The sequence below is a fragment of the Bidens hawaiensis genome, unplaced genomic scaffold (genome assembly GCF_021521415.1).
Source record: "Bidens hawaiensis isolate Kalapana, Puna unplaced genomic scaffold, B.hawaiensis_p1.1 tig00018576_1, whole genome shotgun sequence".
In the NCBI taxonomy this organism is placed as follows: domain Eukaryota; kingdom Viridiplantae; phylum Streptophyta; class Magnoliopsida; order Asterales; family Asteraceae; genus Bidens; species Bidens hawaiensis.
This window is the reverse complement of record NW_027492814.1, coordinates 443,828-515,916: the sequence shown is the minus strand read 5'-3', so window position 1 is coordinate 515,916 and position 72,089 is coordinate 443,828. Positions and strand designations below refer to the sequence as shown.

The 72,089-nt window shown below is 37.3% G+C and overlaps 4 protein-coding genes across 4 annotated transcripts; all 4 read left to right on the top strand.

Annotated features, from left to right (window-relative positions):
* The first annotated feature begins 17,067 nt into the window (after positions 1 to 17,067).
* LOC143556454 (UDP-glycosyltransferase 76H1-like) lies at positions 17,068 to 19,802 on the top strand. The gene is made up of 2 exons (XM_077045765.1): positions 17,068 to 17,531; positions 18,890 to 19,802. Exons 1-2 carry the CDS (start codon positions 17,072 to 17,074, stop codon positions 19,771 to 19,773), a joined length of 1,344 nt encoding a protein of 447 aa, XP_076901880.1. The 5' UTR covers positions 17,068 to 17,071; the 3' UTR covers positions 19,774 to 19,802.
* A 23,016-nt stretch (positions 19,803 to 42,818) lies between these two features.
* Positions 42,819 to 45,955, top strand: LOC143556453 (uncharacterized). The gene is made up of 2 exons (XM_077045764.1): positions 42,819 to 44,437; positions 45,470 to 45,955. Exons 1-2 carry the CDS (start codon positions 42,905 to 42,907, stop codon positions 45,716 to 45,718), a joined length of 1,782 nt encoding a protein of 593 aa, XP_076901879.1. The 5' UTR covers positions 42,819 to 42,904; the 3' UTR covers positions 45,719 to 45,955.
* A 4,525-nt stretch (positions 45,956 to 50,480) lies between these two features.
* Positions 50,481 to 50,855, top strand: LOC143556468 (uncharacterized). Its single transcript, XM_077045777.1, has one exon. It carries the CDS (start codon positions 50,481 to 50,483, stop codon positions 50,853 to 50,855), a length of 375 nt encoding a protein of 124 aa, XP_076901892.1.
* A 79-nt stretch (positions 50,856 to 50,934) lies between these two features.
* LOC143556467 (uncharacterized) lies at positions 50,935 to 51,711 on the top strand. The gene has a single exon (XM_077045775.1). It carries the CDS (start codon positions 50,935 to 50,937, stop codon positions 51,709 to 51,711), a length of 777 nt encoding a protein of 258 aa, XP_076901890.1.
* Positions 51,712 to 72,089: the final 20,378 nt, after the last annotated feature.

Genomic DNA, 72,089 nt, shown 5'->3' with positions numbered 1-72,089 from the left:
AAAACATTTCTATATTAGGTACTAATTTTTTGGTGGGTGCCCATTTGACAGGGCATCGGTTAATCTGGCTAGGGTGGTCGGGCAGTGTTTATGGGGTAAAAGTGGAATAAGCATTGGGTGTACCGGTTGGGCCCGTTTATTAAGCGGTGGTTGCAAGTTTGACCTATGAGTTCAAATAATACAGTCGACTAACACACACCATTAGCCACTTGTGCCATAAGCTTTACCAGACGGTGGATGGTGTTTTTTATTGTTAAGAGTTTGAAATTTTAAATAGCATTTTAATAAATAAGGGTGAACCTGCCCCTCATTGTACAAATTTGAATCTTAAGTGTGTTATGTTATAGGTATTTCTCTAGAAGATAGTGCAAGCTCGAATTTGAACTAACTTATGAATTGGTTTCGTAACTTGGCTATATTTTTTTTAGTTTTATTTTATTATCCGTGTCAAGACTATTGGGGACCGTTGCTTTATATGCCAAGCGCGCGTACCATATTGATACCATAATGAACCGAACATACGTCGACTGAATTCCGAGTTCATCGGTTATAATAGGAAAACAAAATTAATAGCTTTTTCAAAAAAGAAGTATTTTTCTTCATTTTTTTTCTTTTTTTTTAGTGATGTATAAAATAAATTTTATAGTAATAAATCACCTTCCGCATTAGCATTACATATTTACACACACACATAGGTGATCGAAATGACATTAGTAGGAATATAAGCCGAAACGTCTCCTGATTGGGTTTCAACTATTGGTAAAACGGTCATACTTTCTTCACCTAAAAGAGAACTTAATTTAGCAGCTCTTTCCAATAGGCGTGAATGTAAATAAAAAACATCCCATGGATAAGCCTCGCGCCAGGCGGTCTTGGTATCTACTTGCATGTTTTTTTTACTTTGTGTTTTCGGATTCCTTTCATCAGTCAATGTTTACTTGACTGATACGCAGTTAATTTTATAGGGTTGAAGAATCGAATCGACAGCCGACTTACTGTATAAGGTATGATTATTCGGTATCTAATTAATTTATTGTTGTTATTGGCTTATGCATTTTGATTATATGCTTAAATGATGCTAGGAATTCATTTGGTTTCTTTCATAAATTGTTTGAATGTCAAGAGGCTTTTAAACAATAGTTAGCTCCAGATACATTACCTTGGCCTTCACTTTAAAAGTTTGGGCCGAGATCAAACCTTTATTGATAGCATGATTGTTATCAAAGCGTGAACTGATTCAACTGAAATTACCAATACTATCACTACTAATTTGATAAACGAACGATCATGAATGAATTACTTTGTTCAATTAATTAAACGAACAAGCGTGAGGAGTTTTAAGAATCTGTTCTTTTTTCATTCGGATTTTGAACTAATGGCTCGTGATTAGGTCGTCTTCTAGGTTTATGAGGCTAAAAGATCCCAAGTTTTATTGTTTGGAGGTTATGAAGTTGAATAATTTGAAATACTAAGTGGGGAGCAAAATATGTGGCTTGATTCAATTAATTGAAGGTACTTTAGGATGTGAATGGATATAACTTATAAAAAGTAATAATATTGTTTATAAGGGTGTGTTTGGATTTGGTTCATACTCTTATAGATAAATATTTTTTTCTTTCAACTTTGCCAATTATAAGTTGCCAAAATCCTTATTAACTATAGTATAACACTTTTGTTTTTATTTAGTTAATTCATAAACTATGGGAAATAATAGAAGTAATGACTTTGTATTTGCCAGTAATAATATATATTCAACTCATTATTCATGTATTTGCAGTTTTTATGTCAGTTTAAAAGGGCAGATTGGATTCATATTTGGTTCATAACACGTTCAGACTAACGGGATTTTTGAGTAAAATAAGTTTGGGTCGAAAAAGGTTATACCTGGAATGAGTTTGGGTTGAAACGGATTGTTTTAAAGGAGTATTAAATTGGATCAGGTCAAAACGAGTGGATCAGGTCAAAACAAAAAAACAAAATAAAATTGAATTATTGTGATTATGTGACTTATGTGAGTATGCCCACTGTTATGATTATGAAAATGTCCACTAATATGGTTATGTGATTTACTGATTTATGTCAACTGCTGTGGCTATGAAAACGAATGAGTCCACTATTATGATTATGAACAAGTGAAGTTCTGATATTTAGTTCATTATTGTTTGTTACTTTAATATGAAGTTATGAAACTTTGATACGAGTTTGCTGATACTATCGGGTCCAATATGAAACTAAACTGAGTCAACAAAGTTTAAATATATAAACACTAGCAATGTTACCTGCGCGTTGCGGCGGTGCAATTTTTGTTTGGTTACATACATCACTCGTTAGTTCGTATCAACTATCAAGTATTACATCCCAATAAAATAGCATTAGGAAATAACATAATGTTTCCACACAATAATTATTTATGAATTTTATTATATAATATCTCTGGAGCTATAAAAAAGACGCTTCTTGCATAGAGATATAAAGAGTGAAGCCGGCTGCCCGGCTTCATGGGATGACTGAGTTTAGAATTTTTTTTTCGGGTCTTCGTTTTCACCTTGCAACCAAAAAGTTATTTTTGAGTTTAGTTTTTCTTTTGAAATGTTGTAATGATCACATATTTATTTTATTTTTATTTTTATCCTAATAAAACCGAGATCATTTGGTTTGGTTTTAAACTCAATAGTTCATATGTAATTTTGGTTTCATATACATATAAAATCTACAAATAATTCGCATCTCAAATTTGGGTTAAAAACAGTGAAGAAACACTAAGTGACCCCGGGCAGATTATAGGTAATCTGGGGGCTAAGTAATGTTTCCCACGAAGGTTAGGTCCAGCAGAGTAAGTTGTACTTCAGGGAACCTGCAAAACAGACACCGTAAGCTCGTCACTGAGAAGGGGGGGGTTCCTCCTTGTGACCACCCTCCGGCGTGAGAATCAGTCTATATTGCTCTTTGAATATAAAAGTATATGAATACTATTAGAGCAGTTATCAAGTAAGTTATACGAGATAGTAGATGATGAAATGATAATACCATTTGCTGTCTTTTATACTTGGAGGTGCATCCAAGGGTGGTACACTCTTACAACCCGTATCAAGGGTTTAAAGATTTGTACCACCGAGCGGAGTCTTCGCTCATGGAGAAGAGAGTTCTTCTTTATATCCGCTCGAGCCATCCCCATTGCCATGAAGTTCAAGAATGGCCAGCCGCTTCCGAACCTTCCCGCCATCAACTACGAGGAGGCGGAATGGTTCGCGAAGATATCCCGGGTCCAGTCCCCGGTTTTCCGTTTTCCGGAGTCGGCGATGGTGATGCTGGGGATGAGCCGGGTGTGGAAGGCGGCGAATGCGGATAAGGTTCCGATCGTCCTTGAATATGGTTCGAACTCTACCCCTTATGGTATGTCTTGTTTCTTTTTTGCTGACTACGATTTTTTCTAACTTTCTTGTTGATTTCAGAGGGTAACGATCTTCAGTCGCTCCTGAATCCGCGGGAGGAAGATGGTCCTGCGCGGATGGGTACTCGTGCTCTGGACGAGAACGAGTTGCCCATCTTAGAGCAGACTGCGGGTCGGTTCGTGGAGGTTTACCCGCCAGGCCAAGAGATCCTGAGCCACCGACGGCCAGGTAAGCCTATCTTCTACCCTGAACCTCTCAATGCTGTGCCTGCTGCTGGAGTTCATGACATTTCTTCTTCTGAGGAATCCGCAGAAGGTCCTCCACTGGTGCGGAAGAAAAAGGCTGCCGTCGGGAAAGGCAAGGAGAAGGTGGCCTCTACGGCCGACCCGGTAGTCCTATCTGACTCGGAGTCAGATAATGCAGAGGTGGCGGGGAAGCCCGATGGTGAGGAGACCACCGCTCCGGAGGCTGCAGGTGTTACCTCCGGGGAGGCAGCGACGACGACGGTTACCGGTGTCAAGAGGCCGGCTCCATCGGGTTCGCCCCCGCTCGTCCGTGCGTTCAAGCTCAAGAAACCCCGTAAGTATCTCCATAATTCTTGTCTAGATTTGTTGTTTCAAATAAATTTTTCTAACACTTTTGCTTATGCAGGTGTGGATGTTGACGCATTCCAGGGTGGAGTTGGAGTAAGTATTCCCCCGCCAATGACGGTAGGCTCGGTCAGCCTTCCCGAGGCGTCGACCCAGGCGTCTACGCTTGCTTCCGCTGGTTCCAGCCTTCCTGAGGCTGTTCCAGCTGAGAAGGTGTCTCCGCCGGCCGTGAGTGCAATTTTTACAGCATCTTTCACGGAGCCGGCGGTTACTGTTGCTGAGGAGACGGCGCCAACAATGGCTACCACGGCGGCTGCCACTATACCTGCGCCACCGGCACCGACGGCCGGACCATCAGGTACGCGCCGGGCTTCCCGCCGATCTACGCCACCTTCCCGTCTGCCTGACCTGTTGGATGGATTTCCTTTAGGTTCAGGTGATGGGTTTGGCGGCTATCGGCCTGTTATTGACCCTACAGGTACGTAGGGTTCTTTTTTCTTTGTATATTTTTGTCATCTTTTCCTAACTGCCTTTGTTTCTTTTGCAGTGTCGGATTCCAATGAAGTGTATGTTCCAAGATGGAACATACGCCGAGGAACAACCCTTCGCACCCCTGTGGAGTGCGTGGACTGGGCTCGCCACGCTGCTCCTCATGGTGCGTTGGGGGAAGCCATGGCTAGCTACCAAGAGGGTAGGCTAACCAATGAGCTTCGGGTTCTCCAGGCCCGAACGCAGCCCCGCGTCGAGCTGCTTTGTCGTGAAAACGACAAGTTAAAAGCAGCTCGCGCCAAAGATGTATCTGAAGCGCGGGCTCTTCGGGAGGAGAACCGGCAGTTGGCCGCTGCCGCAGCCGAGAAGGAGAAGGCATTCAAGGCCCTCGAGGTTGAAGTCCAGGCGCGACTCGAGGCCCGCTCCAAGGCTGCCCAAGCTGTGAATGAACAGCTTCGGCTGGCCAAGGAGACTGCGCGAAACTCAACTGAGAGGGCTGCCAAGGCTGAAGCTGTTGCTGAGCCACTTCGCGAAGAGAATGAGCAGCTTAAATGCAAATTAAAGGCTCTTCAGCATGCTCATGACGCCTTGGCAATGGAAGATGCCAAGAAGCTGCAGGAGATCCTTGACTAGAGGGGGATGCTTGACCGTACTGAAAGGAAACTCAAAAGCGTCGAAGAAGCTGCCGCCAAGGAAGTTCAACTTGCCAACCTTGATAAAAGCGGAGCCGAACGTGCTTACAAAGAAAGTCAAGCTACCCTCCAATGGCTGCTTCGAGAAGCGTTGCCTGAGGTATCTTTATCTTTTTCTTTACGCTTTCCGCTCGTAATTAGAAAATGTTCTAACTTGTAATTTTCTTTTGTAGGTTGTGCGTCGGGTCCTTTCAGAGACCTCTTACGACGATGCAATGAGCGCAGCCCTCAACGCTTCTCATGAGGATGGGCAGAAGACTGGCTTCCTGCTTGGTCTAGGGTTTGCTGAGAGAGGCTTTCCGCCCTCCAACTTCCCTTTATTCAATGTTAATACTGAAGCTGCTTATGACCAAGCTGTGAATCAGTACGCTGCCTTCCCGCATCCAGTGGTGGAGAAGGTGAATGAAGCTGCTGCTGCTGATGATGGGCTAAGCATCCTTAAGGCTTTCCTTGGGCAGCCGCGCTCTGACGGTGCTGGTCCAAGCGGAGGTGGCCCTGAAGCCTGATCCTGAAGATCCCTTCCCACTGCTAGGATAGACTTAGCCTTGTATAGATTTCTTTTAGGCGGGTAGTTACCCAGCCATTCTTGTAATTGATTGTGAAATATTAATCTCTTTGCGTATAAGATTGTTATTTCCTTCCTTGGGTTCTTTGCTTTATAAACTTATGACTTGCATACTTAGTTTAAATTAGCAATTTCCCAAGTGTTTAGAATAAGAACCTTTGGACGTGGTTGATGATGGGTTAAAGTTTCGCCTCCTCCTTCGTGATTGTGCGGGTAAAACCGTCACTTGCACTTGGTAGGATGGCTAATCTTTACCCTCTATCTGACCTGCGTGTAGGTTTTCCTTTTTGAAATTTCTAAGGCATTAAGTTAAACCTTTGAACGTGGTTGATAATGGACTGAAGTTTTCGCTCCCTCTTTCGTGATTGTGCGGGTGTAACCGTCACTTGCACTTAGTAGGATGGCTTTAACTTTAGACCTATATCTGACCTGCGTGTAGGTTTTTCTTATCCTTTTTTAAGTGTTCATAAGTTAACCTTTTAACGTGGTAGACGGTAAGTTAAGTTTGGCTTCCTTGTTCGTGATTGTGCGGGTAAGACCGTCACTTGCACTTACAAGGATGGCTAAACTTTACCTACATCTGACCTGCGTGTAGGTTTTCCTTAGAACTTTTTAACATTTTGGCGTTGTGTTTATGCGGGTATTGCCGCCTTCCACACGCAACTACTTCTTCCCGTAAGGGAAGTTCATAGGTTACAAGCTATTAATACATCATGAAAGGAGAATCATTTCCATTAGAAGTGGCTCTAGGCCTTTTCTTTACAAGTTGGAATTGATCTACATATAACATTTGCGTAATTGGGCTCCATTCCATGTTCTAGGGATGGGAGTGCCATCGAGCCTTTCGAGCCGGTACGCGCCCTTTCCCAGAACTTCTTTGATAATGTATGGCCCTTCCCAAATCGGGGCCAACTTTCCTGGGCGTTGTTGGTTCGAAGCCTCGTTGTTACGCAGTATGTAGTCTCCTTCCTTGAAGTTGCAGAGTTTTACCCGCGTGTTGTAGTATTTTTGCATTTGTCGTTTGTAGTTTTCTTCACGCACGGCGGCTAAGTCTCTGCGCTCTTCGGTTAGCATAAGGTCTAACCGTCTTTCCGCATCATTGTCTTCTGGTTGGATTAAGACCCTTGGTGAGGGTAAACCGATTTCGACTGGGATCATGGCTTCAGTGCCATAAGTGAGACTGAACGGGGTTTCTCCCGTACTGGTCTTCTTCAGCGTTCTGTTTGCCCAAAGGACGTGTGGAAGCTCGTCCACCCAACCGGATCTATGTTCCAAGAGTCTTCTCTTTATGCCTTCGACGATGCTCTTATTTGCTCTTTCCACCTCACCGTTACCTTGCGGGTGTGCCACTGAGGTAAAGGTGTGGGTGATTTGAAGTTCTTTCAGCCACTGCTGTAGCTTCTTGTCAGCAAAGTTGGTGCCATTGTCGCTTACCAAATTCTGTGGAAGTCCAAAACGACAAATAATAAATTCCCAAATAAATTTTTTGATATGCTTTGCGGTTGTTTGGGCTAAAGGTTTCGCTTCTATCCATTTGGTGAAGTAGTCAATGGCTACCACTAGAAACTGAACATTCCCAGCTGCTGTTGGAAATGGGCCTGTCACGTCAATGGCCCACTTCTGAAATGGCCACGAGGAAGTGACAGGAACAAGTTCATTCTTCGGGCGATGCGTGTTGGGTGCGTAAAGCTGGCAAGATCTGCATTTTCTGATGTATGCCAACGCGTCCATATGCATCCCCGGCCAGAAGTATCCCGCGTTGTTTAGCTTGGCTACCACAGCGCGGGGGCCTGCGTGTACTCCACAGATGCCTTCGTGAACCTCCCTTAGGAGGTAGTCAGCATCTTGGTTGTCCACGCATCTTAACAATGGGCCAAGAAAGTTACGTCTGTAAAGGGTGTCATTGACCAGCTGATAATTCAGTGCTTTACAGCGTAGTTTTCTTGCCTGTGACTTCGACTCTGGTAACGTTCCTGCTTCAAGGTATTTTATTATTGGGGTCATCCATGTTTCTGTACCGGTTTGGATGACACAAATTTCCTTGTGCGGGACTGATGGTGTTTCGAGGAGTTCCACGCGGATGTCCTTTCCCAAGTGGGTGAAGGCCAGTGATGCAAGCTTGCTTAACGCATCCGCAGATTTGTTTTCGCTACGCTTGACGTGTATCACTTTACAATCATTAAAATCGCGCATGATGGCTTTGGCCTGGGCAAGGTACAGGGCCATTGTGTCGTTCACAGCCGTGTACGTCCCGTTTATTTGGTTTGCCACTAGCATGGAATCTACATGGGCTTCCAAATTTTTTACACCCATTTTACGCGCAATCCTCAATCCGGCCAGGAATGCTTCATATTCAGCCTCGTTATTTGTACTTGGAAAATCCAGCCGAATAGCATAAGTATATTCCTGGCCTGCTGGATTTGTTAATTTTAACCCTGCGCCTGAACCCTCGTTACTAGCTGCTCCATCAGTGTAGAGTCGCCAGACCTCATTGATTTCGTGTGCTGGGGAGGGTTGAACCTCCTCCTGGCACTCTTTCTCCCGTGAAGCGGGGACTTCTGCAATAAAATCAGCCAGGACCTGGCCTTTAATGGCTGGTCTCGGCTTGTATTGAATCGCATATTCTCCCAATTCAATTGCCCACTTGGCTAGACGTCCCGATAACTCGGGTTTGCCTAGAACATTTGAGAGTTTGAAGTTGGTGAGAATAGTGATTGGGTGACCCTGGAAATATCGTCTCAACCTGCGTGAAGCGTGAATAAGTGCCAAGACCAGTTTTTCCAGGGTAGAGTACCGGGTTTCCGCGTCTGCCAGCACGCGGCTAACATAATAGATTGGCATCTGGATGCCTTTTCGTTCTACAAGCAGGACTGCCCCGGTTGCTCTATCTGTTGCGGAGAGGTATAGGATTAACTCCTCCCCCGCTTGTGGTGCTGTGAGTGTTGGGAGTTCGATCAGGCGTGATCGAATCTCCTGAAAAGCTGCTTCCGCTTCTGGTGTCCAGCGGAAGTGCGTTTTCTTTAAACAATTTCTTAGCGTTGACACAAATGGGAACGACCTATCCGCATGGTTTGCCAAAAAGCGGTTAAGCGCGACTAGTCGTCCATTCAGTGTTTGAGCCTGTTTTATGGTGGTAGGTGATTCCATTTTGACAATGGCTTCGACCTTTTCAGGGTTCGCTCTGAAGCCATCTTTAGTAATAATGACTCCCAAGAACTTCCCTTCTTCCACCCCAAATGAACACTTGCTCGGGTTGAGCTTCATGTTTATCTTTCTAAGTGTGTTGAAAGTTTCCTCAATGTCTTTCAACATCGCCTCTGGCTCGGGGCTTTTGATGACCAAATCATCCATATAGACTTCCAAGTTTCTCCCAATTTGGGCGTGAAACTCTTTGTCCATTAGTCGTTGGTACGTGGATCCCGCGTTCTTAAGTCCGAATGGCATCATTTTATAACAAAATGTGCCATCGGGCGTCCGAAAGGCGGTTTTGTCCTGGTCATCTACAGCCATGTGGATTTGATGGTACCCCTTATACGCATCCAAGAAGCATTTAAGGCGAAATGGTGCCACCGAATCCACCTTGAGATCAATTTCTGGCAACGGATAACAATCTTTGGGGCATGCTTTATTCAAATCTTTGAAATCTATGCACATGCGCCATTGTTTGTTATTCTTCGGTACCATTACGGGATTTGCAACCCACGTTTGATATTTGCTAACGCGCACGATGCCCGCATCAAGGAGTTCCTTGACTTGGGTTCTGCACGCGTTGGTTTGCTCGGGCCCCATTACTCTGCGCTTTTGTACGATCGGCGTAACGACCGGATCGCATTTGAGCTTATGCTCTGCCTTACTCCGGGGTACACCAGTCATGTCGGCTGGTGTCCACGCGAAGATGTCTGCGTTTCGCTGCAGTAAGCGCTTGAGTAAGGTGCGTGTTGGATCAACAATTGTCGGGCCAATGGTAACGGCCTGATCGGGATATTTCCCATTGAATGCCCACTGTTCAGGTTCAGTGATGGTTTGTTTGGCCATCTTCGGTTTGGGTTTAGAGGAGACAGATGCGATGCATACCTGGGGAATGCCCGTGATCATCGCTACGCCTTCAGTTGTTGGCCATCCCATCATGCCGTGGACTGAGGATACCACGGCGTTGAATCTTGCCATCCCGTCTCTCCCGAATAGGATGTCATACGTATGATGTGGTTTTTTCATTACAACAAAATCCACATCCTCCGTGCGTGAATAATTCCCATCGGTGAGAGTGACGGGGAAAGATAGGATGCCCAAGGGTGTGTTCATGCTGCCGTCAAACCCTTCCATTGAAGCGTAGACCGTCTCCAGGCGTTCCTTGTCTTCATCGTCGAGCTTGTCGAAGAACTGCCTGTACATCACTGTCGACGATGCGCCATTGTCAACGAGGGTGCGGGAGGTGATGTAGTGCCCCAGCTGGCTTTTAATGACGATGGGGCCTTCTTTGTTTGGGCCTCCCGGCACTCGCGGGAAGCGCACTTCTGCTTCCTTCCATGCGCATGGTTCGGTTATCGGTCTCTTTCTTCCTCTGACCTTACCCTGGACCATGTTGATGCTAATGTCGACGGGCTTTCGTCCGTTACCCCTGTACCTGTTGTCGTTCCTTCCTCCCTTCTTGATAGATGCCACGAGGTGTGCGAGCCTCCCATCCTTGACAAATGTCTCGACGATGTCCCTCAAGGATGTGCACTCCTCAGTGCTATGGCCCTTTGTCCCATGGAAGTCACAAGACTTGCTTTGATCCGCATTGGGTTTCTGTCGGATCGCTGGGGCTTTTGGCCATGGCAGTTTTTCCGTGGCAAATATCTCCGTGACGCTCTTGGTGAGTGGCGTCCAACGGTTTTTCCGGTTCGAAGGGTGCGTGTTGTCCCTTCCGCCAACCAGAGGGCGAGAGCTTGAGGGGGTGTCAAAGTTTATCCTTGACTGCCAAATACCTTGCCGCCTCTTTTTGTTTAGCCGGGCGGTTCTCACATTGTTCTCCCTTGTCCTCTGCGTGTAGAGGTTTGTATTCTGGGGGAGATCTCTTCCCAGCTGTTTCTCCGTTTCGGCAAAGCGTTTGGCTGCCGTCATTATGGCATCCCACGTGGATGGCATGCCATCTTTACCCGTCAGAGTGCGGATGAGTTCTGGGTATTCAGCGCCCTGAATGAAAGCGGCGCGAACGAGGTCTTCACTGATGTTGCCCAGACTCAGCTTCTTGGAGTTGAAGCGGGTGATGAAGTCCAGTAAGGATTCATCCTCTTCTCTCACACAGTTGAGGATCGTCCACTGCTCCTCAGTGTGCTTCCTCTGTTGACTAAACTGTTGACTGAACTTGTTCTGGAAGTCTGCCCAGTCATAAATGTGGTGGACCGGTAAACGGTCGAACCATGCTCTGGCTGCTCCTACCAGAGTCATCTGGAACATGTAGCACCACGTGGGTTCCGTCCAGTTACTGACGGTTGCCCCCGCAATGAACCTGTTCAGATGGTCATCTGGGTCGGATATACCATCGTATGTGCCAATATTGGACATTTGTTTGGCACTCCTCGGGGCGATTGCTTCTGCAATGTCCCTTGCAAATTTTGACCTTCCTGCGTTTGTGGCAGTAGGTCTAAAGGCCTTGGAGAAGTCACGCGAGCTTTTTTCCGTGACTGGTTGGAATGCTTCCCCAAAATTCCTTTTTGGCTGGGGATCCGTTTCCTTACGCTTCCCTTTCGCCCTATGGCGAGGGTTCGCGTCGGTGTCGGAATCTTCCCTCTCGGCGTCTGAGTACTCGTACTCACTACTCATGTTGAGGTGCTGGCGAGTACTACCGAATTCCTCAGCTTGTTGGACTGAACGCAAGCGTTCGTCCAATTCAGCCTGAAATTCTCTTTGACGTGCCTCGGCCCATGCCTTCACTTGATCAAGTGTTTGGCGAGGGGCTCGAGTTCGTTTTTCCAGCTGGGCATCAGTGAATCCCAGTGGAATATTTACTCCACTTGCCCCTACATGAGTGACTGGGGTAGTGTTCGTAAAATGTACTTCACTTGCCCCAGCTTGGGTGGCTGGGGTAGTGTTTGTAAACATTGTGTTGCCGGTGTTTACCCCAGTGGCTGGGGTTGTGGTTACCGGAATTTCTCTAGTCATCTTGGAAGTTTTGAAAAACTGGAGAAAGATGTAGTTCTAGCTTTATGCACGGATGGCGCCAATGAAGAAACACTAAGTGACCCCGGGCAGATTATAGGTAATCTGGGGGCTAAGTAATGTTTCCCACGAAGGTTAGGTCCAGCAGAGTAAGTTGTACTTCAGGGAACCTGCAAAACAGACACCGTAAGCTCGTCACTGAGAAGGGGGGGTTCCTCCTTGTGACCACCCTCCGGCGTGAGAATCAGTCTATATTGCTCTTTGAATATAAAAGTATATGAATACTATTAGAGCAGTTATCAAGTAAGTTATACGAGATAGTAGATGATGAAATGATAATACCATTTGCTGTCTTTTATAGCCGAAGGTGGGTTTCCAAGGGGTTTAGCCGGCCCAACACGCTACCAACTGTAACCTATGCACGTGCCCTACCTGTGAGTGGTGGATAGGTAGCGGCTGACACAGAGCAGGCGTGCCGTGCACTCTTCGTCTTCTACCAACTGCAGGCTAGGCACGTGGTCTGGCAGGAGTTGGTGGGCAGGCGGCGGCTATTGGTCACAGTGCTGTGGCGTGCTGTCTGCCACGCTGCTGTCAGTGAGCTGTCGCATTCTTGGTCAGATCTTTTGTCTTTACCTCGTCAGGTATCACGCAAAAGATCCTCCATCATACGGACTGGCCCATTTTGGCGGGAGTTTTCCCCCTCCCGCCTTTGCTCATTCTTTCAGGTGACACTGAATATTTGTAAGTGTTAAGCCTTATGCGTGTAGCTATGCTGTGCGGGTAGCCTTCCCTGATGGCTTGTATCCGCAACTGCGGGAACAGGCGGGTTACTTTACCATTGGGAGGCTTTTCCCTGCGTATGCAGCTTGCATACTGCGCGTAGGCTTCTCTGAGCATGGTGGGTCCTGCGGGAGTAGATGGTCTTTGCGTAGACATCCCTGTTCAAGGTGAGTCATGCGGGACCAACTGAGCCCTGCTGGGACCTACCTCTTCAAACAGGTAATATGGAATTGTTCAAACCGAGGAAAAAAAACAGATCCTCTAAATAGTCTTTTTTTTTCAAAGAAAAATAATAATAACAAATATAAAGTTATATGGTGAAACCCTCGTTATTAAAAAAAAAAACAAACTATGATTGATCTAAAGTTTTAATGATATGTTCGCAAACCTTGAAAAAAAAACTCAAAATTATTGACAATGTACAAAACTCTAAATTTTATTGTTTATACGTACATGATATTAGTTATTATGAATTTAAACATGTGTGTAAAAATAATTAATAAAATTATTTTGAAGATAAAGATCTAATTTGTAAATTTTAAAAGAAGATAGGAAAATAAGTCATATGAATCACACAATTTCTTCTTGTTCCCGATGTCTTTTCAGCGGAAGTATTCACGCCATGTCCATGTTTTTCGGCAACGCGTATCAACCCATATAAATAATCGAAATCAACCAACAACATAAATACCATTTGGCTTGAAACAACACACCTTGACTCACGCGGTCAAACACGATGACAACGGTTAAATCGCTTCTGTTTTAAGGTTTAATCACGGGACCCTCCCCTGTTTCCGTCGACGTTTAGAATTCTCTGTCACCTTCCGGCAGCGGGTAAATTTAAAGTCCAGTCTTGTAACGTTTCATGCAGGCTCATCACCAGCGCGCTAGCCACCAACGCGCGGTCATCTAATGCATTTATAGGTTTGGGAGTGACGGTTATCATTAATTACAGTTAAAGTTGGTTATGGGAGAATAGACACGACGATTTGATTACCGGTTTTTTTTTTTCTAAATAATGATTATTTTGAAGTTGCAAAACATGTTAGTAAAAAGGTTTTACTTAAGCCAACCGATGATCCTTGTGTAGTTCTATTTGCTATTGTATCTCTAATGCAATTTCTTTATTTAAAATGCATTTTGGTAATCATCATATAAACATATAATCAAAAGCACATCCATGATTCCATGCAATGATCATTAACAAAACTTTTTGTTTAACATGTAGTCGGTCAAAATGGCCTTAATTTCACTCACTCCAGCAAAGCATTTAAAAGAAGTCCCCGTCACCTTCTGGCGGTGGAGACCCGTTGAGGTCCATTTTCTTGTAACGTTTCGGTGACAGGTTCAATACCAGATGCAGCAAGCGTTCCCGCTATCTCATACCCGGTCACACACGATTAGTTTCTCACCCCAAGTGCCATTGCATGTGGTTGTCAAGGCCTTCCTGTGATTAATAATATATTCTACCCCTTCTTCGCTTACTTGACGGTTAGGATGTTTGGCGACTGAATAGCAATAGGGGAGATGATTACATACATGACCGTCTGATTATGATCATCACCGTTTATCATTGTTATGGAGGGATGTGATAGTGTATTTATAGATTTGGATGGTAGCGGTTATTTATGACGGTTTAAAGGTGGTTATTGGAGAGGATAAACGACACAATGGTTAATCAAATTCTTTGGTTTCTTAAGTACGGTGGATTGCAAAGGGGCCAAATATTTGACCTTTCAGGGAATATGCATCGTTTTAAAAATAAATATAAAAAGAAAAAGGAATAATAATACAACACCATGGTCAAAGAAAGAAATAAAAGGTAAGTTAATTTTTTGGCATCACTTCTAATTGTAAGTACAGTAAACCTAAAAAGTAAATATGCTAATTTTGATGGTAACTACCAACACCAATTTAATTATATGCTATTATAGGAGGGTAAATATAATAAATATAATAAAGGTATATTGCAAAAAGGTTGGAAAATATATATGCAATGAATTCTAAATGTAGTAGATAGAATTATTAATGATAATAATTCACAAAAAAGTAAAATAAAAAAATACTACTATACAACTCATTTAAACATGTTTATTGTGACGGTTAATCTCAAAACTTTTATTTAAAAAATTAAAAAAAGAAAATTGATACAACCGATAACACATATTATTTAATTATGTTCAAGCAAATTTTTATTTTAATAAAAAACACCTCAAACTTTATGTCAAAATTGAAACATGAACACATAAGATTTAATAATAATTAATTCTCATAAATAAAAAATAATCAAAATTAAGAACATTGACTACAGATAGCGTGAAAAACGCACAATCAAAAACATTAAAGCACCTCGACTTCAGTTTCGTTCTTTTGGGGTGATAGTTGAAAAGTTGACAGATTAAATACATAGGCGTTCCAGTGGGCGTTATTCACGTCTTGCATTATAATCAAAAAATTTAAAAACAAATATGAATAATAATAGCATAAACAACCCATGTAATACAATAAAACCAAAAAGTTTCAAAATGCTGGACAAAATGGTAATGAAACCACATACAATAACAAAAAATAACAAATATTAAAATGGTTAAAAGTATTATCTACTACATAACTTTTAGATGATAACCCATGTAAGTCCAAAAAAAAGCACGTAACAACAAACCCAAACATACTAAAAACTCACATACTGGCATACTCGTTTGAGCCTGGCTAATAGGAACTCAAATCTATCAACTTATTTAAAGCTAAATTCACTATAAAGACTAGAGGTGCATAAATCAGTTAACCGGTTAATATGCTAACCGTTTTTTTTTTGGGGGGGGGGGGGGGGGAATTAACTGGTTAGTCCGGTTTTCCGGGTGGTTACTAACCAGTTTTGACCGGTTAGACCGAACCAGTTAATTGGTTAATAACCGGAAAAAATCCGTTTTTAGTAAAATAATAAAAAAAAATCGGTTTACCGGTTCATAACAGGTTTTGAAATCAATAATATAAACTGGTTACTAACCGGAGGTTAGGATCGATTAGTAACCAATATATATATCTTAAACAACAAAATGTTGAGCTACATTAATTGATAGACACATGACTCCCATTTGAGGTGATTCATTAAACAACATGTACGTTATGCACCACCAATGAACCATAACAACTCAATACAAACGTAAATAACTTAAACCATCCAACATACTTTATACATTCATGTAAATTAAGCCGAAAAATCATATCTTAAACAACAAAATATTGGGCCACAACTAATAAATAAAACAAATTTTATATGTTCATGCAACTTTTAATTTTAATATCTATATATATCATACATGAGAAAAATATATTTATAATACTTAAAGAAAAACTAAAAGTAATCCACGTAACATGCGGGCTAAAAGCTAGTTCGGTAATATTTCCGATGGCTTACCAAGAAAAAATCCATAAAACCACAACTATTAAAACCTTAATTAAGATATCCGTAGAAATAATTAATTCGACACAATAATTCAATACCCGTGTTAAATGAATTGTTAAATAAACCAACTCCACAAGTAACATATTATGGATTAAAATTGATGACCAGGTGTCGCAGATTTATTGGTTTACCAAATGGTATCAGATTGGTCCACAAAGTTTTATCATCATTGTTACTACACCATCGGTACAGGCCGAAATCCCATCAGTGTACGTACACAAACCGTTGGTTGTTATCATTTTATTTAATGTCCGTCCGGTATTGGACGAATTCACGTCCGTTCACGAATGTAACATGCAAGTTTTTCTGCTCGTCACGGGTTTTTTTGTTGAATTTTTTATTTAGTTTCGTAATCCAATACCAATCGAATTCGTGTTAGTGCGTCACTGCGTGATTTCTACCTTTTTTTAAATATTTTAATTTATTGCATTTTTAACGTTGATGAATTTATATTTTTACCGACTACATTATCAATCCGGTTCAACGCGTTACCGAATTATCATTTAAATTAAAATAAAGTAAATAAATATTGTTGGTACCAAAGTTATTCTTCTCTAAGTTGGTACCAAAGTTGAGAGGTATTGGTTTTATAAAAGCATAGCGTATTATACTCCGACCGCTTTTCACAGTTTTTGACTTTCTTTGGATAGGACTCATCGATTACTATGTCAATAATTAATGTCATGACTATGATTTTTAATATTTCTTTATTCGAATTCGACGTTAGCAAAGTTGAATATGCATTCTTCTCTTTCAATAATGGCAAGTGGCACCACCCTACTCCCATTTATTTTTCCACTTAATCAATGACCTAATCCCATCTGCCTGATTGTGACATACAATCTTTATCTTGACCTATTTTATTTCACTTATAATATATATATATATATATATATATATATATATATATATATATGTTATATCTAATTACATGGTTTGCATTATTATCAAGCAATATGGGACATTTGGTTCTTGTAGCAAGCCCATTTCAAGGCCATATGACACCTATGCTTCAACTAGGAAGTGTTCTTCATTCCAAAGGCTTCTCCATCACCTTGGCTCACACCAAACTAAACTCACCCGATCCGTCAAACCATCCTGAAATCGAGTTTCTACCGCTTGATGACAACTTTTTAGCCATTGATGCATCAGCCAACTTCACAAAGTTTCTTGAAGTTCTTAATGATAACTGTAGGTTGCAGCTACAAGATCGCTTGAATCGAAAGATTCGAGAAGCGAAAGAAGAGAAGGATCGGATGATTGCCATTATTCATGATAATATTATGTATGCTGTAGAAGAAGTTGCTAGGAATTTGAGTGTTCCTAGTATTGTTTTAAGAAGTTCTAGTGCTTCGTATATGCCGGCTTTCCTTGCTCTTCCTAAACTTCATGCAGATGGACAGCTTCCTGTACAAGGTTGGTTGGTTGTTATTATTATTATTATTATTATTATTATTATTATGTTGTGTGGTTTTACTTTTTATACGGTCAACCCTAGATGACAGAAAATAATTAAAAGAATTTGCCAATAATATTTTATATTGATTAAATAACTGAATTGATGAAACGTAAACTAGTATAATATCCCAATTTTTCTCATGGATGATAATAATAAAATAATAGTAGCTATCATTATTAGTAAATAACAGAATAATAATAATAGTTAATAGCTAAAATAGCAATTAATAGATGATAAAATATAGATAGATTTGTTTATTTATGGTAATATAATATAATCTACTCGTAATAACACTTATTAAATTAAAGTCCATGCGGGAATCGAACCCTCGACCTATAAGTATAAGGAGGGAGAAGTTTATTGTTATTACACGATAATATTTCATCGTGCCAAATGTCGTTTAGTATAAATAATAATCGATGATAACTAAAATAATAAGAGTTTTTTACCAAATGAGTGTAGTTAGAAAAAATATTTACTAATTTGGTGTAGTTTGAAAACTATTTACTAAAATAAGTACATTTTTAAAACTTGTTTGTTTCTCTCTTTTTATAATTGGATAAACCCAATTCAAAAGAATTAAACTAAAATAATGCTAAAATAAAATTATTAATTGAGAATACTGCTATTTATTTATTTATTTATTATTATTATTATTAATTTTACCTTCATTTAATCATATATTTAAATATTATCAAACGGAAATTCTTTATTAAAAATTATATACTTATTTTAACTAACCCAGGAAAACCCCGTAATTATTTGTTCTTAAAATCATCTTAATCATCCTAAGAAGTTATTTTCTTTTAAAATAGTATGTTCTTTTTTTTTTAATATAAAAGTCTGTGTTATCCTGATAATATTAATATTATAACAGGTAAAAGCTTAGGTGAATATTAGTGGTCCATTAAACTTTTTTTTTTTTCATTTTTCAAGTTAATTTTCTTATTCTTATTTCTAATATGGTGGATGTGGTCAATTTTTTTTAAATCTTTTTCTTTTTTCTATTTAGTTCTAAATTTCAAAAGACAGAAGTCGTTAGTTTCATATTAATATATAATATTTTTATGAAAAAAAATATTGTTTTAACATTATGTTAGTTTAATTATAGTGAAATTGTTTATCCAATTACAATAGGAGAGAGACAAACAAGTTACAAGAATATACCTATTTTGGTAAATATTTTTCAAACTACACAAAATTGGTAAATATTTTTTCCAACTACACCCATTTAATAAAAAACTCAAAATAATAATACTTATAATTATAATAGATAATAAGCGCGTATGATAACGGCTTTCGTGTTTTATTGCAGACTATATGCGTGAGAAGATTGTACCGGATTTATATCCTCTCCGATACAAAGATTTGCCTTTCAACAGCACATCAACAAAAGTTACAAAAGAAATGCTTGCACAATCAGAGATTATTAGAGCCCCATCAGCCATTATTTGGAACACCATGGAATTTCTTGAGAATTCAGCACTCACAAAACTCCGCCAACATTACCAGGTTCCAATCTTTGCCATCGGTCCATTAAACGAAACGGCTCGAAGTACATCTACTAGTTTTCTTAAAGAAGACACCAATTGCATTTCATGGCTTGATAAGCAAGCTCCAAGATCAGTTATTTATGTCAGTCTAGGGAGTCTAGCCACCATGGATGAAAAGGAGCTAGCCGAGACTGCATGGGGGTTAGCCAACAGTAACCAGCCGTTCCTATGGGTGGTTCGGCCTGGTTCGGTCAAAGGGTCCGAATGGATCGAGTTTTTGCCAGAAGGGTTTATAAAAGAAGTAAGAGGAAGAGGTTTGGTGCTGAAATGGGCGCCACAAAAGCAAGTTTTGGCGCATTCTGCTGTTGGAGGGTTTTGGAGTCATTGTGGTTGGAACTCGACTTTGGAAAGTATTTCACAAGGGGTTCCAATGATATGTCGGCCGTTTTTTGGGGACCAGTTTGTAAATTGTCGATACTTAAGTTACGTATGGCGGGTGGGTCTGGAATTGGAACATCTGGAGAGACAGGTGATTATGAGCATAATAAGAAGACTCTTGGTGGACGAAGAAGGCGAAGAGATAAGGAAGAGAGCAAATAACATGAAAGAAAAGGCTAAATATTGTTTATGCAAAGGAGGATCTTCATTTAATTCGTTGAAAAACTTGGTAGAATTCATCTTGGCATCAGATTCTAATTTCGGTTAGAAATCAAACTCAATTTTTAGAAACTTTATGTTATAACACATATCAGAATTATCGTTGTAATTTTGACTTCATTCTCTTATTTTTTTGTGTGATTAGCTGATTAAGTTTAAATTCGACCCGTTACAGATAACGAGTGAATGTTGGTTATTTTCTATTTATAAGTGTCAAACTCATATAATAAACTTGTAATAACCCTTAAATGACCTAATATATCTTTTACAAAAGACTTTCTTGCACACGTTTGTTGGGTTCGTAGGCCTTGTTGGCCCGGTTTATTATATGAAGTCAAAAGAGAAAACGGGTGTGGGCGGTCGGGCCCAAGCCCGGCCCGGTTTAGATTTCTTGCATAATAATTTACTAACCCTAGTTCAGTCTCTATATAAACAACATTATGTACTTGTAATATTGGTCACTCAATAAAGAAATACCTAGTTGCCACCCGTGGACGTAGGTCAGTTTAGACCGAACCACGTTAAATCCTCGTGTTCGTTTATTGCTTTCGTGTCGTGTTCGGTTTCGTGTGTGCGTTTAATCCTAACAAGTGGTATCAGAGCTTAGGTTCGGATCACGCGAAGAACACGTTGAACCAGCCGAGTCGCCGCCAAACCATCCAGCCGCCGCCACCCTACTGCGCTAGGGTTCCGCCGCCGCTACGGTTCTCCGATTGTCGTTAGGGTTTACGCCGCCGCTGTTTCGCCGCCACTAAACTCAGCCCGACGATCGCGACTAGGGTTCAGTCCACCGCCATACACCACCGTAAGCCAAACGCTTGTTGTTTTTTGAGTTGCAGAAGATAGGGTTGATCTAGGGTTTCGTTTTTTGGCAGCCGCCAAATTAACCCAGCGGTCACCGGGTTCGTCTTGTTGGTCATCAGTTCGATTAGGGTTTGCCGGCAGTAGTGCCACCCTATTACCGATTTGTTCGATCGTCATTCAAGAAGCATCAACCGCTAAAAGTCGTGTCGGGCAGTCTAGCCGACAGAACTGAGTAACCAGCTGCCGTTACGGGTTTGTGGTCGAAGTATAAGTGTGGTAGCCGAGCAGTGAAGCCGGCCTGATTACCTGTTATCGCTGATCAGCCTAACCAAACCAAGAACAAGTTGAATCAGGATTCTATTTTTCATTGAAGAATCGTTGTCAAGTCAGAAGAAGCGTTAAAGAAACGGAGAACCAGTGCCAACCGCGTTTGTCAGGTTTATCGTTTCAGTTTAAAGTTTCGGTTTCTGATTTTCAGTTCGATATTCCGCTGCGTATAAATAGGTTGATTTTTTTTAACAGAGTTCAGTTGAACGGTCGTTAAGTTCAGGCTCGTGCCATTGTTGTGTCTGTCTCTGTTTTTATCCAGTTTTTCGTTTTAGTCATTGTTATGGCAGAAGACGGAAAGTTTTCGATACAGAAGTTTGACGGACAGAAGTTCGGTTGGTGGAAGATGCAGATTGAGGCACTACTTTGTCAGAAAGACTTGGATGTAGTGTTTGAGGATGAAAAACCAGAAAAGTTGTCAGAAGCAGATTGGAAGAAGTTAGACAAGAAAGCTAGGGCTTGTATTACATTGTCGTTGTCGGAAGATGTGGCGTTTAACGTCATGAAAGAAACCACAGCCCGTGGTATGATGGACGCACTATCCAACATGTATGAGAAGCCTTCGGCGGCAAATAAAGTCTATCTTATCCGAGAGCTAGTGACAACTCGAATGAAAGAGGGTGGGTCAGTTACAACTCATATCAATAATCTTAATTCGATCTTGTCCCGCTTAGGGTCAGTTGACATTAAGTTTGATGATGAAGTTCAAGGCCTCTTGTTATTATCCTCTTTGCCCGACAGTTGGTCGCAAACAGTGACTGCAGTTTGTAGTTCGTCTACAAATATTACTTTCGATGGGATTCGAGATCTGATTCTGGGAGAAGATTCAAGACGCAGAAGTTCAGGTGAATCATCAGGCAATATGCTAGTCACAGAAGGTAGAGGTAGGGGAAAACAGCGAGGCAGTGGGAGCAGGAAGAGGAGTCAGTCTAAGACTCGTAAGGATATTGAATGTTGGGGTTGTAAAGAGAAAGGACACTTCAGGAATCAGTGTCCGAATGGTAAGAAAGAGGTGAACGTTACAGAAGACGACACAGATGACGGGGTCAGTAGTGATGAGGCTTTGGTTTGTAGTGTTGAGAGTAGCGTTGATGCTTGGGTGATGGATTCTGGTGCATCGTTTCATGCCACTCACTGTAGTGAAACGATGAAGAATCTTAAATTTGGGGATTTTGGAAAGGTTCGACTAGCGAATGATGATATTTTAGAGGTTACGGGTATGGGAGACGTTGATTTGATAACTTCAGCCGGTACTTCTTGGACTTTGAAAGACGTGAGGGTTATTCCAAGTTTGAAGAAACGTTTGATATCAGTTGGGCAGTTGGATGACCAAGGGCACGATGTTAAGTTCGGGAATGGGCAGTGGAAAGTAGTCAAAGGGAATCTCGTGGTTGCTCGTGGCAAGAAAATGGGTTCGTTGTATATGGTCGATATGTCACCGAAAGGAGTGGATCCAGTTTTGGAGAAAGGCAAAGTCCGGTTCACAGAATCTCGTGGGCAGAAGAAGGTTCGTTTTGCAAGTAACAAACCCAGAGCCAAAGTGAAGATTCAGGATGAACGAGCTAGGAAGGTTAAATCAGTTGGGGGACATCGTGACAGTGGGAGCACAGGTCGTGTTTCAGTTACAGTCCCAGGTCGACAGTGGATTAAGAAAACCAGTATTCCAGCTGTAAAAGTCTCTCCAATGAATTACTTGCTGAATATGGAGAGTGTTTGTTCTCAGGTTATCTCAGGATCCGGTAGTTCGTTACAGTGGGAGCCGGTAGGGACAGAGAACGGGTCAGGGGCAGTTTCAGCCATGACTGACGTGTTGGAGCTCCGGGGAGCTTCAACGAGCCTTCAGGTTAATTGATGAGAAGGCGGTGGCAACTAGAAGAAGTTTAATGTTCAGATTACAGAAGTACAATCAGGAGTGCAGACGAGAGTACTCAAGGCCTCCGAGTGGGAGATTGTTGGGTTCGTAGGCCTTGTTGGCCCGGTTTATTATATGAAGTCAAAAGAGGAAACGGGTGTGGGCGGTCGGGCCCAAGCCCGGCCCGGTTTAGATTTATTGCATAATAATTTACTAACCCTAGTTCAGTCTCTATATAAACAACATTATGTACTTGTAATATTGGTCACTCAATAAAGAAATACCTAGTTGCCACCCGTGGACGTAGGTCAGTTTAGACCGAACCACGTTAAATCCTCGTGTTCGTTTATTGCTTTCGTGTCGTGTTCGGTTTCGTGTGTGCGTTTAATCCTAACAACGTTTTGGCCCCTTAATCAACATTACTATAGGTTATTTAATATGACGTTGGCACCTTTAATACGTATCCGGGGAAGACAAAGTCACACACAAGATTATCACGTCTAACATCATCTAATATGAGTGGAGACTAATGTCCCCCCTTAATCGTCTCACTTTCATTACTTGTATTAGACAATATAATGTTATGGTACGCGTTTTCCATATAGGTGCAATAAACATCGAACACATAAATAGAGACGAGAACAACTGGTAATCTCTAGCACCTTGATTGTGAAAGTATCTAAAATGGATGGAAACTAGAAAAAGATTTGTGGAGGACCACTAACCATTTTAAGAGTACTACACGTAAGATGAAGTAATAAATAATTAGGTAATTGAAATCAACTCATTTGACAAACAAGGAAAAGATGTCAATAGCAACAAGGAAATGCCCTCTTTGTGAAAGTAACAAATCCCCCAATGAGGTAATAAGCATGTAATAGAGATTAGAGAGCAATTAAATGCTTAAAATTGATTGATACTTGAATAATTAATACACTGAGTCCCTTCTACAATCAGTGTGTTTTCTCTCTCCTGTTTAATTAAATGCTTAAAAAAATAAATTCGTCAATGCTCAAATAAAACAAATTAGCATATTTAAAACAAACAACAAAATGTACGTTGCGCCGTTGCGTGCTTGTGGGAACAAACTAACGTGGATTTGGTCGGTATTGAGATACGGCCCAAAAAAAACAAATCAGTTAAGCCCACACAGGCACACAGCCAATGGGCTGCCATCCCGTGCGAACTCCCCTTGCCGATGCCTTTTTTTTCTTTACGGGCTTTTGTTTCAATAACCAACATTAAGCCCAAGTATCATAATATCATTCTGGGCCCAGTTCGCCATTTTGCACTCCACGTGATTCATTTGTAAATTCCATTTTCGTTTTGAGCCTCTATATTTATCATAGCTCATCCACGTATTTACTCCTATGAAACCAAAAATAAATTATATACTATATATTAAACGAGAAAGGCTGCTACAGTATTGGGAGAGTGTAGGTCCACTCAATGGTTGCTTCTTTTTTTAATGTTTCGAAATCTGTTTTAGTATTTAATATTTCAAACTAGCAAAAGTAGCAAATATGGAAGTTGATGTGGTGGTAGTGTAGTGTTGTAGCGAATGGGGTCACGAGTTCGATCCTCATGTCATAGCCGGTTTTTTTTTCCAATTATTTATTATTATTATTATTTTTTTAACATAAATAGATTTTTGTGTTTATAGATTTCTTACTAAATCAAGTAATGAAAATGATGGTTTGGTGGTAAAGTTATTATAACGTACTATGTTTCATGTATGTTTGAATCATGTGATCGGTACGATTATTGCAAGGTGAGAAATAGACGATAAGCGTTGGTGTTAAACGTACACCAAATTGCCTAGCTAAACGTAGCACCATAAATGGAAGGAACTTTTCTAACAATTAATAAATCGCACCCACTACCTAGCTAAACAGAGAAATAACTACAACGAAGGTACACCGACGCAATCGCCCGCCTAGCTAAACGGATAAACAACTACAACAGTTGCGCCGGGATAACACCTTATTAAATAAAAAGCAATAACTCTAAATTTTTATCATTTTGAAAATAAAAAACTTTCTATAGAAACTAATAGATTGGAATATGGTAAGTGCTAAGAGCATTCCCTACCCTATATCCATGTATATCATATAATTACACTAAAAATCACTGTGTTTTCTCTCTCCTGTTTAATTAAATAATACTTTTTATACCTTTATCATTATCTTTTCTCTTTTCTCCACTCACATCCACTTTTAGAAAATATTAAAAAATTATACGGCATGAACAGTGAATCTATAAATTTAACTTTTCCATATAACATTTTCTCTCTCCTCTACTCACAGCCACTTATAACCATACCATATAATTCACAAATCCCTCTCACAAAAATATAGGGAATGAACTAAGAATGCTCGAACACAACTCCGAGGAGATTTTTCAATTATTGACTTGACCGATTGGATATTGAACATCCTGATGAAATTATGAGCAACATTTTTTTTTGGGAGAGCTGAGATGGATCACTTATCTACTTTATCGGCTCTGATTAGAGAAATGTTCAGGTTGATCGGCAAAGACTTGTGGGAATTACACAATAAATACTGGATGGCAAAGAACAAAGCAGGTGCACGGATACATCATTATTACTTGTTTGTGTCTTTGGAAAGCTCAAGAAATCTTTGCAAATAAATAGGTCAAAGTAAAGAACATTTTCGATAATGTTAGATCTATAGGACTTCTATGATTTAAAATTAGTTTAAAGATAAGTCGGTTAGATTGATTGATTGGGTTAATTTTTTCTTCATGTAATCTTTATTCCTCATGTAACTAAAGGCGGTCTCTGTTGTTCAGTTTTGGCCTTTGCCTGGTAGATCTGTGCTTTTATAAAATTTACTTTTCGAAAAAAAAATGAGAGAAAGAAGCGCAAAAGGGTACGAACCGGATTAAAGACAATAAAAATTTGTTCTTGCCTTTGGTGTTATAAGTTTTACAAAAAAACTTCATTAGAGTCTAATAACTATTGCGATCTTATTATTCGTAGAGTATGCATGAGCACGTCATTCACATTTTCCCCATATAGCCATGGATAGTTACCGTGAGGAAATAAATGCAACTGAGCGAAACCTCAAGTGAATAAACACAAGAAAGATATCGACGTACAATGTAACCCCAGTCCCTAATAGGCCAATAGGATATGATGTCGAAGTTTAATTGATACTAAAAGTCTTTATAATTTAATATTTATATTTTGTAAATATTTTTTTAATTACTTATATAATTTAATTTTGTTAATGAGTTTTTATATAATATTATTTATTAGGTAAATATATATTTGATATATCACATAGAAACACTATAAATACTTAAAGAGTAAGCATATTTAGAATCGTTGAGTCTAGTCATGCTTAGACTCGAACATGTTTTATTAAGTTTGAGCTCAGGCTCAAATTCAAACTCGTTTTAGCTCGATATAATTCGAGTTTTAGAACCCAAATTTGAGTGTATGTGTAAGTTTTGGAATTGAATACTTAAAAATAGATATTAAATTCAAATGCCGTTGAGGAAAACATAATTAAACTCAAATTGAAGCCCACACCCCTAAAATCGGCGTCCCTTTTGTCCTTTAATGGACATGTTCACTTTCGAGTTTCCGTTTGGTCAAAAAGAACAAAATTGCTTTCATAGTGATAAGGGACACTTTATGTATTTTATTAATGTTTCCAAAACTCAAATAATTGGGTATAAAAGGGCATTGTATACATCACTTTATTAGTGACATGGATGGTTTAGTTCTTAAATTCTTTAAAACAAACCTTTATAAATTTATGGACTCGGTTTACACAGTAACACAAAGGAAAATATAACAAAATAAAAAATGACAGATTAAAGAAAGAAAACACATAAAAAAATTATTAGAATCCTTTTTCAATCATGGGGAAGAAAAGTATATGGAATATAAAGAATAAAAGTGTTGCTTTCAGAAAAACATCTGACTTTAAAAACTATCTGTGGATTAGAGATATGGATTCATATTAGAAGTATAGTTTGCCAATAATATAAATATGTCCTAAAAATATGATAGGAACAATTAAAATATCATAGAGAAACAAGCAGACAGAAATATGCAAAAGCCACAAAACGTATAGAAAAACCTATGTTCTTAAGATAAAGCTAAGTCAAAACTACGCCAACACCTAAATGTATCGGATACTCCCGAGCAAGAACACCCTCCATTATATTTCTATCGGCTATGAAAGTCGTTTGCACCTCAATTACTACCAAATCAATGACCCTCTTTAACTTGTTTGCAAGCACTCTGGATGTCACTTTGGTGATACATCCCATATGATAAATGGGCCGAAAATATGCTAAATCTGATGGTTCTTAGGACTTGCGAATTAGGGTGATAAAACTTGGAATTACACCCTTTATTAACTTTAATATGAGTGTGAAATTTAACTCAAAACACATACCAAAAATAATTATAAATTTAAAGAAAAACATGTGTTGTCTTGATGCTTTTTGAGTTTTTTCCCTCTACAGTCCCAAAACGCCCTTTTAATTTCTATCGAGAACGGGTCCTCAATCATCATAGCATCATCAGAAGACAGTTTATTGAAACTCTAATCAACAAAAGACGATCTATATTTTTCTTTCTCGTCAAATTTAGATTCATTATAATCGTTAATACCCATTTTGAGGTCATATGGATTAGCCACTAGATATTATTCAACATAATCCATTGATTCCATTGAGCATTTATAACTCCTTGAAAGGCGGATTTTCTGTCCCTCTGTTACTCCTATAATTCTAGCTTGATGCTTAAGATCGTGATTCTAATCCTATTTAACTCCCACAGTTCATTTTCAAACACACCTTTTCCTCTAGTTCCTCTTTCAGCAAGTCTTTTAACTCAGCTAACTCTTTTATTAGCTCCAAATGTTTGCTTTGTTCAATTTCCTTAATAGTAAAAGGACTACATCCCAACCAAATCAATTCTCATAATTGCCTTAATACTTCATTTCAAGTACCATGCCAAAAGTTTACCCAAATTATCACTTTTAAAAATGCCCATGATGATTCAACCTACTTGAACATAAATGTGTATTTTTAAACTTCCACTACCACTAAAACCATCTAAAACAAACTTCTTAGCTCTAAAACCAAAAACCTCAAAACACCTATAAACACACCTAATAGGTAGTTCACTAATCAGTAATCATTAAAAAAATAAAAACACTTATTTCCTCCACATCCCTTACAATACTACTACTTTTCACATTTATTTATATAAGTTACTTAAAAAGTAAATCAGCCTATTATTATAACAACAAATACTTTATTACTAAAACAAGTTTGTATAAAAAATCATATATAATAGAAATAAATATAGTAAACATTATATAAATAAATATTTTTAAAACTAAAATATTGCATATTTTCGACCATGCCCTTCCAAATGACTACGGGTGCTATACGAGCTCGAACTGAGTTTAGGCTCGTTTAAAGTTTTCTTCACTCAAGCTATATTAAAATAATTAAAAATATATATAAGTTAATTATATTAAAAATATATGAGCAGAGTCCGAGCTTAAAAAAAACTCCCAATCTGAGTTCAAGCTTTAGAAAAAAAAACCCTCGAAACGAGCCAAACTCTAGCTCTTGTAAGTCAAAATGAGCCGAGCTCGAGCCTAGTTGAGCTAGGGACTGACTAGTTTAGACCACTACAAATGACTTCTCTACGTAGTCCAAGAGGAGATTATAACAAATCTTTTTGGTTGGATCAAACACAGGTCTCTCCATAAATAACTTGTTTGGCATGATTGGGTCACTTCACCTTTATCTTGTATTTTGGTGTGATGTTTTGTAGGGGGTGTAGTGCTCTTCTTTTTGTATTGTACCGGTTAATCTCCAGCTTAGTGTTCCTTTAGTTTTTTGAATGAATCTCTTATCTTGCTGTTAAATAAAAAGAACGTAGTCCAAGAGGGCTCTATGGGCCCAAGATGAAGATTGTCAACTACAAGGCTAGTCCCTTCAAAATACTTCACCCGGTTCTAACTTTAAACTTGCAATTTTTTTATAACGACTTAAGTAGCAAAATATAGTTGCTTTTTAATCACAATCATAGTGAATAAATTATGCCTAATGCAATTGACATCCCACATAATTTGTTTTCATAAAGAAATGATGGCCTTTTAATATATCCATATATGCATAAAAAGAGGCACGGTGTCAATAGTGCATATAACGAGTATTATAAAAGTGTTTGTGTGATGCGACGGAGACGGCGAACACTGAGATTGGTAATTACGTAAAAATATAGCAATATGATAGTTAAAATGTCAAATTAAAATGAATAAAACGTTTTTTTGATAATGTAAATCTTTTATAAAATATAACCTACGAAAAATTTACGGTGGTTTAAAAATCATAGAATGATTGATTTATAAATGAAATTAAAGATATATAAAATATAGGTAAATATAGTTGGGTGGTTTTTCTTGTACTCCAAGAATACTTAAATTGATTAAAATAAATCAATTTGGATAAAATGGTGGTTGGTGTTTTGAGAATATTTATATTTCATTTCGAACAACCAACGTAAATTTGTATAGGATACGACATTTATGTCAGCTAAAAAGATAAAGAAAGAAGCATTTTATCTAACTGTATCCTAATGAATGAAAGTAGTATACTAAGAGGCACTTGAATATAATAGTTTTATAAATAAATTAAAAAAAGAAAACGAAAAACACCAAGTCAAAAGTCAAAAGAAATAAAAAATACTAGCATTGTGTTTAAGCTAGATTGAAGTTTAATCTTAGGGAAAATTCCAAAAATAACCTACTTATAAAATAAGATTCCAACTTTGTCTCATAAATTTAATATTTTTAAAAATGGCCATCTCTAACTTATCTTTGAACATGTATTAGGAAATCTAACGCGTATTTGACGACATGTTAGCATAACACATCGTCAAAAACGCGTTGGATTTCCTAACACATGGTTAAATACGCTAATATGTCATCAAATACGCGTTAGATTTCCCAACACATGGTTAAAGATGAGTTAGGCATCCAAACATGTAATCAAAGATATGTTAGCATCAAACGCGTAGTCGAAGATATGTTAGTTTTTTTGTTTGTTTTTTTTAATATTATATTTTTATAACTAGTTTTACTTATATTTGTTTTTCTTTTATAACTTTTAATATATAAAATTTTATATTATTTCGAATATACCGACGATAAATGTTTACTTTTATCTACGGACCAGCATAAATTTTATTTAAAACCGAACGGGGTCAAATTTTATTGAATATTTCGATATTGATTTGGCTCGGCTTGAGTTTGAGTTAGTTTATGTCGGTCAGTAGGTAAAAGTAAGCAAGTCTCGTCGGTATATTCAAAATAATATAAAACTTTTATATATTAAAAGTTATAAAAGAAAAACATATACAAGTTAAACTAGTTATAAAAATATAATATTAAAAACAAACAAACAAAAAGCTACCATATCTTTGACTATGCGTTTGATGCTAACAAATCTTTGACTACGTGTTTAGAAGCCTAACTCATCTTTAACCATGTGTTAGGAAATCTAGCGTGCCTTTAACGACGTGCTAGCGTCTTTAACCATGTGTTAAATCCAACGCGTCTTTGACGACGTGTTATGCTAACATGTCGTCAAATATGCGTTAGATTTCCTAATACATGGTCAAAGATGAGTTAGAAAGAACCATTTTTGAAAATATTAAGTTTAAAAGACAAAATTGAAATCTCATTTTCTATATGAGCTATTTTAAGGATTTTCCCTTAATCTTATACTTGGTACACCTGACCGAAGGCACATGGCTTTAATTGTAACAAAAGGTTAGATAAAGATTTTAACTTTTGTGATGAGTGCTCAAGCTTCCTGAAATAAAATGTAACATAGAATTAAAGTTAAAAGAGTATTCAAGTTATTAAGCTAAAAAATGGCTACACTTGTAAACTCTTGGTGTGATCACCATCGATAATTTGCCGCTACATCCAACAACGTTGATCTTTTGATGAAGATTGCAACTACTAATTGGTTTAAATGGACGTTGTTAGCTAAGAGGTCAAAACCGCTAGCAAAGTTAAACGTCAAAAATTAATTCAAAATTTTCATATTAAGCTGAACGAGTTATAAAAGCCAAGCAACATGAGTTAAAATATTTATATATTTACTTTGATTTATATTGCAGCTTTATTGAAAAATCAACTTTAAAAGATATTGCCTTCTCAAATGTTTCATTAAACATATTAAAAATTGTTTTTTTTTCCTTAAAGTAAGTTAACTTTAAGAAAATTATGTTCATAAATCAAATGTCTCAAATGTTTCATTAAACTATGTGTTTCAATATTACAATTTTTTTTACAATTGTTAAATTATGTTCGAACTCACCAACCTAAATAAAAAAAATGAATCCATGTTATCGTTTAGTGATTATTTAATTTAATTTAACTTCACTTAACAAATATAAAACTCTTTCCTTATATACTTAAATGTAATTTAAAAAATCATTAAATAGTAATTATGATTTAAACATGGTTCATTAATATCATTTAATTAAGAAATATTACGTTTAAAGTTTGAAAAACCAAAGAAACTTAGCCTATTGGTCTCGTTTTTTTTTCTTTAAACAACCAACTAATAAAAGATTACACTTTAAATCTCGTTATCGATAAAAAAAAAACATTGTTAGAAAGTAAAGTTTTAAAATATTGTAACAGTCTTGGTATCACGGATCCAGTAACAAAAATATAATCTTTTAAACACGACAAAATCCCGAATTCAAAGAAAATAAGAATCTTGAGTAAAAATAAGTTTGAAAATAGAGGCACAAATCCCCATGCACTGTCAAATGTCTGTCCCACCTGCAGATCCATCAATGAATGTCAATATATATTTTTCTCTCTTTTATTATTATTATTATTATTATTATTATGTCATCACCTCACCACCCGCAAATACCTCTCTCTCTCCTCTCTACTCTCTCTCCAAAATCTCTCCGTCAAAATTCTCTTGTGGATTCTGGGAACACGAAGAAGATCAAACCAAAAGGTCAAATCTTTTCTTTCTTTCTTTCTGGGTTTTTCTTAATTTAACTTTCTTCTGTCAGTTATTATAACTTTGAATTACTTGTTACAAAATTAGTCATTTTGTGTGACCACCGTCACCGACACTGACATAATCCATCTTCAAATTAATGAACCCTCCTCCATCTGTTCGACGAAATGCCTCACTCAACTTATATTTCCTTTAATCTTCTTGTATTTATCTGTTTTTTTGTTTCTTTCTGTATGCTAATTATTATTGCTATGCTATTATTGGGTCAAATTACTATTTATTACCGTATTCAAATTGGGATATAAAAAATCCCCAATTTTTTCAAAGATGTGCTGGCGTCATATGGGTACAAGCTTGATTGCTCATAAATTTTGAAAGATTATTTCTTGTTTTCATGTTTAAGTTGAAGCAGAAATTGAATCTGGGTGCGTGCAATTTTGTCAATGAATAATTAATTACTATGGAAACAGGGTAGACAAAAATAAAGGAAAAGTGAAGCTTTTTTTTGTAAAAATAAATAAATAAATAAATATATTTGAAAGATGTTAATAATGAGATAGTGTGCTTGCTTAATGCCCTTTTCCCCTTTCCCCCTACATTTTATTATTTTTTTGAGTTTTCTCACACATGCATTAATCAATGGTTATCTTTTTATTAATTGCTATTCATCATGACCATAATCAAAGGAATCTTGTTTTTGGGATTCTTGTAATACCATGGAGTTAATTTAGGGTTTTGGTTTGTGAGACACAGAAATATATCAGTGAATGCAAGAGAATAATACAGAAAAAAAAAATAAGGATGTAAAAGAATAAAAAAGAGAGAGACTTGATGGGTGCAACATTAGATTTGAGGGTATAAAGTTTACTGTTCGGAAAGTGTTGTAGAGGTTGCTATTTTGTAGTGTCTTGTTGTTTATAAAAGTTTACTGTTCGAAAAAAAAAAGAAAAGATTTGAGGGTATAGGTTGCGGTGCATTTAATTTCACCCGAGTTTTATGTTGAATGCAGTAATGCACCCCTTACGAGAGCACCCACAATAGGTGGGTTGATACTGCTAAAATAATAAAGTGTTTGTGAGTAGGATAGAGATAAAGATAAAGATACAGGGTTGGATGTGGGAGGTTTTTGAAAAGTAAACAAAATGTAAAGAAACATATGTTTTTTATTTTAGTTTTATTATAGAGATGTGAGTGATGAAAGGTTTACATTCAGTAAAAACAAAAGAATACCTTATTGAAGAAACACTAAGTGACCCCGGGCAGATTACGGATAATCTTGGGGTTAAATAGATGTTTCCCACGAGGGTTATGTCCGGCAAAGACGGTTCTTCTGATGACCTGCAAAACAGACACCGTGAGCTCGTCACTGAGAAGGGGAGGGTACCTCCTTGTGACCACCCTTCGGCGTGAGAATCAGACTAGATTGCTCTGAATATAAATGTATATATTGAGAGATTGCTAGAGAAGATAAGATGTGATAAGATAAGATAATGTGTCCATACCATTCCAAGGTGTTGGAGTATTTATAGCCGAAGGTAGGTTTCCAAGAAGGTACAGCCGGCTGAATAGTATTCATGTTCTGCCAACTGTGGGCTACGCACATGCCATGCTGGTGGTTGGTGGATAGGCAGCGGCTGATAGTGACCAGGCCGGCTGTGTACTATTCCTTTTCCACCAACTGCAGGCTATGCACGTGCTACGACAGGTTGGTGAGTAGGCAGCTGCTGATAGTGACATTAAGTAATAGAGCATGCTGCTCGTTGTACTGTTGTCAGTGAGATGTCGCAGCTTTGGTCAGATCTTTTGTCCATACCTCGTCAGGTACAGTACAAAAGATCCTCCAATAGCGTACGGACTGGCTCATTTGGGCGGGAGTTTTCCTGGCTTTGTGCGGGAATGTTCCCGGCTTGCTCACTCCTTCTTCAGGTGACATTACTGAATTATTTAAGAGTTAAGTGCCTTGTGCGTGTAGCCTTGCTGCGCGGGTAGCCTTCCCTAATGGCTAGTATCCATTGCTGCGGGAACAGGCGGAGTACGTCGACCATTGGGAGGCTTTTCCTGCAGGAACAGCTTGCGTACTGCGCGTAAGGACGTCACGTCTCTGAGCATGGTGGGTCCTGCGGATCCAGTTGGTTTCTGCACAGACGTTTCTTCAAGGTGAGTTGCGAGTTTAGCATTTGCGCAGACGTCCCTGTTGAAGGTGAGTCTTGCGGGTTCAACTGCGCAGACGTCCCTCTTTGAGGTGAGTCTTGCGGGTTCAACTGGGCTCTGCTGGGACCTACCTCTTCAAGTCCCCCCAGTCCAATGTTCTTCTCATGAATTGTTAATAAGTGAGGTGAACTTTTGGACTTAAGCAAAGGGTTTTGAAAAGGGTTTAGTTTTAAGGTTTTCCATGGGGATTCTTCCCGCGGAAGTCCTAATGTCACGTGCAGAAATTCCCGACTTTTCTGCTTGATCTTTGGGTATGGTGCGGGTAGGTCTGTAACCTCCTCGCAAGTCAGGAGCGTTGAGTTCCACTTGTGTAGATTCTCCATGAGGTTTTGGTAGTTTTGAACATTGTGATCAATTATGTTAAACAACCAATTCCATCTTGGAGCTTCAAACAATCTAGTTCTCGACGTTCCCGCTATGCGGGGATGTTATTCCCGTTTCCGTAAGCATGGCCCAGAAGATCCTTCTTGTTTTCAATTCCCTGCGGAGTGCTAAGTATGTGAAGGGTTTTGCCTTGACACTGTACCTGCACTCGTCTTATAGTTACTTTACTTCCAAGGTATTCCTGGCTTCAATTCCCTGCGGGTGCTAAGTATGTGAAGGGTTTTGCCTTGGCACTGTACCCGCACCCGTCTTATAGTTATTTGGTTGCCAAGGTATTCTTGGCTTTAATTCCCTGCAGGTGCTAAGTATGTGAAGGGTTTTGCCTTAACACTGTACTCGAAAACTGTCTTATAGTTACTTGGTTGCCAAGGTAAGGGGTATAGTCCCGCTTACTTTTGAATCTTTTTGAAATTCGAAGAGTTGGTGAAAGGATAAGAACAGTCCAAACTGTTGAAACGTCGTCCGACGGTTTCTTCTGACAGTGTCAGGACGTGCAGGAAGTTATGGCGACGTGACAGTATATGGTCATTCCAGACGCTTTTTCAGGCGCGTGGGCGCGAGTTTTCGGGCGCGTGGCCGCGAAGTTTACGGTCTGCGTCCTGTCAACAGTTGTTGCCAGCTTGCATATTCCACGTGTCATAGTTTCATTGCACCTGCGCTTTCCTCTCTCTTCCGCATTAAATTCATCGCATTCATTGCGAGGAGTATATAAAGAGAGGAGAGGTTGCATCTCAATTCACAGTTTCACCTCTCTTCTTCTTCTAAACAATTTCCGGCGAATACTCTAACTTTCCTGTCGAGCATTCTCCTGAAATCGTTCTTCTTTACATTCAAAACAAGTCTTCCGTTCATGATCTTGAGGCTACCGCCGAGGAGTCTGACGTGTATGTCGAGAATCCGTCGTCTACTTCTGATAAGGACGATAAGAGTACTGCTGGTGAGTGCCAGTGTGCTCTTACCGTCGACCTGTACCAGTACATTGTTAGGAAGTTCATGCTCGAGCCTTTCGAGCCTGAGTTTCCTAAGCCTCATCAGACGGTGTACGATGCCCCCAAGGGCAAGATAGGGGTGTATGCCGCATTCTTTGTTTATGGGAATCTCAGGTTCCCATTGACGAAGTTTGTGTACCGTGTTTTGGAGAGACACAGTGTACATCTGACTGAGGTACACCCAATGGCGATCGCCAAGATTCGCCATTTTGAATGGGTGTGCCTCATTCTGGGCGTGGAGCCCCATGTCGACCGCCTGATGACCTTCTATTCCTGGAGGTGCATCCAGGGGTGGTATACCTTGGTCCCTCGGATCAAGGGTTTGAAGATCTGTGCTACCGAGCGCAGTCTTCGGTCTTGGAAGCGGGAGTTCTTTTACATATCTGCCCGTGTCGTCCCTATTGCGATGACATTCAAGAACGGGAGAGCACTCCCCAGCCTTCACGCCTCCAACTACCAGGAGGCGGAATGGTTTGCCAAGATTTCCCGGATCCAATCTCCGGTTTACCGCTTTGCGGAGTCCGGGATGGTGATGCTCGGGATGAGCCGGGTGTGGAAAGATGCTGGGGCGGAGGCGCCACAGATCCCCATCGTCCTCGAATACGGTTTGAACTCTATCCCTTACGGTGTGCTCCATCTTCTTTGTTGATTAAAAGTTTTCTTCTAACTGTTTTTCTTTTGTTTTCAGAGGGAAACGACCTACAATCGCTCCTGCATCCGCGGGAAGCTGGTGGTCCCACTCGGATGGGTACCCGTGCTCTTGATGAGAACGAGTTGCCCATCTTGGAGCAAACGGCGGATCGGTTTGTGGAGGTCTACCCGCTGGGCCACCCGATCATGAGCGCCACGCGGCCAGGTAAGGAGTTATTTAACCCTCGCCCTGTCAATGTTCAAACCTCTGCTGGAATTCCTCTAATTTTGTCATCTTCTGATGAGGAATCCGCAGATGGTCCTTTCTTCACGCGGAAGAAGAAGGCTGCTGGCGGGAAGGGTAAGGCGAAGGTTGCCTCCACTGCCGATCAGGGGAATCGGTCAGAGTCGGAGACCGAGAGTGACGAGGTGGCGGGGAACCCTGGTGGTGATGAGACCACTGTTCCGGAGGTTGAGACAGCTATCACCTCCGGGCAACCTAGTACAACGACGGTGACCGGCGTGAAGAGGCCGGCTCCATCGGGTTCGTCCCCGCCTATTCGCACATTCAAGCTCAAGAGGACTCGTAAGTGTAAACTTTAACTTTAACTTCATATCTTTCCGCCATTATATTTAAATATGTTTTCATGCAGGCGTGGATGCAACCGCATTCCAGGGTGGAGCGGGGAGGAGCACCTCTGGACCCATGACGGTAGGTTTAGTCAACCTATTCGAGGCGATGATCCAGGCGGCTGCGCCTGCTTCAAGTGTTGGTTCAGTTGCTCACTCGGTTGAGGCAACTGTTCCAACTGTAACATCATCCCCGCCGGCTGTCAATGCGATCTTCACGGAATCATTCACTGAGCCGGCGGTGATATTTTCTGCGGGTTCTTCCGCAGCGGCGGCCACGGTTGTGAGTTCACCTCCAGTGAGTTCACCTCCGATGGTCTCTACCGCAGCGGCTTCGACCGTGCCTCCGGCGCCGGCGACTACCTCGTCCCCGGCCAGTTCAGCAGGTATGTTCGGGGCTTCTAGCCAATCTCTGCCTCCTTCCCATCTGCCTGACCTCTTGGATGGATATCCGTTAGGTTTGGGTGATGGGTTCGGCGGCTACCGGCCTGTTGTCGACCCTACAGGTGCGTAGGGTTATTTTGGCCTATTCTCTCTGTTTTTTTTTATATATCATCTTTTCCTAACTGCTTTTTGTTTTTACAGTGTCGGATTCCAATGAAGTGTATGTTCCACGTTGGAACATCCGCCGAGGAACAACCCTTCGGACGGCTGTGGACTGCGTCGAGTGGACGCGCCACGCCGCTCCAAGTGGGGCGCTGGGGGAAGCTATGTCGAGCTACCAGGAGGGTAGGCTGACAAACGAGCTTCGAATTCTCCGTGCCCGGATGCAGCCGCGCGTCGAGCTGCTTTGTCGTGAAAACGACAAGTTAAAGGCGGCTCGTATCCAAGAAGTAGCTCAAGCGCGGGTTATCTGGGAGGAGAACAGGAGACTCTCCGCCGTTGCTGCGGAGAAGGAGAAGGCCTTCAAGGCCCTTGAGGTTGAAGTTCAGGCCCGTCTCGAGGCCCGTTCCAAGGCTACCCAAGTTGTTAACGAAAAGCTTCGGTTGGCTAAGGAAACTGCGCGGAACGCAACCGAGAGGGCCACCAAGGCTGAAGCTGTTGCGGAGCCTCTGCGCGCCGAGAATGAGGAGCTCAAAGCCAAACTAGAGAGGCTCCAGCAGGCTCATGACGCCTTGGCCATGGAAGACGCCAAGAAGCTTCAAGAGATCTTGGACCAGAGGGGTATGCTTGACCATACTGAGCGTAAGCTAAAGGGCGTTGAAGAGGCTGCTGCTAAGGAAGTGTTGCTTGCCAACCTTAACAAAAGTGAAGCCGAACGCGCCTGTAACCAAGCTCAAGCTGCCCTCAAGGAGGCTCTGGTTACCAAGGAATGGCTTCTACGAGAAGCGTTGTCGCAGGTAAGCTTAGCTTCATAACGTCTTTACGCTTTCCTTTGTACTTAGAAAAGGTTTTGATACTTGGTATTTTTTCTTGTTGTAGGTTGTGCATCGAGTCGTCACGGACACATCATATGACGATGCCATGAGCGCAGCCCTCAACGCTTCTCATGAGGATGGGGAAAAGGCTGGCTTCCTGCTTGGTCTAGGGTTCGTTGAGAAGGGCATCCCGCCTTCCAACTTCCCTTTAAATGATGTGGATACTGAAGCTGTATATGACCAAGCAGTGAACCAGTATGCCGCCTTCCCGCACCCGGTGGTGGAGAAGGTGAACGGAGTTGCTGCTGCTGATGATGGGCTAACCATTCTCAAGACCTTCCTTGAACCGCCACAGCCAACTGATGGTGCGGGTACAAGTGGGTTTGGAGGGAGTGGTCCTGAAGCTTGAACCTTTAGATCCCTTCCCACTGTTAGGATAGGTTTATGTTTTTGTATAGATTTACACTCTTGTAGGCGGGTAGATACCCGGCCATTCTTGTAATACTTGAATTTTTATGGAATGTATAAATCTTTGTGCGGGTAGGACCGCCACTTTCACTGGATGACTTGCTTTATAGATGTTATATGACTTGCTCATGCATATTATAGCTTAATTTGGCACTTGTTTTGCCGCATAAACAATATATGATTCGCTCGTGCATACTTTAGTTGAACTTAGCAATTTTCCAAGTGTTTTGAATAAGTTAACCGTTCGACGCGCGGTAGTCAATAGGTTAGTGTTCAGTTTCCTCTATTATGATTGTGCGGGTAGGACCGTCACTTTCATCTAGTGGGATGACGAATCTTCACCTATGACTGACCTGCGTGAAGGTTTGCCGTTTTTTGTGTTTATGCGGGTTTTGCCGCCGTCCACACGCAACGAATTTTCACATTTATGCGATGAATACCGGCATCAGTGTGTTGAATAAGTTAACCGTTCGACGCGCGGTTGTCAATAGGTTAGTTCGGTTTCCTTTATCATGATTTGTGCGGTTAGGACCGGCACTTTCATTTAGTGGGATGACCCAACTTTACCTATAACTGACCTACGTGAAGGTTGTCCTCATCTGTTTTTTGTGCTTACGCGGGTTTTGCCGCCGTCCACACGCAACGATTTCTTCACACATTTATGCGGTGAAAACCGGCATCAGTGTTTTGATTAAATTAACCGTTCGACGCGCGGTTGTTAATAGGTTAGTTCGGTTTCCTCTTATCATGATTTGTGCGGGTAGGACCGGCACTTTCATTTAGTGGGATGACCCAACTTTACCTATAACTGACCTGCGTGAAGGTTGGCCGTTTTTTGTGTTTATGCGGGTTTTGCCGCCTTCCACACGCAACGACTTACTTCCCCACTTATGTATGCGGTGAAGACCGGCATATCAGTGTTTTAAATAAATTAACCGTTCGACGCGCGGTTGTCAATAGGTTAGTTCGGTTTCCTCTATCATGATTTGTGCGGGTAGGACCGACACTTTCATTTAGTGGGATGACCCAACTTTACCTATAACTGACCTGCGTGAAGGTTGGCCGTTTTTTGTGTTTATGCGGGTTTTGCCGCCTTCCACATGCAACGACTTACTTCCCCACTTATGTATGCGGTGAAGACCGGCATATCAGTGTGGAAAGTTCATAAGTATAAATGTAAGATTATCAGCGTCAATGTGATAAGGAGAATCATTTCCATTAGAAGTGGCTCTGGGCCTTTTCTTTTACAAGTTTGGAATTGATCTACATGCACTGTGTAATTGAGCTTCCTTCCATGTTGTTTGGATGGGAGTGCCATCGAGCCGATATGCACTTGGTTCGGAATCTCGTTGTTTACGCAGTATGTAGTCTCCAACATTGTAGCTGCAGTTTCGTGTTTTTCCCAACTGGGGTTCTACACGCGTTGGCCTGCTCAGCATCCTTTACGCCACGAGGTGTGCGAGTTCTCCATCTCTGACGAATGTCTCGATGATGTCTTTCAAGTCTATGCATTCGTCGGTGGTGTGGCCTTTTGTCCTGTGGAAGTCACAGAATTTGCTCTGATCAGCGTTGTGACGCTCTCGGATTATTGGAGCCTTTGGCCATGGGAGCCTCTCGGTGTCGAAAATCTCGGTGACGCTTTTGGTGAGCGGCGTCCACCGGGGGTTCCGGTTCGACGACTGCCTGTTGTCCTTTCCGCCTAACCGAGGGTGCGAGCCGGATGAGGTGTCGAAGTTTACCCTTGACTGCCAAATACCTAGCTTCCCCTTTTTGTTTAGTCGGGCGGTAAGGACGTTATTTTCTCTTGTTTTCTGGGTGTAGAGGTTTGTGCTTTGGGGAAGGTCTCTACCCAGTTGCTTTTCCGTTTCCGCGAAGCGTTTAGCTGCTGTCATGATGGCATCCCATGTGGATGGCATGCCATCTTTACCCGTTAAGGTGCGGATGAGCTCTGGGTCTTTCGCGCCCTGGATGAAAGCAGCGCGAACAAGATCTTCGCTAATACTGCCCAGACTTAGCTTCTTTGAATTGAAGCGCGTGATGAAGTCTAGTAAAGACTCATCTTCCTCTCGGATGCAGTTGAGGATTGTCCATTGCTCTTCAGTGTACTTTCTTTGTTGACTGAAATGTTGGCTGAACTTCTGTTGGAAGTCTGCCCAATCGTAGATGTGGTGGACCGGTAGACGGTCGAACCACGCTCTGGCTGCTCCAACCAGCGTCATCTGGAACATATAACACCACGTGGGTTCCGTCCAGTTGCTGACGGTTGCCCCCGCTATGAATCTGTTCAAATGATCGTCTGGGTCGGATATACCATCATAAGTGCCGATGTTGGACATCTGTTTGGCACTTCTTGGGGCGATTGCTTCCGCAATGTCCCTTGCAAACTTGGAGGTTCCCGCATTTGCAGCGGTTGGTCTGAAGGTTTTAGAGAAGTCACGTGGGTTTCCCCCCGCGTTTTTTGGTTTGAAGGTTTCTCCAAAATTCCTTCTCGGTTGGAAGTCCGTTTCCTTACGCTTCCCTTTCGCCCTATGGCGAGGGTTTGCGTCGGTGTCGGACTCCTCCAAATCACCGTCCGAGTACTCGCACTCACTGATCATGTTGAGCTGTTGAATGCTTCCGAATTCGTCAGCCTGTTGGAGTAAATGCAAGCGTTCATCCAACTCAGCTTGGAATTCCTTCTGACGTGCTTCGGCCCACGCTTTAACTTGATCGAGTGTTTGGCGGGGGAGCCTCGTCTGTTGTCTCTCCAACTGGGTATTGGTGAATCCCAGTGAAGGATTGTTTACTGCACTTGCCCCGGCTCGGGTAACCGGGGTAGTGTTCGTAAAATTACTGCACTTGCCCCGGCTTGAGTAACCGTGGTAGTGTTCGTAAAATTTGTGTGCTCGCCGGTGTTCCTCCCAGTAGCTGGGGTTGTGATTACCGGGATTTCTTGGTCACTCGTTGGCTTTGGCAGCGGAGTAACCTTAACCATCTTTCCAGAAGTTTGAAAAAACTGAAAATGAATTAGTTCTAGCTTTTATGCACGGATGGCGCTAACGAAGAAACACTAAGTGACCCCGGGCAGATTACGGATAATCTGGGGGTTAAATAGATGTTTCCCACGAGGGTTATGTCCGGCAAAGACGGTTCTTCTGATGACCTGCAAAACAGACACGGTGAGCTCGTCACTGAGAAGGGGAAGGTACCTCCTTGTGACCACCCTCCGGCGTGAGAATCAGACTAGATTGCTCTGAATATAAATGTATATATTGAGAGATTGCTAGAGAAGATAAGATGTGATAAGATAAGATAATGTGTCCATACCATTCCAAGGTGTTGGAGTATTTATAGCCGAAGGTAGGTTTCAAGAAGGTACAGCCGGCTGAATAGTATTCCTGTTCTGCCAACTGTGGGCTACGCACATGCCATGCTGGTGGTTGGTGGATAGGCAGCGGCTGATAGTGACCAGGCCGGCTGTGTACTATTCCTTTTCCACCAACTGCAGGCTATGCACGTGCTACGACAGGTTGGTGAGTAGGCAGCGGCTGATAGTGACATTAAGTAATAGAGCATGCTGCTCGTTGTACTGTTGTCAGTGAGCTGCCGCAGCTTTGGTCAGATCTTTTGTCCATACCTCGTCAGGTAAAGTACAAAAGATCCTCCAGTAGCGTACGGACTGGCTCATTTGGGCGGGAGTTTTCCTGGCTTTGTGCGGGAATGTTCCCGGCTTGCTCACTCTTTCTTCAGGTGACATTACTGAATTATTTAAGAGTTAAGTGCCTTGTGCGTGTAGCCTTGCTGCGCGGGTAGCCTTCCCTGATGGCTAGTATCCGTTGCTGCGGGAACAGGCGAAGTACGTCGACCATTGGGAGGCTTTTCCTGCGGGAACAGCTTGCGTACTGCGCGTAAGGACGTCACGTCTCTGAGCATGGTGGGTCCTGCGGATCCAGTTGGTTTCTGCGCAGACGTTTCTTCAAGGTGAGTTGCGAGTTTAGCCTTTGCGCAGACGTCCCTGTTGAAGGTGAGTCTTGCGGGTTCAACTGCGCAGACGTCCCTCTTTGAGGTGAGTCTTGCGGGTCCAACTGGGCTCTGCTGGGACCTACCTCTTCACTTATCTTTATCAATGGTATTGATGATTGATTGATTGATTTTCAAGGACCACACTTGTCCCTGTATTGCAGGTATGCAAATTTGTGATACAAAACACCCAATGAGCTCAGTTTGGTGATACTATCTTGCTTGTACATTTGTACTTGTATTGTCTATATCAAGAACCTAATAATTGCAGTTAATTTATGTTTGGGACACAGTCTAAAAATGTCATTTGCATGAGTTTAGAACACTATAGTATTATTTGCTAAAGTATTGGTTATTTAAGTTCATATTACTGCACTCATTGCAGGTTTTGGAGGACATTGATCAAAGATTAGAGCATTAATATTTGTCACGCCAACTTATTTGTTATAATGCTGTAAAGAACTAGTAGATATGGCATCATCGTCGTCGTCGTCATCATCTTCGAACCACAGGCAAAAGCAACATGATGGAAGCAAATCTACGGAGACGGAAGAGATTGTTAGATACATGTCGAATCTACCAAGTTATTTGGAGAGGGGTAAACCCGTCCAAGATCGAGCTTTGAATTTTGGTGTTTTGGATTGGGGGCGTTTAGAGCAATGGCAATATCATCATCATCATCACAAACCGAGTGTTGTCACAAGCAATTCAAGCAATAGATCGTCTCTCCGTTGTCATTTAAACATATCAACAGAGGACATCTCAAGTAAAGATGCTTCGGTTAGTTACTCTGCGGATAGAAAGACTACCAACCGATCAAGAACCAAACCAAAAGGTTACAAAAAGAATGATTTACATTCTCAAAATCTTGTTGAATCCAAATCATCAGATGATATGGGAAGCTATCAAACAGCAACATCATCATCATCTTCTAAGGGCAAGGTAAAAATCCAAGATGAGTTAGTAAGTAAAAATGGAATTTTTCAAGATTCATCTTATGTGACCGACAGTTCAAAGTCGCTTCCACTTAAAAATGGAACTTTGAGCAAAAAGAAATCCAAAAACGAAGCTGATTCCAGAACAAAAACCAGCATGACACCACCAATCACGACCCCTGCGGAGACAGAGTTAAATATTTCTTCAAAGAGTTCAGACTTTAAAACAGGAAGCAAAAACCGCTTTAGCTCAAAGCTTGCAGCTACTAAATCTGGTACAAAAACATTGGAATCTACTCAAATATCTCAGATTCCACCCGAAGATTCAAAAATAAAATCAAAAGTGAAAATGGATTGCGGAAGTTGCAAAGAAGTCAAAATTGATAATTCATGCACGAACAAGAAGAACGATTCATCATCATCATCGTCGTCATCATCATCATCATCATCAAGAAAACAGGCTCTTTTTCAGATAGCTGTGAAAAATGGTCGTCCATTATTTACGTTTACCATCGATAACAATAACAACAATATTATTGCAGCCACAGTAAGAAGTTTAACTGGAAAAGACGACTCAAACAGTTGGATTTACACATTTTTCACCATTCAAGAAGTTAAAAAAAAGAAAAGCAATTGGCTATATTTATATAACAGCTCTAAAGATAATAAAAGTAACACATACCTTCCTAATGTAACAGCCCAAATGAGGGTTTCAAACCCTTCAGTTTCAAATGATACCATTAGGGAGTTTGTGTTATCCTCTGTTGACTCAGGTGTTGACCATGATGAGGTGGAAAATGATTTGGCGGGCATTGTTGTTCGCTTTTTAAGGAAGGCGAGTGAGGATGGGGATATTCAAGATAGTTTTAGCATGACGGTTATTTTGCCAGGTGGACATCATAGTGTGCCAAGAAAAGGTGAACCGTCACCGCTGATTGAACGGTGGAGATCGGGTGGGAGGTGTGATTGTGGCGGTTGGGATGTCGGTTGCAGATTGAGGACTCTTGGTAATAATGTGAAATCTGGTAGAAGATTGAATTCACCTGAAAGTTTTGAGCTTTTTCTTCAGGTATGTTTTTAGTTTCAAGATTTGTATGTTAGTTGAGAATTTATGAATAATTTACAAAAGGGTCTTATTAAATACAGGGAAATGAAATTTGTTTTTGGTACGCGTGGTAAACAGTCGGGTTGGTGGGTTGAATTGAAGAATCTGAACGTCACGTATATTTTTATTCGTGTTAAAGACATCAATGCTAACAAAGACACAGTTAAAATCATGTGACCCGTTTCTTTTAACGACTCAAATGGTTGTAAATGGATTGAGTGATTGACAGGTGGTAATCAAGTTGTAGGCGTCATAAGAGTTGTAAACAAGGGTGTAAAAGAACCAAGCTTGGCTCGTTTAACTTGTGTGAGCTCGAGCCTGAGTTCAGCTCATTTCAAGCTGTGTTTTTAAAATTCAAGGTCGGCTCATTTAGCTTGCGCGCGCTCGAGCCCAAGTTTGGCTCGCTTAACTTGCATAAGCTTGAGCCAAACTCAACTCTCTGAAGCTCAAGCTTGACTAATTTATTATTATTATTATTATTATTATTATTATTATTATTATTAATTTATACGCCTTTATAAGTATTTTTAAGTATAGCTATAATTATAATTTTCATATATAACACAATAATAATATTATAATATATTGTCTAGTTATTTTATATCATAATTTTGTATACAATAGCTATTATCATACAAATACATAATATGTTAAATAAATATTATATAATTGGCTCATTTAGGCTCGCGAGCTCGATAAGTGGAGCTCGGGCTCTCGCTCGTTTATTAAACAAGCTTATTTTTAGGCCCAATCTTGGGCTCAAACTCATTTAAACTCGGCTTAATTCGAGATTTAAGCGAGCCTATCTCTAGCAGCTTAACGAGCTGCTTGGCTCGTATACCCTAGTTGCAAACAAGTATAAGTTTGACCAACTGACCTTATAAAATACAATTTTTTTATTCGAATATCAACCCGAACACAACTTTTTTGTCAGATATCCAACCCAAAACCCCCAAAACCTGATTATTTTTTGTGTCATGTGGTTTATAATTACAGGGAGACGTCATAAACGAGGGACCGTTTTTCAGCCTCTCTCCAATAAATGAAAGAATATTTTCAGTTGACTACAACGCGTCTTTATCGCTTCTACACGCGTTTTCGATCTGTATATCGGTCATTGAGTGCAGAAAATCGTCTCATTATACGGAACTCCGGACGTATGTGGCCAAACGAGTGGATGATGATGACGTGGCTCCTGTAACTTATGCATCACTGCCACCTGTCTCCCCTGTTGGAAGGGTCTAAGTTTATATATAGGAGCATGTTTGCACAGGTACATTATTAGAAGATGCTGCATTTTCAGTAACTGAAGATGAGTTAAATATATTGATGGTGTTCATGTAATTGTGAATTTAATTAGTGAGAAATGCTGAGTTTTGGTGTTTGCAGGGGTAGTTTGGTTTTTCACATACTTCCTGTATGAACTGGTGCTGAAGTTTGCTACTAGTGTTTAATGCCAGATTCGGCTGGTTTTGATATAAGTTCTAGGCCGGAATGATAACTTTGGTTTTAAAAACGACAAACCGAACCAGCCAATTTTACAGTTCAACGGTGTGGTTTTGGTGGTTTAAACTGTTTTTCTCTTTATATACCCTATTTTATCTTAACACCCTACAAAACTTCTCATGCTTTTCTCTATGCTTCTAAATTTTCGTCAAAATATGGACCCAGATTCTTGTTTGACACATGACTTTTATCGCCCCTGAGCCTGACACTCTTCTTGATTCGAATTTAGAGGATGAAGCGATATTTGCTACAATTCGAGAGGCAGCTCTACTATTAGACTATTAGTTGAGCAATGCAAAAGCTCACAACCATGTAGACCTCTGCTTGCACGAACCGTTAACTGAACCGTACTATTAAATCTTCTAATACGAAACATTAACCTAACTTTTGATCTCAAAGCGGCAGACTCGCTTCGTTCTAACTGTTTTTTTAACACCCATAAATTATGCATGGTGTAATGTACAAACTTATATTTTTAGCAGTTCAAAAATATGAGAATTTTGGTATGATTCAATTTTGGTTCGGAGGAAGAAAAATCGATACTAATAGTTGGGCTCACAAGTTTAACTTACAAACCATAAAAAACCGACATCAAGCGCCCCTACGTAACTTATTAATTTTTTAAAATTGAAAGAATTATAACAATATCATACTCAAATTAAAAAGAATAAAATACTCGATTTTATGGTGCACTTTTTTCACAAAAATATTAGCGTATGAAAAAATTATGGTCGTTTAAAAATCGTGGTGGGAACTTAGTTTAAGATTAAAATTAAAAACATAAAATGGTTAATGATGAGGGGTCAAACTTGTAAGTTATGTGAATTGTGTTTAAAAGACAAGTTTATCCATTCTTACACATATACTTTATGCATTAGGATTCGTAAAACTCTTAAAATCAAGTGTCTTAATTTACCCTTATCTCATGTATTATATATTGTATAGATATAGATAGTTAGGATATAATTGAACAAAATCTTTTTTAATACAAGTAAACATGACTATTAAAACTTTAAATTAAACTAATTCCAGTATGATTTTTTATAATCTTCGTTCTTGTTATAATTTCGCATCCTAGGTGTTCCATTAATCTTTACCATTTATGTAGCTAAAATTATCATTTTTCCTATTTTGTTATATATAAGAGAGTTGGTAATGATTCGGTTTCTATTTTCAATGATTCAATTTTGGTTCGAAGGAAGAAAAATCGATACTAATAGTTGGGCTCACAAGTTTAACTTACAAACCATAAAAAACCGACATCGAGCACCCCTGCGTAACTTATTAATTTTTTAAAATTGAAAGAATTATAACAATATCATACTCAAATTAAAATAATAAAATGTTCGATTTTATGGTGCACTCTTTTTTACAAAAATATTAGCGTACGAAAAACTTATGGTCGTTTAAAAATCGTGGTGTGAAGTTAGTTTAAGATTAAAATTAAAAACATAATATGGTTAAAGATGAGGGGGCAAACTTGTAAGTTAGGTGAATTGTGTTTAAAAGACAAGTTTACCCATTCATACACATATACTTTATGCATTAGGATTTGTAAAACTCTTAAAATCAAGTGTCTTAATTTACCCTTATCTCATGTATTATATATAGTATAATATAGATAGTTAGGATATAATTGAACAAAGTCTTTTTAATACAAGTATACATGACTATTAAAACTTTAAATTAAACTAATTCCAGTATGATTTTTTATAATCTTTGTTCTTGTTATAATTTCGCATCCTAGGTGTTCCATTAATCTTTACCATTTATGCAGCTAAAATTATCATTTTTCCTAATTTGTTATATATAAGAGAGTTGGTAACGATTCGGTTTCTATTTTCAATGATTCAATTTTGGTTCGGAGGAAGAAAAATTGATACTAATGGTTGGGCTCACAAGTTTAACTTACGAACCATAAAAAACCGACATCGAGCACCCCTACGTAACTTATTAATTTTTTAAAATTGAAAGAATTATAACAATATCATACTCAAATTAAAAAGAATAAAATGCTCGATTTTATGGTGGACCTTTTTTACAAAAATATTAGCGTACAAAAAAATTATGGTCGTTTAAAAATCATGGTGGGAAGTTAGTTTAAGATTAAAATTAGAAACATAATATGGTTAAAGATGAGGGGGCAAGCTTGTAAGTTAGGTGAATTGTGTTTAAAAGACAAGTTTATCCCTTGTTACACATGTACTTTATGCATTAACATTTGTAAAACTCTTAAAACTAAGTGTCTTAATTTACCCTTTTCTCATGTATTATATATAGTATAGATAATCGTTCAATGAGTTTGTTGCTACAACAAATAAGGGACAATAGAGGGCCCAACGTTATAGGGGTAGCTTTGTCACCTCCTTCGCTTGAACCTAGTAGCATGAAAGAACTCGTTTGAAGGTGACGGTCTCCGGATCACCCTCTGACCCTTAACATAGTCATTTATACAATATGAGAATATAAGTAAAGCAGACGAAAAATGCATATAAATGTAGGATGTAAAGAGCATGAAGTGAAGCGATCATTAGGACCTCTCAGGCTGGCTGATAAACGAAGTTGACTTCTGAGTTCTGACTAGTTACTGTCCACATCACATCGAAGATGCTTCTCACTGCTGAAGCGTTTAACCTTCGAAGCTGGTATGCTAATATCTTTGTCCGCTTTGTCCTTGATGATTAGCCTACCCTGTCATTAGAGTTTGTTGAGTTTTATAGGTATTATGTATAGAGTTAAGCTTAAGTAATTATTAGAAAAATGTGCTTAATGGGCTTCAACCCAAAAATGCACATTTTCTTATGTAAAGCATGGGCCCAACAAAGTTCAGGCTTGGAGAGACGGGCTTTAGAGCATTCTCATCCCATCCTCTATCTCCAAATCAAAAATTACACTAAAACTTACTTTATTTTCTCTCTTCATTTTAATTAAATAATACTTTTTATACCTTTTATCATTACCCTTTCTCTTTCCTTCACTCATAACCACTTTCAAAATATATTAAAAAATTATAGGGGATGAACAATAATTTTTCAAATATACAGAAAAATCACTACTTTTTATAAAATATAAAAGCTTTTCACTCACAACATCTTAAATCACTCTTTAAATTATAAAAACATCCCTCACATAATATGAGGGGTTGGATGAGAATGCTCTTACATTTACTTCTCCATTCCACCCAAACTTTATAATCCGATCGCTTTATGCATATTTTATAAGATATTGATGCTTTACTTTTATCAAGGGATTGACTCGTGTTTGTGGATGGGAGTGTTGATTTAAAAAAAAATCCAGAAACTTGACACAAGCTGAAGGCAACACGAACTTGAAATTCATGTAAGGCGTATGTACGTGCAGTGGCGAAGCTTGGACTAAGACACCGGGGGGGCGGACTCAAAATGTATACAAAATTTCACAAACGAAGGGGGCCGTGCTCAATTTTTCGACCGAAAACGGCTAAATTTACACTACGTATAAAAATTTCGGCCGAAAATAGCTAAATTTTACTCTACGTATAAAAAAATTCGGCTGGAAAAGGCAAAATTTTACACTACGTATAAAAAATTTCGGCCGAAAACGGCTAAATTTACACTACATATAAAAAAAATTTCGGACGAAAACGAGTAAATTTACACTGGTGCGTAAAAAAACAGGGGGACTGGGGCCACCCGGGCCCTAAGAAAGCTTTGCCATTGTGTACGTGAAGACGATACGTGTTAAAAAAGGTAATATCTATTTACAATTCATACTCTTTTTTATTGTTTTTATTTCGTTATGTTTTAATGTAGTGTTTAAATTTTTTGTATGTCGGTCTTGAGAGCATACTTTGGTGTGGGCTTTCTTATGGAATGTGGGCTGGATCTAATAAAAGGAGAAGTCAGGCCCAGGTTTGGCCCATATCAGTTGCTGCTGTTATAATGAATATAAACGGAAGCAGCAATATATAGAAAGAAGGTTTTATAATAGTTTTTTGTGACTTTCTCTCTAGTTCTCTGATATTCAGAATTAGGGTTCGTCTTTTTATCTTCAGATTATAGATTGTGTCTGTAACATGAGCATACGGCTTTGATCCATCATTCTTCCGCGTTTGTTTTTCTCTGATATTGGAGTTAGGGTTTTCAGATCTGAAACCCTAATTTCTCGTGTGACGGGCTTTCTGCTGCGTTCTGGTTACTTGATTGGGTCAAGAAGGCTTGATCGTTTTTGGATTGATTGTGTGTTGAAGAGTGGCTTCGTAACCCTAAGTGAAGGTTACGTGTCATCTGTGGAGATTATCACTGTGAGATCGTTCCTTTCTTTTTTTAACATACTGTTATTGCTTATGTTTTTGTATTGCATTAGGCATGACTTGGCTGGGTTAGGGGGACCAGCAATTGTTGAGTTTGTTATAGGTATTTGCTGCATTTAGGCATCCTAGATTTCATGTGCATCATCTGTCGTTAGTTTATTTGGTGTGTGTGCTTCTTTCAATTCTGTGTTAGTAAACTGTTTTGATAAAATGAGTGATTCTGATTCTTCTAGTAGTGAAACCTTGATTAGTAAGTTAGAAGCTAGTGATCCTTTATACCTTCATCCCAGTGACTCATGCACCTTATCAATTATTAATGTGAAACTTAAAGGAATCGAGAACTATCGTGTTTGGTCTACTGCTATGAAACTTGCTTTACAGGTTAAAAATAAATTTGGGTTCATTAATGGTAAGTGTTTAAAACCTGTTAATAATGAGGTGCTTGCTAGTCAATGGGATAGGTGTAACTCTATTGTGCTTACATGGATTTTAAATTCTGTTAGTGATGAACTTTATGTGGGTCAAGTTTATTCTGAACTAGCCTTAATGTTTGGGAAGAACTCAGAGACACTTATGATAAAGTAGATTTGGTCTTTATCAAAACATAAATTTACTAAGTCAAAATGGTACAAAAGTTTCTGAATACTATCACAAGTTGTCTTCCATGTGGAAGCAATTTGATGCTATGGTTCAATTGCCTTCATGTTCTTGTCAAGCTTCAAAGGGTTTTAATGATTTGAGCCAATTGATTAAGCTGATGCAATTTTTAATGGGATTGGACGATGTTTACCAGCCTGTTAGGACTAATTTGTTGACCAGGGATCCATTACCTACTGTGAAGGCGGCCTTTGCTATTATTTCAAGGGAAGAATCTCACAGAAGTGCCAATGGATCCAAAAGTCATTTTCAAAATCTTGGTTTTGCTGCCAAGGCTAATCAACCTTTTGATAATAAGAAAGGCGTTAATAAGGGACCTAATCCGAATTTTAAATATACTCATTGTGGTAAAATTGGTCATACTGTTGAGAGGTGTTTTGAACTTGTGGGTTATCCACAAGGCTCAAAACCTAAAACCAATAATTTTTCAAATCAAGGATCAAAAAATAATAGTAATAGTTCTAATAATGGAAAGTCTGGTACATCATCCAACTCTAATATGACTACTCTTACTTCTAATCAAATTTCAAGATTGTTAGGTTTGTTGGATAAAAATGATCAGTGTCCTTCTGCCTCTAATATTGGAGGTAATTATGTGGGAAGTTTTTCTAAAGGTGTATTTTGTTTTACAAGTGGTTTGTCCACTTCTTTTGAGTCTACATGGGTTGTTGATTCTGGAGCTAACCAACATATGATTATGAATGATAAAAATGTTTTTAACCAAGTTGATGTAACCAAATTCAATATTAAATTAAGCATCCCAATGGTTCAAGTGCCTTGGTAACTAAAATTGGTAGTGTCAAGTTAAGCAATAATGTCATTTTAAACGATGTGTTTGTAGTTCCAGAATATAATGTCAACCTGCTCTCTATATACAAACTTGCCTGTGATAACAAGTTATCTGTTACATTTAATGAACATCATTGCTATATCCATGACTCATACACAAAGAGAATCCTGGTGACTGGTAATCAATTAGATGGTCTATACTTTTGTGGAGATGCAACTTTACCTGTTAAGGTGTGTTACAATAGTATAGAACAGAGTAGTATTTGGCATTCTAGGTTGGGACATCCAGCTTTCCAAGTACTTGAAGTTTTAAAGGATGATTTATAAATAACTATTAAAAATGATTTGTCAGTTGGCAAAACAACATCGGGAACCTTTTCCACTAAGTGATCATAAGTCATTAGTACTTGGAGAGCTGGTTCACTTAGATGTGTGGGGTCCATATAGGGTTAACAGTAAAGAGGGTTATAGATACTTCTTAACTGTTGTGGATGACTTTACTATAGTTGTTTGGGTCTATTTGTTAAGGAGTAGGAGTGAAGTATTTTTTAACATAGAAAGTTTCTTTAATATGGTTAAAAATCAGTACGGAAAAACTGTTAAAATATTTAGAACTGACAATGGTACTGAGTTTATTAACTCACAAACTCAAGATTTTTTTAAAAATAATGGAATTATACATCAAACCTCATGCACTCATATTCCTCAACAAAATGGCATAGTAGAGATAAAACATAGGCATTTGTTTAATGTTGCTAGGGCTTTGTTATTTGAAAGTGGTGTTCCTTTATCTTTTTGGTCCAAATGCATTCTAACTGCCATATACTTAATTAACAGGACTCCCTCCTCTGTTTTAGAAGGTAAGTCTCCATATGAGTATTTGTTTGGTTTTAGGCCCTCTCTTAGACATTTAGAAATTTTGGGTGTCTTTATTTTAGCACTGTTTTAAATAATACAAACAAGTTTGAGAAAAAAGATGAAAAATGTGTTTTTTTTGGGATATTCTTTTCAAAAAAAGGGATATAAGTTGTGGAATTTAGAAACTAAACAAGTTTTTTTCTCCAGGGATGTTAAGTTTTATGAAACTGTTTATCCGTTTAAAGATAGTATTTTTCAAAATGATTTTGAAAAAATTAGTGATGCTTTTGTTAATTCTTTGAATTTTTTTGATTTGTTTTCTGAAGATACTCATTCTTTCTCAAATGAAAATACACCCGATGATAGGGGGGGGGGGGGCGTCAGGCTGTACTTGCACTAGTAAACAGCCACCTAGTGATAATTTTCAGATTGAAGGCGGGGTTGTAGATCAGCAGCCTCTCAATCTTGATGATATCCCTAGTGAGGTAGTTTCTAGTGTAGGCACAAATGCTGAAAATATCACTCCTGAGGGTAATCAAAACGTTTCTCAGAATAATAATCAAACAAATATGAGGAGATCGTCTAGGGAGTCGAGGTTACCTAAATCCCTAAATGACTATGTTGTTGAGGGAAGGGTTAAGTATGGGTTAGAGAGAGTGTTAAATTACTCTAACTTGTCAAAAGAAAATTTGTGTTTCACTTCTGTCTTAAACAAAACTATTGAACCTAGAAATTTTTGGGAAGCATCCTCCAACCAAAATTGGATTGATGCTATGAATAAAGAGATGGATTCTCTTAATAGGAATAATACTTGGGAAATAGTTGATCTCCCTAGGGGGAGAAAACCCATCGGATGTAAATGGGTTTATAAAATTAAGTATAGATCCAATGGTGAAATAGAAAGATATAAAGCTAGGCTAGTCGTCATAGGCTTTAATCAAAGAGAAGGGATAGATTTCGGTGAAACGTTTTCACCAGTTGTGAAAATGATTACTGTAAGGACAGTAATCTCTTTAGCTGTTAAGAATAATTGGTCTTTATTCCAACTTGATGTTGATAATGCTTTTTTGTATGGTGATCTGTTTGAGGACGTTTACATGACATTACCTGAGGGGTATTTTTCTAAAAATGATACTAAAGTGTGCAAACTAACTAAGTCTTTGTATGGATTGAAACAAGCCCATAGAATGTGGAATGAAAAACTTGTTGGTGTTTTATTTTATATTGGTTTTGAACGAAGCAAATTAGATCATTCTCTGTTTGTTAAAACCTTAGGTGATGATGTTATTGTTCTTTTGGTGTATGTTGATGATATCGTCATCACTGGTACTAGTACAATAGAAATTAATAACATAAAAGATTTGTTAAAGACCAAGTTTCTTATTAAAGATCTTGGTAAACTTAAATATTTTTTAGGAATTGAAGTACTTTATACTGATCATGGCATTTGTCTAAATCAGAGGAAGTATTGTGTTGAGTTACTTGTGGAGCTTGGCTTAACAGGAAGCAAACCTGTAAATACTCCTATTGAACAAATCACATTGTTACCTCTATTTGTGAAAAATATAACTCTCTTTTAGAAAATGTTTCAAAATATCAAAAACTAATTGGTAAACTCATTTATCTTTCTCACACTCGTCCAGATATTTCATATTCTGTTCAGTTTTTAAGTCAATATATGCATAGACCAACAAATTCACATTTGAAACTTGCAATGAGACTTTTAAGATATTTGAAAAAATCTCCTGGACGAGGTGTTTTCATAAGTAAAGAAGGTAGTTTTGAGTTAAGCGCGTTTGCAGATTCTGACTGGGCTAAGTCTTTACACAGTAGGAGATTTGTGACGGGTTATTGTATCTTACTGGGAAACTCTCTTGTTTCTTGGAAGAGTAAAAAACAATTAACCGTGTCGTGATCTTCAGCTGAAGCTGAGTATCGGTCAATGTGTGCAGCAGCCGATGAGGTTGTTTAGTTGGTTAATTTGTTAAAAGAACTGAAAGTAAATGTGATGTTACCAGTTAAAATGAGTTGTGACAATTCGGTTGCTATATCTATAGCAGCTAATCCGGTCTTTCATGACCGAACTAAACACTTTGAAGTTGATTTGTTCTACTTGCGAGAAAGAATCTCAGCAGGAACTATTCAGGTTATTAAAACTAAGACCGGAGACCAGCTAGCTGATGTTTTTACAAAGGGATTGTTTCCAGCTCACCATGATTACTTGTGTGAAAAACTGGGAATGATTGATATGTTTGAGTAATGAATTGAGGGTGGGTGTTAAAAAGGTAATATATATTTACAATTCATACTCTTTTTATTGTTTTTATTTTGTTATGTTTTAATGTAGTGTTTAAATTTTTTGTATGTCGGTCTTGAGAGCATACTTTGGTTAGATGGTGTGGGCTTTCTTATAGAATGTGGGCTGCATCTAATAAAAGGAGAAGTCAGGCCCAGGTTTGGCCCATATCAGTTGCTGCTGTTATAATGAATATAAACGGAAGCAGCAGTATATAGAAAGAAGGTTTTGTAATAGTTTTTTGTGACTTTCTCTCTAGTTCTCTGATATTCAGAATTAGGGTTCGTCTTTCTATCTTCAGATTATAGATTGTGTCTGTAACAATACGAGTTTACGCAAGTTGAACGAACATAGACAAATTTAATACGAACTTTATTTTGTATCAACTTAATTTACAAATTCACAAGAAATATATGTTAATAAGAATGTTTAAACTATAAAGCTTGATAGTTATTTCTCTTTTAAGTTATGACATAAAACTCATAATTAAACAATAAGTATTGATTTAAATGATCAACAAATAAATCTATTATCTATTAGTTGAATTAAAGAAGACCTATTTAGCTAAACATGTTAGCATGTTCCTTTTAAATCTATTTGGACAAACCAAACACGAAAATTCCTATTATTTATATAATCTAAAACACTTAGACGCATAGTTTTTATCACAACTAAAACTAAGGTGATAACATGTGTGGGTGAAATGGTGAATGCATCATTTGTGGCGTAAATGTACTGGCTTGGGTAAAAACATTTAGTCAATATACATATTTTCTTAAATTTGTCAGCTATAAATCTAAGGGTTATTGGATTTAAATAATCCAAACTTTCACTTACTGGTCGAGAACACTCCCAACTCTTTAACCTTCTTCAACCCTAAATCAGTAAAAAAATAATTAAAAAAAAACAATATGAATGATTATGAGTTGTATATAATTATAATCTTAAGTAATAAACTAAAACTGAAATAAAAAGTTTAAAAGATTTAAAAATTTGGATTCATTTTAATTGATATCTTTGAGTAATTTCATTGAATAAAGAATTATTTTAAATGCCCATCTAAAAAGTTCATATTGCTTTAGTTTTACATCTAAAATAATAAAACTTGTTTGGATCATACGTTAGCCCGTGATATAAATTTCAGTAATTGCGCCAAAACCAATTGTTTATGTATCTATTTATTATTATTTGTCACATTTTATTTTTCTATCGATTTCGTAAAAGCGAATCTAGCCATTTTGGACTTTTTAAGCAGTATTATAATAGAGTTATTAGTAAAAAATTATTGCTGTTAAAAAATACTGGTTATGAGTTGTCGATGATCGGTGATAATTTAGATCAATAGATAAATATTGATAACAATTTTACCTTTTATAAAGACATTATTTCGAATTTTCGATCAACTTGCCTTACACAAGATCTATGATGGGATAAGGAATACAACTCCAGCTAGTTTAAGCACCCAAAATATGCGAGCATTTTATTTAATGGCAAACTAACATAATCATAGATACTTCTACAAATCACCTAATAATTAAACCATTTAGGATTTAAACCCCCCACATCTAATATAGAGAACCTTACCACCACTCTATGTCCGTTAGAGACAGATTATTGAAGGCAACACTTCAATAATTGTTTGTTTGTTAGTGTTTTAATGATTTCATTAATAGTCTATCTCTTAATCAATCAACGTTAAATGTGTTGGTTCACCAAAATAACACTTCTGAATCAGTGAGCAAACATCTTACCAATTAAGTTTCAAAATAATGCCGAATGAAAAATCTACCCTTTTTGTCCATTAATATGTATTCATAACCATCAGTTTGCCACTCATGCACCACCTCCTACTCTCCTAGCCCTACCATCAATCACCACCACATTGGTGTATTCAGCAATACTTACCGACTCAGAGTCTCTTAATTATTCGGGTATCTTACTGACTCGACACTTATTGATGCAGAGGTAGCCAAATAGTCCTAGACCAACTAAATAAACTCACTTAGTAAATTACCTTAAACTGCCTTGATCTGATCCGCGCATGGTTGGCTTTTAAAGAATCAGATTTAGCCAAAAAAACAAAGGACTACAATATTTTATTAACCTCTTTAATCATTCTAACCCATACTAGAATTTGGCCTAAGTTTGGTTACCTTCTTATCTTTCTTATCTTAGTTAACTAAGACAAAATCTAATAGTAAAAAAAATTACAGAAAATATGTGACAACAATTTAAGATATTATATTAGTCATTCTAAAAGTAATATGTTTGAATCTTTATTTCGTGTGTTTTCTATCATAACCTCTTGAAAGTCAGATGTCCAATGCAAGCTACAATTTATTTGATCTCGCTGAATACTAGGGTATCAACAGGTCTTGTTAGTTTTTCATTAACTGAATAACCAAAAGAAAACAAATCCATATGCAAAAGCAATATGCTCGAATCTTGCCTTTGTGTGTTTTCTATCATAACCTCTTAAAAGTCACATGTTTAATACAAACTACAATTTAAATGATCTCGTTGGATACTAAGGTATTAACAGGTCTCGTGAGTTTTTCATTGACTAGATAATTAAAAGAAAACAAATCCATATGCAAAAGCAATATGCTCGAATCTTGCTTTCGTGTTTTTTCTATCATAACCTCTTAAAAGTCACATGTTTAATACAAACTACATTTTAAGTGATCTTGCTGGATCCTAGGGTATAAACATGTCTTGTGAGTTTTTCATTAACCGAATAATTATAAAAAAAAACACAAAACAATCCTTAATGCAAAAGCAATCTTTGAAGGAGTCATGAATCCAAAAAATTGGATGGGTGCAATTGTCCGTTAGTTAACCTAGTCAATTTACGTACAAACAAAAGGCCAAAATTTGCTTACCATAAAAACTGTTTTTGCATTTAAATTACTTTTTTATTTAATTAATTTATAAATCATATTATGTGATCCCGTGACAAAAGTGGTAGTCGGAGTCCGTAATATGAATCTATGTAGGTAATATATGAAGCTGATATTTGACACGCTTGAAGAAAATATAAATGGAGATATTATGGTATTTGATCAAAGTGATATATGATTAACAATACATTTTATTTATATAGATCAATAACAATGGAGTGGTTAGTGATGATTTATTGGCAAAAACAAAACCTTTAAACATCTAGGTTTGAAAAAGAAAGGTGTTAGGTTCAAGTGTCACAGACGACAAAGATTAAAAGAATTTTCCGTTTAAAAAAAACTAACATCTAAAAAGGTAACTTATTACCTTGATTTATTTAGTTAGTAATAGTTATCAAAGCCATTGGCCTTCTGGCTCAATGACATGTGGGTGATGGTTAAGGCTTGGAATCCTAGAGGTCTCATGTTCGAACCCTGACTCAAGGGGGTTTTCTGACTTTCTCACAATGGTGGGTTTCCTCCTTGATGGTGTTCTTGAGTTAGTCAGACCTGCAGCGTCAAAATCAGTATGGACGGTTGACATCCCGTCTCAGAAAGACTCACTCAGGTATTGACGGTGGATCCAAACACTATGCCAAACTATTATTTTCCTTAAATTCATATTAGATTGATCTCTAACTAATTACAAGTGTTTCATTATTATTCTAATTCATTGATTACACACGATAAACAATAACAATGGTCTAGATCATTGTTTATAATGTATAATCAATGGATTAGAATAATTTTCAACGAATTAGAATAATTGTCATCTACGTTGTTTATCATTGTTTATTTTTGACACCATTGTCAATTTGTCATTATCAGTATTTATCTAGCTAGTATGCCTATAAATTGTCATCTACAATCTACATGGATGGTAAAGCAAAAATGTATAAAATTATAACAGTGTAAAGTAAAGTTTTCATATTCTATATTGATGAGGGAAAAGTGATGTTAAAGAGTAAACGGTGGTGTCAAAAAAAATTTCGTACATATGTTTTAAATAGACTTCTCAACCCAAACTTTGGTTAAAAATACTAATTTATATTTATATAAAAAAAGACCCTTACAATCTAATTTGCCTTTCACGAAAAATGGGTTCAGTAGTTTTTGTTGTTTGGATATTAAATTATTATCGTCTGTGTGACTTAAATTCAATACCTCTTAAACTTCCAAATTCCAACCTAAGATATATACAAGTTTTTCCTTTGCCAAGGAATCACCAACCTTATTAGTCCAAATGTACTAGTACTAAAAATTAAAAATTCACATGATAGGAATGATTAAATAAAAATAATTGTAATGATAAAAGGTGGCATAGAATAGAGAGTAAATATAAAGAGTGGTAAGAGAATGATTGTTCATGGATTGTATGTGTTGCTGAAATTATACGATTAGGATACGACTGAAGTTGCAACCATGAGTGTTTATAGCAAAGTAGCACTGTACTAATATGAAAGTAATAAAACAAAGAAATTGGTTTATATTTTATAAAGAAAATATAAAGTAGGAAAAGAAAATAATTTGAAATATAATAAAATGATGGACCAGGTCAAGACTAAACCACCAGTTTAATGGTTGATTGGTCGCCCCCTTGCCTGACAACACGATGGCATATCGACATGTCACTAACAGCCATCGCATAACCCTTTACCATAAAACCCGATGTGAGATTCATGAAAATCTACACACCACTTTTCTCGTTCATTGCTTTTCACAGGCCATAGCGAATACAAAACTCTCTCAGAAGAAGAGATGCATCCATGAAAACCGTAAATTAAGGCAGTTACACCTTTCTCCATATTAGTACCCCATATCGACCAAAAATTTGGACCCCGTATTTATTTAATATTCGATGAACCCAGAACATCTTTGTTTGACCTTCTACTCACAGTTTCGCAATGTGGTGTACCAATAATTGTCCCTACATCATTTATATACATTTGGATTACAAAACACCCATAAAGATCCAATATCGATAGATGACTAATATAAAAATAAATGAAGAAGATGAGCAATGTCGTTATAAGCTAAATAGCAGATAATTGTCATACAACCAGGCGCTGATCTAATGTATAATTAAGGGGATCCCTCATCAGTCAGAGCATTCAACAACGTACGTAATCCTCATCTCTATTAATATGATAATTGAACTAGAATACAAGTCTGTCCTTCACGTTTGTTCACTATTTAAAAACACTCACATCTGATTCCTCATATATATATATATATATATTCACAATTAGTTAAATAATATATTTCTCACTCACAACCTCATCTCCATTCATATAATTGAACTAAAATAAAACTCTGTCCTTCACGTTTGTTCACTTTTTAAAAACACTCATCTATGATTCCCCATATATATTCACAATCACTCAAATAACACATTTTTCACTTACAACCACTAAAAAATATGGGATAAACGATGAGTAGTGAACTTTCAAAAATGAGATTTTACTTTAGTTTATTCGGACGTGAGATATGTGGATGAAGACTTTAATGAGTGAAAGTAAACAAAATCTAACATTTTTTTCTACAATTTGGATATAATGAAGAGGAAATCCACTATATGTGCTCACATCCATATTGGTTCTCACTATATACACCAACAACCATGTTTAAGCTATCAATATATGTCTATATGGAAAAGCTATTAACACTTCAGACACTGATTTGCAATTTTGCATGGTTTTTAAGATAAACACAATCAAATTTTTTTTTCTAAATCCAAAATGTTTAGTTACATCCTCCATAGTTTTACTTAAAAATTAAGCTTTTAAATTAGAGGGATGAATGTTTGATTTTATGCTCAATAATTGATAATCTTCCCCGATTTGAGATCTTGACCATCCATAATGATTTTATACTTTCGTTTAATTTAAAATAGCCAAATGAGGTAATATTCAATAGCAATATAATATAGGATAGTATCATTATAGAATAACAAATAAAAATTGGTCATAGGGGGATGCATCAAGCATGTGTTGCAAACATGTATGGCCTCTTTTTCCCTATCAAACCATCAATGCAACAACTCACCTCAAGATTCACTAGCTAGTTTTCTAGTATTCACAAATCACAACTATAAAATATAATACATGTTCACCAACTCATCTTCACAATTGCATGTATTTACCAATTCTGACATTTTTCTTTAATACGGGATTTAATTATACATTAGTCCTGTATTTTTTTTTCTCTAATTCGAGATTTGCCCATAGCCCCATACGCTTGAGGTTAAAAGCACATTCGAAGATTTGCCAACCACCACACACTTTATAACTGTATATAATAAAGAACGGCATGCACCAAAAGAAAATGTAACTAAGTGATCAAATATACAAATTTATTGGTGTGATTTTGGTCTAATGGTCTTTAAGCCTTTAAAATTATTTCTCATTTCTCTCTCTCTCTATTATTATTATTATTATTAAAAATGGTGTGAACGGGGCTATGAGCTGAGTTGGCTCACTCGATCCTGAACCGGAAGTTGCACTCTGATATCCAAACTGATCGAGCTAACAGGAGGCTCAGTGAAATAACCTTTTTTTATTTTTTAATTTCAACTGCCTTTTTAATCTCTATGTATTTTAATACAAGTTTCAAATAAAAAATTAGTAATAATATCAATATATGCATGTCTTAGATAGTAGTCTGGTAGAGTATTAAATTACCAACTTACAGGAGAAATCAAAGATGTTTTTTATTCAAACGAGCCAACAAATGATATGATTTTCACTCATACTCGTCTTAAATGTTTCCACAAGTCAAAATCATCTCAAGTTGGATTATGTATTGAGTTATTACTCAACGCGTTACGAATCACATGGTAGTTGAACAACTCTTGCTTACATAAAAGCTATCTTAAAACCGCACATGAGCTTCACTATTTAAGGTGTGACATGCGGGCAAAGCAAAACAGCTTCCTATATATCTAAGTATACTTTCTGATATATCTGAATAATATAATTTTATTTGCAAGTTATCTAATTGTTGATTCATGACCATTATCAAACGGATATGTTGCTATAGAAAGAAGAGGGTTTTATTGTACCTTTAAACTTCTAAAGTATCATATTATAAATGCACTTACACCATTATTTTTTTTGGTTTTATGTAACATATAATTTTGTTTTTTTGGCATAAGTTGTCTTAAAATAAATTAGAATGAGACACTTGTATTTATTTCATTCATGCATAAAGTTTTATTTTTTGAACGAGACTCTTCATAAAATATTTAATTAGCTTATGCATTTTAACCTTACACGTGAGCACTTATTAGAGTGGACCACTTCAGTTAAATATAACCCTAGCTAGGAGATATTGATGATGAGGGCTCATAGTAGACACTAAGTGTGAATCATTCTTACATATGCAAGTATGCAACTTTGGATAAAGAACAGAAGATTTACAGGATTAGGTTTGAATTATTCCATTCGATTATTTTTTGACTTTAAACCCTAGAAAAGTAGCTTTATGTGATATTATCTTTATAGTAATATTCAAATATATTTTGAATGTTGTAGTTTTTTTCTTTAAGGAACTCTCAATTTGTTTGGCATGGGATGGTTTATCTGTTGTCAAAATTTAACTTCCTAAGGTATTGTGTGACTGACACAGTGACAATACACACCTTATTTTTCTGTATAAGTATAAATGACCCCCCGGCTAAAGCGGAAAGACGTGAGTGTGACGTACAGATTGCTCAAACACATGTGACACTATTAGGTGACCATAATAACATTATTTCATTTAAATCATTATGTAATACAAGTTTATTAAATAATACAAGTTGAAACAATAAATAAATAAATAAATGTTAAGTTGTTCTTTGAATATCCTATAAGCATGCTACGTGTCTTCTAACTTTCATCCTCGTATCTTTATACCTGTAACATATGTATAAAATAAAGTCAGCTATGAACATAGCTGGTGAGAATCCCACAGTTTGATATAATACGTAAAAACCATACAATTCCATGCAACTTGTGAAATGAGCACATAAGGGTTCTTTACACTTGATGCAATGGACCTGAGTGTAAAGAACAACCGAAGGTCCTTTCCAGTTGGGGCTACCAACGTACTCAGATATGAGGTTCCTTTTCCACTCAATACAAATGGACCTGAGTGCAAAGGGGGGCGTATGATCATACTTATTGAGGCAACCACTTGAAATCCATGTATATAATAAATAACAAATAAGCACACAAGTCCATGATATGAATTGTAGTTTGTAAGTAATATCGTAAATACTTGAAGTTTTGTAAGATACATATGCTACCCCAAAATATGAAAACGTTTAAAAAAGGGGTTGTGAGAAACTCACATCGAAAACGAAGATAACTTGAAATATAAACCGAAAGCACAATAACGAAATTGAAGCAACCGAAAATCTCGAGCTAAAAATAAAATGAATACGAAAATTTAAAGACTAACTAACGGGATTAATAGAGTTAATTACTATTGGGAAATAATTATCATTTTATTATTTTAAGACACTTGGGTATACTATTGTGTTGAAAGAGATTATTAAGTTAACGAAAGGTATTTTATAATATAATTTTAAGCTTAACGGAAATTTAACGATTTGAATTATTTTAACATTATTCTAAGTTAACGAATAAAAGGTAACGAATTTTAAGTTAACGAAATAGAGTTTAACGAATTATGAGTTAACAAATTAAAGTTGACGACTTAATGTTAACGAATTGTAATAAAAACTAATTTTTAAGTATTTAAAAAAATATTATTAATGCTAAGTTTGAATATTGTAACGTTTACGGGATTTTGATGTTAACGGCATATTTTATTTTGAAAACGAAAGTGTTAATTAATTATAATGTTTAACGAACGATAACAAAGTATATAAATGGTAAACGAGTTTAAAACAAATTAGATGGGTTTTGAAAGTTTGGTTTTTAAGTAAAAATGATAAGTATAAATTCATAATTTATTTTAAGTTATTAAAATAATTTTTATTTTATTTTATGATTTGTTGGTTTTATAAAAACTCTTAACAAATTAATAATTATAAATCCTTAGTATATGCTAAAAAAATGATTTTTAAAGGTTAACTAAAAAGTAATGTTCATACCTGGGATAGTTTAACCAGTTGATCTAGGATAGATACTTGTTTAAACATGATTTTTATTTATTAAATATATACTATTAGTTTAAAGGTATATTATTATTAATAAAAAGGTTTAAAATGGGTTGACCCGGGGCTTCAAACCCGGGTCTTGAATTTAAGATCCAACGATTTAGTCACTGGACCAGTTTGTGATATTCGTTTAAAGTTAGAAAAAGATTATATATATATATAGTATGAACATCATCTTCTTCATTGAAACCCTAGGGTTTCAATTGGAAGAATCTGTTCATTGCACGAGAGATTAAGCATGCGGGTTTTGATCAGTGGTTGAATCATGTTATAATACATGATTTAAGTACCTGGAATTATCTTTTATTTCGCCGGAGTTGGACTCGCCGGAAAAACGAACACCTTAAGTTGATTATGGCCAGCAGCGAGTGATAGAGAGATATGAATGGTTTAAGCGAGCTTAGCTTGTTGTTTAGGGTCTATTTATACTAGAAATTGAGTAAAAAACGAGTCAATTTTATTGATTTGATCGCGGCTAATATCCGGCGGTGATTATGGAATTTCTGGCATTTACGAGTCGTTATGATATAATTAATATATTGATTATAACTTAAAATCATCGGTTAAGAATATTATAATCATTAATTTGGGTCAAAACGAGATTTTTTGGAGGTGTTTGGCTTTACCGGAGCTGCGTGTCGCCGGAATTCCGGGCTGCCGGAAAATCGTGAAAAGGGGAGGGCTGGGTTGGTTTTTTTTTATATTTAATATTATGATTTAAGTAAATTTTCATTTTAAAAACTCAAGATCTTTAAGTTCTTGATTTAAATATATAATTACTTTCAAACCTTAAACTTTGTAAAAGGTAAAGTTATAAACTTTTGTTATTTTCATAATATGTTCAAATTACTTAAAGATCATTTAAATAAACAACCATAATTCTCGGGGCTTCGTTAAATGAACAAAACGAATGAAAACAAACGGGGCTTCGTTAGTAAATCATCGAAATTGAAACATTAATGATGCACGACAAACAAGAATTCATTGAAATGACAAACCGGGTTGGTTTAACGAATACAATTTCGAGTAATAAACGTTGACGGATGCTAAATAAAATACATGGAATCAAAACTTTAGAGAGAGATATGTTATATGTAGTTATTTTAATAAACAAAACCGAAAATTTAAAATTGGTCGGGTTTTCGGGTTTTAAAAAGTAACGAATGTTACAATAAAGTTACAATTAAACTCTTAGATTTTTTTTCGAGAAGTTTGAATTTGTTCCAATAATGATGGATTTGGGGCTTGAAATATAAACTAGGATAAAGCCCGTGTGATATACGGGTTGTTAAAAAATAAAATAAAAAATTTTAATTTAATAATATACATATTAACATATCTTATGGATTCAGAAGATATAAATAATTTACTAAAATACATAGATTAATAAGAATAATTTGTAGTTGTATTTTAAAAGTAATAAAATGAAAGGTTGTGAATTTATACCAATTAAGAAAAAGAGAAGACTAACATCAATTAATCCTAGTTGAGTTGGTAAACCATAAATATTTTATAAGTAAGATATTGAGTTCAATTTCCACCAACAACATGTTTTTCATTTTATCATTAATGAAGGAAAAATTGTAAAAATAGAAACTTGTACACTTAAAGCCTATGTGAAAGGTCTAATTGAATGACAAGTGAAAAAATTATGTTGCTTTAATATATTGGTAGATTAAACCCTCAAGATTCAATATCCTTTAAGTTCTTGATTTAAATATATAATTACTTTCAAACCTTAAACTTTGTAAAAGGTAAAGTTATAAACTTTTGTTATTTTCATAATATGTTCAAATTACTTAAAGATCATTTAAATAAACAACCATAATTCTCGGGGCTTCGTTAAATGAACAAAACGAATGAAAACAAACGAAACGTTAACAGTAAATCATCGAAATTGAAACATTAATGATGCACGACAAACAAGAATTCATTGAAATGACAAACCGGGTTAGTTTAACGAATACAATTACGAGTAATAAACGTTGACGGATGCTAAATAAAATACATGGAATCAAAACTTGAGAGAGAGATATATTATATGTAGTTATTTTAATAAACAAAACTGAAAATTTAAAATGGGTTTGGTTTTCGGGTTTTAAAAAGTAACGAATGTTACAATAAAGTTACAATTAAAATCTTAGATTTTTTTTTCGAGAAGTTTGAATTTGTTCCAATAATGATGGATTTGGGGCTTGAAATATAAACTAGGATAGAGCCCGTGTGATACACGGGTTGTTAAAAAATAAAATAAAAAAATTTAATTTAATAATATACATATTAACATATCTTATGGATTCATAAGATATAAATAATTTGCTAAAATACATAGATTAGTAAGAATAATTTGTAGTTGTATTTTAAAAGTAATAAAATGAAATGTTGTGAATTTATACCAATTAAGAAAAAGAGAAGACTAACGTCAATTAATCCTGGTTGAGTTGGTAAGCCATAAATATTTTATAAGTAAGATATTGAGTTCAATTCCCACTAACAACATATTTTTCATTTTATCATTAATGAAGGAAAAATTGTAAAAATTGAAACTTGTACACTTTGAGCCTATATGAAAGGTCTAATTAAATGACAAGTGATAAAATTATGTTGTTTTAATATATAGGTAGATAAATGATTTTCATGGTAACTTTCAAACTTACAAAACGTATATTAAATGTCAAAAAGGCCAGTTTTGCTTTTGGTAGGCGGTTTAAAAGTCATAAAAGTTGTGATTTACACAAGTAATGCTTTTTGAATATTAGACTACATGCTATCGTCAACGAGTGGAGCCGTCGCTCACGAGTCAGGTCACGGCTAGTGAAAGTGAAAGAGAAGAAGAAAGGTGGTGATCCCCGCAAAGTATGGACTCCACAAAAGAGAAAGAAGGAAGGTAAAGTAGAATGGAAAAAATAAATGTGGTGAAGAAAGAGAGATCTTTTTTTTTTACCTAATTTTTGTTGTGTTTTTTTATTTTGAAAGATTATTGGACTTAAGCCAATTTGTTTTCCTGATTTATGTTTTTTTTCATGCATTATGTTTTTTATAATTTGTATTGTTTGGGCTGTGATTTTATAAAACTGGTATATAATTGGTTTTTTATCTAATTTATATAAGTTTGGGTTTTTTTATTTATAAAACTAGTATATAATTTTTATCTTTATTATAAAAAATTATCTTTTAAAATATATTCTTTTTTTAAACTAAAAAAATCAGAAGATTCGCTGAAGCCACCGTTCGCCTAAACCACAACAGGCTCAGACAGCTTTAGCGGTGGCTTTAACGAGTGTCCAGTTAGCATCCAGTCCTGCATGACACAATATTATTGGATGAGTTTAGATGTCAGCTTCAGTAACAACACATAGTCTTATCATATAAATGATGGTGATCTCTCAACTAGTGTGGAGAGAGAGAGAGAGGGGTTATAGTGTTTGATATTTTGATCTGTACCTTATCAATAACCATTTCAACTCATAATCGGTTTCGGTTCCTACCTTACCCGTCTGTTTTACATCGGGTTTTGATGTCGGTCCAATAACTGATTCCATAACCGGGTATTACAAGCCGGGTAAAATAACCAGTCCACCCGTTGAAAGCATGATTCATTTTATCTAGTTATTTTCAAACAACATTATGAGTTTATGACTGTTGGGGTCTATTTTTAAGGTTTTTTTCCCTTTAACCTTTTACCCTCCGGTGTTAGTGTAAATACATATAGGATGTAACATCTGGTCCCTCGTACCATCAATATTGTCCGCTTTGCCCATGAAAAGCTCACAGATTTGTTTTTGGTTACCCAAGTAGAGCCTTCCCAAGAGGTCACCATTCCTGTTACTACTCCCACCTGAGCACGCTTAACTGTGGAGCTCTCCTCTCGTCCACTACCATAAAGCCCAAAGCGCGTTGGTGATTTAAGAGACGGGGTATTTACTTATGAACCAAGGATCTCTCCTATCCACGGCCGATGTGGAATTTGCCTAGGGTGTTACATGGGAAGTGTTGGTTTAATCATAACACTCACAAGCATTCTTTATTCTCTTAAAACCTTAAAAAAATGCTCGCAAAGTCTCAATTCCTAAATGGCTTCCGAATGTGGATAATCAAAATCTTTCACTGGTTTTGTTTCTTCTCAAACCATTTTATCATTGTTGCGGTTGAATAAAAGAAGAGAAACATAATTATTTAGCGACATTTTGGTTTATATTATATGTCAAACAGTGAGAAAGAGCTTGATGCAACAAAAAAAAAGTGACCATAATTTAAAGCCATAGTCAAACTTGACTTTGAAAAAAAAAATTAGACAAATTTTGCAAAGTGACGAGAAACATTCTAGCTTGATGTTAACAAACAATGTCAAATGATGGAAGTATTTGGAATTACAGACCAAAACACATGCTTAGTTACGTGGAAATGAGCTAGTCAACTGGCTGGTCTTTGTCTTGACCGATTTCCACCAAATTTCAAGCCTTCTGACTCGTTTAGACTTCATTCCATGCATCTACACTTGTTTCTTACTTCATAGTATCATAATCTTCAACTAATTTGGTTAAACATTATAATTAACCATTTGATTTTGCAAGAGCTAAGGCTTAGTGTCGACTAATTAATTCTTTTAAACATTGTTTGTAACGAATTCTAGCCTATAAATTGATCACCCTTCGCTATAAACTCTTTGTCACACTTATATTCACTCTCCATTGCATCCTTGATCTCCAATTTTGTGCTCAAGCCTTCTTTGACTTTCAAAGTCAACCCATTCTCAAGTTTCATTCTTATAGTTCCAACATAGGGTAAATCTTATATTGTTATTTGTACAATTGCATGTTTAGAACATAATCCCTTTGTCAAATTCAATTTGCAAAAGTGATGGTTCATCATTCTTCATCTCGGCTCGTTAATTCGGTTTATGACTAAAAGTTGTTTTTTTCTTGAAACACAAGTACACAACCATAATCTGACTTTTTTTTATCATTATTAATATAATTTTGACTTTTTTATAAATTATTGGAAGCAAACTTTATTCAACCCCGGGTCGCATCCGGTCAAACCGAACCACTTGCTTAATTTACTTCTTTTATTATATAAACACCGGTTCATTTATTTCTAAACGAACGGAACCCATTAAATTTGATTAATGGCTACTTAAACCAAATCTTTTATTTAAAACTTAAACCACAATATTTTTTCGACTCAAAACACTTTAAAAACCAAGCATTTTTTGGAGTAATATATATTTTTTCAAACGCCTTTTGGTCTAAATACTCTTTGACCATAAACCGAATTTTCAATCTCTTTTACTCGTCATTCTAGTCTGTTTAGAATACATTTTGATTTTTGCCTAGATTATTTCTTTCACCTAGGATCACTTGTTGAACCGAACTCACCCGGTTCACTCGCTTAAGCCACTTTATTCTTTATCTTTGCGCGCTTACTTTTATGTGAGTTTCATAACCCATTTGTTTACTTTTATTTTTAGGGTGTAGCATGTACAACCATTTTACGCTTATTACATTTTCAACACTTTTCACATATATGTCAATGAATGTGTGATTCTTACATGATTGTTCAAGCTTTGCTTGTTAAATGTTATGTGTGTTTACTTTATGTTGATTGTGGTAGATACACTTACACATGAGCATACGCATATGCTATAGTAGTTAAACGTCCTTGTGATGCATCTCACGCTACCCTATTAATTTGGCTTTATGCCAAATAGAACGGGTCTACTTTTATGTTTACGCATTTACTTTTATGTTTGTTTTATGTTTGAGTTATTACATTGTGACATGTGATCCGTACATTTTCATATCTATATTCTTACGAAATTTCACCAACTATCGTGTTGACAAATTATTATTTTCATACATGCTACAGGTTGAAAGTATTTCGAGGCAAAGATCACATAGTTCGACCTTTAAGCTATTATTACAAATAAACGAACTATTGTCTTGTTTTATTTTATTTGATGTAGTGTTCTATTGCATGTAACAATTTGATAACTTTACTATGAATAAATGTTTGTTATCACTTTAGTAGTGTTGCGTGCTATGAAAAATCAACATTGTGCCCCGGCATATAATCCGTCGTCGGTTGAGGTGTAACAATAACCGAAATCAGAAAGAACCGGCATTTTAATAAAAATAAAAAGAGGTTTTGATTAACCGGTTTTAAACCGATTCGATGCTCAATACTCAAAACCGAGCGGTTATAATCAGGTTGGGACCGGTTTTCTGCTAACGATTAATAACCAAAACCACTTTCGGTTAATAATTGGTTCCTGTTCGGTAAAAAGGTTTTTCGTGCACAACAACCTTATGTTGAGATATTAAGAGGTCTGACCAATTAATAGGTAGCCTATGAATCAGTCAACATGCTTTTAAAACTTGCTCATTAAGAGGCTCCGTGAACCATTAAGAGGTGTCTTTTAGATGAACCAAACACGCTCTACCTCTTATCGGTTCAGATGCAGCCTCTCAAAAAGGCTATCAAACAACCCCTAAAAGTTTATTAAGGAACTTTTCCTTACAACACTATTAGACCAGGAGGTTTGCCCGTGCTATGCAACAGTAAGCCTTTATATTTCCTTCTCACTCAAAATGATATATAAACGGGAAATAGTGCATAGAATGCTAAAATATTGGTGACGATCAACCATTGAAAGTGAAAAAATACCGTACCAATTATTGTGGTACCGCACCGATTCAGAATTGGAAGTGAAAAAATACCGAGGAATGTAAAATCAACTAATACTAACATTGGCAACCATAAAAATAAAACATACTGAAAAATACCAAAATTGGCTCGGTACTGTTGTTGTTAAGCCAGTACAATACCAGTTCAAATATATCATGAGGCTGCTCGTTATGGGCGCCTTGGAGGGGGGGGGGAGAGAAGGGTGCCGAAGGAGGAGGAACACCGTCGGGGCGCTGTGGAGGCGGGCGCGGAGGGGGGGAGGAGCGGCCATCAAACGACCGGCGCCTTCTCTCTCTCTCTCATCCACACACATACATATATATTTATATATATAATGGGGCTTTAACCATCGCGGGCGTTATGGAGAATGGCTTCGAAGCCCCCGGTGCCCACATGACGCATTTTCTTTAGTAGAGAAATCAAATCATATAATAAATAAAATAATACCATAAAATAAAAATAAATAATATGTGCCGACGTGTGAATTGTATAGTAAATGTTTCTTTTATAATATTACACTAGAAAATCAAAATCATGGACTACTTCGAAGTCCGGATTAGTTGACGAGTGACGACCAGAAGTTATATTTTTCAGTCGGTGAATATGTGACAGAAGCATGACTACTTTTTCAACGAAGAGCTTGTATGTGTCTAGAGGCATATCTCAATTACTACAATAAATAAGTTATTTTATTTAATTAAATTAATTAAATAATAATTAATTAAGCCCTTCAATTAATAAAGAATCATATTAAAAACACGTGATTCAAATATTAATTGAAAATACCTAAATAGTAGCCATACGAAGAGAAGTCGGAGTTGAACAATCATCTCACAGTTTTAAGTTGTGGTTCATGACTCGCTTTATCAAATATAGAAAATATTCACTTCAAATCGAATTATTTACGAATAACGAAGCTTATTGAGTACATTCAGTTTATAAATGAGTTGAGCTCGAGCCAAGTGAATTGATTCATTTATTCACTCGTTTAATATATATCCAAATTTTAGTGGTTATAAGTTATAACTTAATATTAATTTAATAATAAAATATATAATTCACGGGCCTTCAAATATTAAAATAAATATTAGATTTAATTTTAGTTAAAACAAGTTTGCTAAACAAGTAATGAGCTAGCTCGAGCTCAAATATCAGCTTGTTGTGATAAACAAGCTAAGCCAAGCTAGATCGTTCAATTTTAAGCCTAAACTCAAACTGAAGTGGATTCAACATGTTTATATCCCTACCTAATTTACCTTATTTATCTTTTTTTTTTCTAGAATGTTAGTTAGGCTTTAATATAGTTTATTCCATTGATTTGGTCTACAACCAAAACAGCCAAAACAATAAAAATAAAGATTGTTTTTTAGTCGTTAATAATGCTAAATTTTCTTGTTAATATATATTAATTAATGCATAAAACATTA

Coding starts and splice junctions, on each gene's coding strand:
- LOC143556454 (XM_077045765.1), top strand. CDS start 17,072: ATGGGACATTTGGTTCTTGTAGCAAGCCCATTTCAAGGCCATATGACA. Junction 17,532..18,889: donor TGGACAGCTTCCTGTACAAG/GTTGGTTGGTTG, acceptor GTTTTATTGCAG/ACTATATGCGTGAGAAGATT.
- LOC143556453 (XM_077045764.1), top strand. CDS start 42,905: ATGGCATCATCGTCGTCGTCGTCATCATCTTCGAACCACAGGCAAAAG. Junction 44,438..45,469: donor GTTTTGAGCTTTTTCTTCAG/GTATGTTTTTAG, acceptor TTATAATTACAG/GGAGACGTCATAAACGAGGG.
- LOC143556468 (XM_077045777.1), top strand. CDS start 50,481: ATGAGTGATTCTGATTCTTCTAGTAGTGAAACCTTGATTAGTAAGTTA.
- LOC143556467 (XM_077045775.1), top strand. CDS start 50,935: ATGTGGAAGCAATTTGATGCTATGGTTCAATTGCCTTCATGTTCTTGT.